Consider the following 71,379-nt stretch of genomic DNA (forward strand, 5'->3'; position numbering starts at 1 on the left):
ACCATCATGCATCTGCTCCATCATTGAACTGCGGTACATATGAGGCAGCACAATCTGGGGGTAAAACGTTGTTCCTTCAGTGCTATAATATTTCCTCATTAGCACTCCATCTTTCTGGTTAAGTCTATTCCACTGTGCCCAGTATGATTTGGTAGCGGGGCTCAAGTGGGCTATGTCTGCATATGGCAGCCGGCCTCTCCCTTCATCCATCCACTTTTTTACTGGTGCAATGTCAGGGTCAGATTCCTGAGCCATTCTCAGCTGTTCTTGAGTCCACCCAGAGAATAAACTGGTGTTGGGAATATCACTCACCCAGTTGATGCTTGGATTTAGCAGGTCATAGTTGTTATTGTTGTCACTGCAGGCATCCTCTACCCCCACTGGAGGAAACTCTGGCTCAGCTACCCCCACTAGAGGTTGCTCTGTGGGAGTATATATGGCAACTTCAGCTGTACTGTCTGTCAGGTCACACTGGACCCCCTTATGCTGGTGTCGCTCGCTGTCATGCTCTGGCACTGTGCAGGGGCACGACTCCCTGCAGGGCCTCCTGGAAAGTGCGTCTGCATTTTGGTGGTGTCTCCCCGGTCGATGAACCACCTGAAAATCATACTCTGCCAGCTTCTCTAGCCAGCGGGCCAGCTGTCCCTCTGGTTCTTTTAACCTGGTTAACCAGCGCAGGCTGCTGTGATCAGTCCGGAGAGTGAATGGTCTGCCAAGCAGGTATTGTCTGAAGTGACAGGCAAACTCCACGCCTGCCAGAAGTTCACGTCTGGTGGTGCAATAGTTTTGTTCTGTGGCTGACAACCTCCTGCTTCCATAGGCTAGCACCCTCTCCTCACCCCCCTGGATTTGGGAGAGGACTGCTCCGATTCCCCAGTCACTAGCATCGGTGTCGAGAAGCATCTCGCCGCTGTCAAGGGGGTAGCCTAGGACAGGAGCTGTTGACAGTCGTCCTTTCAGCTCTGTGAATGCCTCCTGGCATTCCTCTGTCCAATTAAATCGTGCATACTTTTTGGTCAGCTCGTGAAGAGGTTTAGCTATCGTAGCAAAGTTTTCCACAAAGCGTCTGTAATATGATGCCAGGCCCACAAACTGACGTACCTCAGAGATGTTACGAGGCGTAGGCCACTCTGCCACTTTCTTCACCTTCTCTGGATCAGTAGACACACCCTGGGCTGAGACAATGTGGCCAAGGTAACCCACCTTCTCCCGGAAAAGGCAGCACTTTGACGGTTTCAGCTTCAGGTTAGCTCCTCGTAGTCTGGCGAACACTTCACTGAGCCGACTTAGCATTTCGGAACCGTCCCGCCCCAGGACGATGATGTCATCGAGATACACCAAGCAGGTCTCCCACTGCAATCCCACTAATACTCTGTCCATTAGCCTCTGAAACGTGGCCGGTGCATTGCACAGTCCAAAGGGCATGACGTTCCATTCAAATAGCCCCTTGCGAGTGCAGAAAGCTGCGGCTTTGTGGGCCCTTGGTGTCAATTCCACCTGCCAGTAGCCTGAAGTCAAGTCTAGTGTACTGAAGTACCTGGCATTGGAGAGTGTGTCCAGAGTGTCCTGAATACGTGGCAGGGGATAGGCATCTTTAATAGTCCTTTCGTTAAGGGGTCTGTAATCCACACATAATCGCGGGCTTTGGTCTTTCTTCCTCACCATGACAATAGGTGCAGCCCAGCTGCTGTTGCTGGGACGAGCTACACCAGACTCCAGGCTCTGCTGTACCTGCAGATCTGCAGCAATCTGTTTGTCTCTGGCCATTCTGCGTGGCGGCTGCTTCACAGGCTGCCCAGGAGTAGTCTGTATGTCGTGCTGCACTAAGCTGGTGCGGCCAAGGTCAGTGGGCCCGGTGGAGAAGACATCACCGAACCTCCGTAGCACGTGAGCTAGCCCGGCTCTGTCCTCCTCAGACAGGTGAGCACAGCTCTCTGCATACATGTCCTGTAGATGACTGGGCACAGATATAACAGGAAAGTCATTGGGGTCTGATGTTACTGGGGACTTGGTCGGATGGAGATCCACTTCTCCCAACACCTCCGCTGGCTGAAGAACTCCGACCACCACCCCTCTCTTCAGAGTAACAGATGCAGGACCAGGATTGTAAATCCGCATGGGAATGTTGGAGGAATGCCGGGTCTGTACAACAATGTGGGCTGCCAGGACGTGCTGTCTCTCAACAAAGCCTTTAGTGGGGGTCAGCATCATATCTTTGTTAACAGCAGAGCGGAGGCGGGCAGTACCAGGCACCACATACTCACACCCCGACTCCAATACTGTTGTGCGGGATACCCTGACGAGGTGCACTTCAGGCTGTCTGCTGGGTTTTGAGCGAGGCACTCTCTCACCGAAGAGGGTGATTTCCCTGCGACCATAGTCCAAGTGAGCATGTGACTGCAGCAGAAAAGGGTGCCCCAGGATAACCTCTGTATTTTCAGCTGTGTCTGCTATAATAAAGTTCACATTGGTTACCTTGCTTCCGGCTTGAACTGGCAGGTTGACTTCCCCTCGGACAGCGATGCCCTCGGGACCGATGCCTTGTAATACTTGTACGATGGATGGCTGGATTTGAGGCCTCGATTCAACAGGAATGGCGTTGAAGTGGCGGAGGGGGAGTACATTCCTCCGAGCGCCAGAGTCGAGCAGAGCACACAGTTCATGTCCCTGTATCAGTATCCGGATACTCATGTCATCATCAGAGCCTTTATTGCATGTGACCACCGTACCTGAGTCAGGAGCTGGAGTGTTATTAGGTGCATGCTGTTTGCGTTTTCGGGAAGAGGGACAGTTCCTTTGTATGTGTGTATCTAGAGTTCATTTGTACAGGTTTAGCTCTGTTAGGCGACCACTGCTGGTTAAACCTCGGTGCTTTACTCTGGGTGCTAGCGGGCTCCGCAGCCCACTCTTCAGCCACCCCGAAAGCCTCCATACAGGCGGAAACATTAGCATTTTCGTGCACCATAGCTGCCCTGGGTCTCCGCTCTGCAGCATTGCGATAACCAGACTGCATTAGCTGTGTGACGGCTCTGGCAGCCCGTCTGGTGGCTTCATACCTGTGCGCTATCTCGTAGGCTCTAGCCAAGGTGCGCGGCTTGTCCTCCAGTAGTCTTTGGATCACTTCTGCATCGGCAAGGGCGTTGGTGAAAATCTCCACACTGATGACGTCCTGCTCCGGCTCATTACGGTCAGCATACACAATTGACACTTTTTCATAGATGTCGTCTCTTAACAGGTGCAGGGCCTCCCCCGGTCCTCTGACTCTCTGTCTCAGTTCAATGCCTATGGCAGCAGCATGTTCTGAACACGGTCCGTAGGCCGCCTCAATCTCACTCACCATCCGCTGATAACTCCAGCGAGTAGATCTGGGGTTCTTGTGGATGATGGCAGCCGCGGGTCCAGTCAAGCTGAATCTGAGATGCACAGCCATAGTCCTCTCTGACCAGTGGTTAGCCTCAGCACATCCTTTAAAATGGAAGAGGAAGTCTCTCCACGAGCCAGCCCCATCAAACTGGCTTGGGCGTAATGTTGGTATTCTCTCTCTGTGTCCACAGTGTTCATCTTCATCACTTGTGTCCATATAGTCCTCTCTGTGTGCTGCACGAGCTGCGTGGTTCAGACCAAGCTCTCCTCATGTTAGGCTGATCGCACTCACACTGGCCAGGTGCGGTCCCACAGTGCACAGCTGAGCATGTGTGAGCTTGTACTTTACAAGGCAGTGTGGCAGGCTGCTGCATACAGGGTGTTAATGGTGACACTGGCGGCTGAAGGCACTGTGAATGAGCTGAGTAACTTGGGATGGTCGGCATAGAGTGGCTATAGTCCATGGAGGTGAAAGGATTAGCTGGTTTAGCTGAAGTTGATACCATGCTCATTAAACGGTCACATTTTGGTGGAAAGGGGGTGAGAAACTCACTATTTGGCTGTGCTTGCTCCTTTGTCGGCATGATGAAAGGGTTAGTTGGCGCCAGTGATGCTTCCGGCGGCGTGGCGTAGCTTGCGGCTCCGGCTAGCGTTAGCTCCATGCTAGTCAGAAAGGGGTTGGTGCAGTCCCCATACCCAGTATAATCCATAATTGTCTGGTCAAACATGTCCACCTGACTTTGAACAGCCTCATCAATATTCACCAAGAATGGATTAGAGCTTTTCCGTGGGCTTTTTCCGTTAGCTGCATCAGCTTGTCTCAGTCTGTGATTAGCATTAGCGTTAGCTCCGAACGCTGCCATTAAATCCACTCCACTCTTCTCCCCCGTAGAAAAAAAAAATCTCGGACGAGCCCCCAATGTTACCTTTTATACTGACGGTATCTCGGCACCGAAACCGTAGTTTCGGATACACACCGGTGGTTTCTGACTTGGCTCGTTGTCAGCCGGTAACTAGCTGTCCAGATATTTCGAGGGGAAAAAGGATGAAGACGATGCGTTCGGGTGCCGTGGGAAGAACCTCCGTTTATTTACGTTCTTCAATTACATGGACACTGAATTGAATACATACAAACTAGACACTATACTCCTTTTCTGACCACTTTCTCTATACTTTCGTCTCTCTCTTCATACCTCCGCACTTCGCCTTGGCCATCACATTTTACACACACCGGACTTCCAAAAACCCACAACCCCTTGCGGCTGCTACTCTTAAAGTGACAGGCCAAGCCTGTAACAACAGGATAAAATAAATACAGTTTAAACTGCTGTAGGCTATGCAGGAAAATAGGTCCGGCAAAAGATCACCGACTGTGTGAACATTAAACAAAATAGAATATCACTGCCCATCTTCAGAGCAATCTGAATATTATTACATTTGCAGCAAGCAAGCTTACTTAAATATCTGCCACAAGATAAGTAACCGGAGCAAAGCAACTCAGAGCATTGCGTAGAGTCTGCGACACTGTGCAGACGTGTCGCACTTATCATTCACATCACATCATCTCACATCATATCATATATTTCCTATCTGTATCAGATTCTCGAGCCGTTTCTGGTCGTGCACACTTACATTGTCACATACTGTATGCCAAAGTATGAACTGCAACACATTAAGTTGACGTTAACACGTAATTAAAGTCAGATCCATTCAAACCTGTTAATGTATGCATTCAAACACTCGGTCATTTTTGTACCAGCTGTTATATTTTCACCTTGCAGCTATGCTGCTTTTACTCTGGATTATGTGTTAAAATCATGGATGTTTAAAGTTTATCTTCTTCATATTTGTCTAACATACATGATAGTTTACTTCATTCATGAAGTATAATGCTGCGCTGTCAGTAGTACGCTTCTCCAGGTTTGTGATTGGTCAAATGTTGCTAACCCCGCCCCTTTCACGTAAAAGCGCTCAGAGAAACCCTGGGTTGATTTATCGATCAGGCTAACGTTGTATCTGCTCCGTCCACACTCACAAGAACATGATACAGACACAGATACAACAGCGACTGTATTCACCATGACACAGACAGTCTGTGTTTTGTTCATGTTTAACTTTTGTCCAGTTTCTGAACAGATATGAGGAGCTGTAAGCTCTGTGTGCTAACAGCTAACGGCTGATGGTTTTCTGATTCAACGTAGGTGACGGCAGGCTGAGATCCTCATCGCTGATTGGCTACCGCGAGAACGCGTCTCACACGCACACACACACACACATCGTTTTTTTACTGTAAATATTAACTATTTCTATTGGAAGGCAAACAAAAAATGTAACAGAAGGAGAGCTCTGATTGGTCGCTCATTTTTTTAAATGTGATATTAATAAATGCATAACATTGCTAACCCAGCAAGCAGTTGATATTCAAATGTAAATATTATATATTTCGATTTTTGTAAGTCATTCAACTATGAACAATTAAATATATTTCAAGGTATACTATATTCAGGGTTCCTGCAGGTTTCGCCTACTCAAATTTAAGAGTTTGTAGGACCTTTTTAAGACCACTGAATAGAATTTAAGACCTATTTCACGGCAAGAAAGTATGAAGGAAAATTGCTATGAAAGAAGAAATACGTCCCATAATTACTTACAAAGTAAATGTAAAGGCATAACAGTACAGCACTGTGTTAGGGTGTTAGACAAAAAGTGTATGTGTGTGTGTGTCTGTGTGTTAGGGGTGTGCAATTAATCATATTTTAATCGCAATTACGATTTTGGCCTGCCACAATTACGAAATTATTTTGCTTTGCTAGGTTGTGACAGTGCACTACAACATATTTGATCTAATTAATTTTAGTCTAATTTATTTTTATTTATCATATTTATACATGTTTAATAGCTTGTGGAAGTGCGCTCCAAAATATTTGTTGATCTTGTTTATTGGTATTTATTATTTTGATATTATTTATTTAAATGTATAATTTATTTAATTCATTTTTGTATTGGTTTTGCAGTTGAATTATAGGTTCAGGGTAATCAACAGTTAAAAAGATACTGTTCAAATTATTATTTGTTTTAAATAATTAACACATTAGCAAAACAAACGCTAATTTATTTTTCAAAAGGTGCAGCGGGCTTCAAACACGTTCCCCTCCACTGGTTTCAACCAAGCACTAAATTCGATGTTTTCCAACCAAATACGGTTGAACTTACACTTCCCCATATTTATTTGTAAGTAGATTTGAAGATACATGAGTTTCTGACTGTCGCTAGCTGAAGCTTGCTTGCTAGGTTACTAGCTGGGTGTTCTCCAATAAGGGGCCGGGGGAAACAAAGTTAGTGATTACTGGTTCCATGTTGATTTATTTCAATACAAATTGTTGGGGGGAACTGAAAGGCTCTTACCGTACTGGTTACTTTGCAGCCCGGACATTTCCCCCAAAACACATTTAGACGCTATCGCAACACAGAAGTACCTTTCAAATCCCATCATTTTTAAGACCTTCTAAATCATATTTAAGACCTTTCTTATTTTTTTGGTCATATTTAAGACCTTTTTAAGGCCTTAAATTCAGATTATAAAATGTAAGACTTTTTAAGACCCCGCGGGAACCCTGTATATTTCTATATATATATATATATATATTTATTTGCTTTCATTGGTTAGATGACAACAACATGGCTGACAGTTAAGACACACAGACACCCCAGATAGCAAAAAGTCATTGAATCAACATTGAGATATTGTCACGCTGAAGATTGTGATCAACATTGATGTCAGACATTGAAATTAACATTGAAAGTGCTCGCTATGATCAGCATTGAAAGAACATTGCATTTTCAATCAATCCCAACAATGAATCAACCTTGATTCAATTACGATATGATCAACATTGAAATAATGTAGAATTGCAACAACATTGATTCAACTATATTATGCGTTGCATTATACATTGAAACAATGTTATTATCAGATAGCAAAAAGTGTTTGAATGAACATTGAGATATTGTCACGCTGAAGATTTCAATCAACATTGATAATGAACTAACAAAAAAAGAGCCATTATTTATTCAGTTGATTATTACGATTTAATTCAATTATATGAACATTTTGTACATTTTTTGTCTACTTTAGCACACAAAACATTCTCTCTTTTAAAGGTCTTATCATATGCTTTTCTGGTTATTACCCGTCCCCTTGTGTGTTATGTAGGTTTTTCTGCATGTAAACGGTCTGCAGAGTCACAAACCCTCAAAGTACACCCTGTAGCGAGTAAAACTCTAACACAGAAAATACCTGCAGCGCTGTATGGAAGCTGTCAGCCGACTCGCCCAGCCCAGCTGTGTGTGTGCGTGCTCAGGCTGAGTTCCTCTGTGTCTCGCTGTCTCGCAGACCCCATGCCATCATCATGTTCTGTTTAAAGCAGCTTTGCTAGACGTTGATAACATGCATTCTTCACATGCTGAATATATGGATTTGAAAAAATGCACGTTTTGCAACATAACACAAGTTAAGGACATTTCTTGACATAATAAACATCTAGCAAAGCTGCTTTAAACAGAAAATGACGATGGCCTTTGAACACAGATTCTGAGGATGGTTTCTGCTTCTGCTTTTATCCATCAGGTCAAAATAGGATTCACACACCTGGCATCATTGTGATATATCAGGCCTCAGCCTCTTCAGCACATCACAATCAAAGAATTTAAGAATAAACAAATATAACAATTACAATCCAGTGCCTCTTGTCAACTGGCAACTCACAATTCCACACATTTCAATTTCACAGGCAAATGGGACTTCATGCTTAAAATGACTGCATGTGCAAGTACATACATTGAAGTTTTACCTGATCACTAACAATGAACTTGAACAGTAGAAATACTGGATATGCCCCTCTTTTGAACTGGCAACTTACACATCCACACATTCTTTGATTCTCTATTTCATAAGGGAACTTATATGCTTCAAATGAAATGAATGCTGTGAGGTTTTACATGAGCACTAACCACAATGCACTAGAACACGTGAAACATAGGTTAAAGTCATGTCTGGCTTCCCCATTAACATTCACAGCAAAAGCTTTGTTTTCCGAGAGCTTATGCACTGCGAGCGTCGAGAGCCAAGCTCTTAAAAGATAGTCTGAATGGCTTCAAAGGTATACCTCATCTCCTTTGGAAAATCCATGTTCATTGACTAAAGTAGGCCAAAGAGGTATGCAAAGGCAGTAGAGAGGTCTGGTAGGTCATGCAGTACAATGGTCCCTTCCAACACAACAGCCACGTCTCGCACATTTGGCGATATGGCGGCATCATCATCTTCAATGACGGTGAGGATGGCCACAGACACACCTCTGAGCAATCGTTCTTCATGGTCAGTGTCCTGAGGAAAAGTAAAATATGCATGAATGAGTGCTATGGAAAACTAAACAACAAAATACATATCCACTGATTCTAACTTTAGCACCAATCTACTGAGTCTTACCATTCAGCTTGTGGAAGTTATAATTGCAACTCAACAGCACGGCATCTCTGGGCTCAAAATTAAATCTTACACAAAGTGTATTGTGCATAAAATGTATAACTAGTTTAGCTAGTGAAGTAAGAAGATATGATTCTACACTGTATTGAAGTAAACATGTATTGTTTGAACTGTTTTATGTAATCACAACGGTTTGGGTAATTATATATAGAATAGGAATGTTATTCTCACTTTCAAACTCACTGACTTAGAGATTCTGTGTTTCACACACCAACATTGATCCTTATCACCACTAAGAGCCAGATGCTGTTTCTAAGTCGTTAAAGACATCGTAAAATAAGAAAAGATCCCCTGGAAAAGGTAGGGAGGGGAGATCGGGACGGAGATAACATTGACTTTTGACCTAGTGTGGTTTGGGGTCTCACTCTGTTCGAAACTCTGATTGACCTCGGCCAGAAGCGAATCCAGCCAATCAGGACACTTGGAGGAGGTGGTCAGTTTAAACAGCTCCTCCCCAGGGCTTTTCTGATTCGCTTGGGAGAAAAGTGGGAAGGAAGAATCGACAAATCTCCGCCCCAAAGACAGATAGAAATACTGACGTTTGTGTGTGTAAAATTGCTTTTGGGTTTGGTGAGTTGGTTTGATCCCGATATCTGTGTCCGAATCGCATCACAGACCTGAAGTCCAATTTCTTTTTGGTTTGATGAGTTGGTTTGATCCCGATGCATTTATCCGAATCGCATCACAAATCTAAAAGCCCGGAGTACCCGGGGTACTCTGTATAACTTGTATATGTGTTTGGTTTCCTACTAGAAGTAAACTCAGATAATTTGTTATAACTTTGATTCCGGTGTTTTCAATTCCTTTCTTAATTTAATAGAGATCCAGCCTCATCCAACGAACGGCGCGTAGCAGAGGTATTCTACTCCAACAAGTGGTGACTCCCGACGTTTGTGAGCTGATCTCTAGAAAGGAACACCGATAGCCAGGGGACAGAATCCAGTCCAGGGGGAGGACACAGAGATACTGTTGACAACTACACCAAGGCGCCATATACAAAAGGTGAGCAGACACCTGTTTTGATAATCCAAAATCTGTGATTGATTATACTAAAACATTTAGAGTTGTCAGCAGCGTTCTCAGTGTTTTTAGTCACGGTGGGAAATACAATACATATTCTAGTTAAATTAGATTATTAGTGCTTAGAGTCGGGTAGTTCAGTCCTTACCTAAGGCACAAAAGTGCTCATAAGAGGCGGGTATTCAGTCCCGTCCTATGACCCACTAACAACGAACGCTGTAACGCTGTAAAAGATGTATGGGGTAAATTCCCCGCAAGTCAAAATAACATTGATTAATGCGGTTAGCTTGCAGTGCGTCAATTAAAGACTGCAAAAGGTGTAAAAAAGGGTTGCATTCCCCGCAGATCATGATAAGATTGATTAATGCGGTTACCTTTCGTGGTGCTTTAAATGTATAAAATTTCTGTAATTGTTATATGGTGGGTGATAGAGGAGGAGAGAGACGCGACCTCCAACTAATTATTTGGAACGACCGTATCTCATCACAAAACTGTTGTGGGGATAATCAGGCTCATTAAACGTGACGATAAAGAGATTTTGTTGACTGAGTTTTTAACTCTTGACCTGAAGTCGCAATCACCGTGAGGAGATTGTAGAAGCCTACTTCTGGAAGTCACGCTATCTGTTGAAATAAACATCGCACAATAAAAATTTGCCTGAATGTGATATGATAAGGTATGAGAAGCTCTGTGTGATTTTTTTAAAGTCAAATCTGTGTAATACTTGAGAGACAGAGAGCAACGAGAAGGTGGTATAATGTCTGAGACCCTACCTCCACCCTAAGGAGAAAAGGGCTCACAAATGCCACTTATGAGTATCCCATCTAATACTCCTAAAGGAAAACACATTGTTAGACCTGATATTCAGGGATAAGGAATGTTGGAAATAGTAATGGAAGATATTGAAAAATCTTAAACTGGATCAACCAACCATGTTAGTGAACCCTGCTAATATGGAGCTAATACATGTAGAAAGACTAGCAGCAGCTCTGGCAAAGACAATAGGTCCTAGCATGCAAGCACAGAGCGGTAATATGATAAGGGCTATTAAACTGACCCTTTTTGGAAATGGGATTTTCCGTTACATAACGGAAGACTCGATTCAGGCCTTAAAGAACGCTTTACAAACAAGTCAGGGAGTGTTAAATGTGTTGCTATGTTGCTCAAAAGGGAACTTACACTTTTGAGAAGAGATCTCCCTTTCTCGGTCCTGAGGTGCTGCTGACTCAAAGCAGCATACAGGGTCAAAGACAGGCGTGACCTCTGGAGAGGAAGAAAATCTAAATCTGAACAGACCACAGAGCCCATTAAAAGGTTTTATGGCCTCTACACTGAGAGGAAGATCTGGAGATTGTAAGGAACTCTCCCTGAATATCCACCCCCACACCATTGAGGGGAAGAGTGTTCCTTTCACCAATAAACAAATCATCTCTTAACCAAGTCAGATTTCAAAATAGCCATACCTCAAGTTGTTAAGAAAAGAGGGAGATTCAAAAAGTTATCAATAAATTGCCCAGTATATTAAATAAATACAAACAGACACGTATCAATATAAGTCAGATAATGTAGACGAGGTCAATCATGGAAGAAGGCTGACATTTCATGCCTGATATATAAGTAATAGTAATAATAAATATATAGCTGATATTAAATAACTGATGTATAAGGCTCGATATTTCTGAAAATGGGAACACCGTTAACGGCGTTCTATTTCAGTAAAAGGGGGAAAAGGATAGGATATACATCAGACAATATGTATGTGAGATTATTACATTTTTAGGAGAAATTTATCAATTTAAAATACTAGTTATGGTATTTTTTGTTTTGTTTTATTTGTTGCTTTTAAGAGAAATTGATACAGTTAAAATAATCTAGCTTTGGTTATTTTTTGTTTTGTTAGTTTGTTCCTTTTTTGTTTTATTTTTATTTTTGTTCTATTTTTTATTTTTATTTTTATTTTGATTTTTTATTTTTATTTTTGATTTTGATTTTTTGAGATGATTTCAAAACCATATACAAAAGCAACTTAAGGGCTTGGTATGAGACTTCTCCACACAGGCTGCTGACGTTAAAAGGGGGACCCGAGAAACACAAGGCCAACACAGCAGATTACGTCTGGTTGGAGGGGACCTCCCATGCCGTCCGCTCAGATGGAAAGGGAGACAACTGGTACCACTGGAGCCAGTGTGCGGTCGGGAAAAACACCTGCGAGGACCCTGGACGACATCAGGACAGAGTTGGCCCTCGTCGCGAGGACCCTGGACGACATCAGAACAGATCTGGCTCTCGTCAAGGCAGTCGACCCAGGAGGCGCCATCAGCGGGCCGGAGGAGGAGGATCAGGACATCTCTCCAGCAGTCGACCCAGGAGGCGCCATCAGCAGTCCGGAGGAGGAGGATCGCGAGGACATCTCTCCAACAGTCGACCCGGAAGCCGCCATCAGCGGGCCGGGGGAGGACAATCAGGCCACATCTCTCTAGCAAGCACCCCAGAAGCCGCCGTCAGCGGGCTGGGGGGACGAAGACATGGCAAACCAAGACGGCACAGGGAACTCCATTTCCCGCTGAAACAGGTTGATATAGCCGGTGTGGAACTTTGTCTGAACAATCCATTTTTTTTGAGGAACTTTCAACTTTATTTTATATCCCATAATGTAAGGGATTTGTATTTTTTATTCTACAGAACTATGTGTTACCAAAAGAGGGAAAAGTATGATAATGTCTTTTCTGATTTCTGTGGCTACTTCTATTGCCATTTTAGTGACATGTGGTTGTTGTTGTTGTGTGCCTTGTATCTGCTCACTGTGTGTTAGACTCATCAGTTCCACCATTGAGGGAAGAGTAAAGATGACTCAGCTGACAAGGACTTTGCTTTTTAGACATATTTTATTCTCCCTCCACTGTCATAATAAGTTGTTGTTGTGGACTGTTCCTAAAGGTTTAAAGTGCTCTATATCCCAACTTCTGATGGGTTTATATAAATGTTGGGACAGACACAGTAAGAAGAAAATTGACAGTGGTAATGTTTCAAATGCTATATGTTGATCTCGTGAGGTGAGATCAAAAGAGGGATTGAAGTAAGAAGATATGATTCTACACTGTATTGAAGTAAACATGTATTGTTTGAACTGTTTTATGTAATCACAACGGTTTGGGTAATTATATATAGAATAGGAATGTTATTCTCACTTTCAAACTCACTGACTTAGAGATTCTAACATTGATCCTTATCACCACTAAGAGCCAGATGCTGTTTCTAAGTCGTTAAAGACATCGTAAAATAAGAAAAGATCCCCTGGAAAAGGTAGGGAGGGGAGATCGGGACGGAGATAACATTGACTTTTGACCTAGTGTGGTTTGGGGTCTCACTCTGTTCGAAACTCTGATTGACCTCGGCCAGAAGCGAATCCAGCCAATCAGGACACTTGGAGGAGGTGGTCAGTTTAAACAGCTCCTCCCCAGGGCTTCTCTGATTCGCTTGGGAGAAAAGTGGGAAGGAAGAATCGACAAATCTCCGCCCCAAAGACAGATAGAAATACTGACGTTTGTGTGTGTAAAATTGCTTTTGGGTTTGGTGAGTTGGTTTGATCCCGATATCTGTGTCCGAATCGCATCACAGACCTGAAGTCCAATTTCTTTTTGGTTTGATGAGTTGGTTTGATCCCGATGCATTTATCCGAATCGCATCACAAATCTAAAAGCCCGGAGTACCCGGGGTACTCTGTATAACTTGTATATGTGTTTGGTTTCCTACTAGAAGTAAACTCAGATAATTTGTTATAACTTTGATTCCGGTGTTTTCAATTCCTTTCTTAATTTAATAGAGATCCAGCCTCATCCAACGAACGGCGCGTAGCAGAGGTATTCTACTCCAACACTAGTTCCAGAGGTAGATAAAATAGCTAAGTGTGTTTGGTCTAACTTGAAACGTGTGTTTTGCTCCGCTCATCGGTCCGTCAGCGGCTGAGCTTTAGGTGAGCACTGAGCCGCGTGACCTAAACACGGCAAGTGTTGCGGCAAAGTATATATTTTTTCTCTCTCTCTTAATTCCCCAAGCCCCAAAATTCACTCGATGATTAATATACCCGTTTTAGGAAAAGTCACGAAGTTTGAGATGTGTTTTACCCTCAACTAAACAACAAGACCTGTAACACAACAATGTCAGAGTCACCGGCTGCCGGTGTTACCGTTTAACTGGTGACGCGGGGGAACTCGTGACGTTCTATAAAATACATATACACATTTCGATCGCTTCTTCTGTCGTTTACATTAATCTTTTGGTATATTTGGCTGGATAGGAACACTTTGATGCACATTCAGTACCAGTGTGTGAGGTTGTGTTTGCGATGCCGATATCCGGACGCGTACAGCGAGGACTACAAAATGACACATGAGGTGACTGGGGATGTGTGTGTTCAAAACATTGCACGCTTGAATAACTCATTTAAACCAGTTATCTTTGCCAGACTTATTACTGAATATCGTTCTTAATGTGATACCAAGTCCATCTGAGACCTGTGTACACCTTCAGACAGCCTCCAAGTGAAGCACACGTTGTTTACTCACAGTTTGAAAGCAGCGTGGAGAAGTCTTCAGCTGAGCTGTGATCCGCCCAGTTTAACTTGTGATACGACTTCTGTTCTGTGGCTATCAACCAGCAATCATGTTTAATATTAAAGACTACACACATGTCTCCCTTATCAAAACGGTATTCTGCACTTTGCAGCACTTATCCAGATAAGATGTGATTGTTTACTTGGTTAACTTTCGTTATGCATCGATACAGCGACACAAACCGAATGACGAGGATACTCACATACGTTGAGAACTACAAACACATATATTCATAATTTTTACTCTGCTGTGAACATGTTTTCGTTTCTATCTTAACGTTTATGCTTTTATCTTTGTGTTATTTTGTCTTATATGTTGTATCTATTTCTGTGTAACTTGGTAATATTAATATGAATTCCTTGTTATTGTTGTCTTTCCATCTGTCGGTGATGATTATACTACATAACGAAACACATGGCCTGATTAGCATATTTTATATTTATATATAACTTAATGTGTGCACTGGAATACATTTATATGTAAAATGACCACTTATCACAACATAATGTGGGCTCGCAGGCTGATAAACTAGGATATCTGATCTCGGTGGGTCTTAATGAGACTTGATACAGACCTCAGTCAGCAAGCTATACTATTTAAAAGCAAATGCCTACTATAATATGTATATTATATGGCTTAAGTGTACATAAATTCGCTCGCATTATAAATGATGGTTAGCTTGCATTTTTCTGAATCTTTTAACAATGTTAATGTGTAAAAAATTAAAAATGTAGCTGTGATGAACGAATATGTCGTAATGATTTGTGGCTCACTCACAACGCGCAGGACTAGAGTGATTTTACCTGATGGGACTCGGGTTTGAGTCCAGCATGAACTTTTTAGTTATTTTCATGTCGATGGACACTGAATTATATGTTTGAATAGAGGATTCATAATATTGTTTGCGGAGACCAAAATGAATGACCAAGCAGCATTTTACAGTCTAAATATCCCTGCACATGCAGCAATGACATTTCTGCTGCTATCTTTGCAAAACGAGTAAACAGTCACATCTTATCTGGATAAGTGCTGCAAAGTGCAGAATACCGTTTTGATAAGGGATACATGTGTGTAGTCTTTAATATTAAACATGATTGCTGGTTGATAGCCACAGAACAGAAGTCGTGTCACAAGTTAAACTGGGCGGATCACAGCTCCACAGCTGAAGACTTCTCCACGCTGCTTTCAAACTGTGAGTAAACAACGTGTGCTTCACTTGGAGGCTGTCTGAAGGTGTACACGGGTCTCAGATGGACTTGGTATCACATTAAGAACGATATTCAGTAATAAGTCTGGCAAAAATAACTGGTTTAAATGATTTATTCAAACGTGCAATGGTTTGAACAGACATCCCCAGTCACCTCATTGTCATTTTGTAGTCCTCGCTGTACGCGTCCGGATATCGGCATCGCAAACACAACCTCACACACTGGTACTGAATGTGCATCAAAGTGTTCCTATCCAGCCAAATATACCAAAAGATTAATGTAAACGACAGAAGAAGCGATCGAAATGTGTATATGTATTTTATAGAACGTCACGAGTTCCCCCGCGTCACCAGTTAAACGGTAACACCGGCTACCCCAATAAACAGACGTTAATAACCGGTGTAACGGCGGAACAACAATGCCGCCCCCCCCCCCCCGTTCCGTGTATCGTCACACATACACACAAGTTCTGTATAAAACGTATGAACACGGCTCACAGCGAAAATGTATAACACATACATTTCCGCCAGTCAAGGCTAAGTTTCAACACAGTGGCAACGTTGTCATATCCCAATCAATGCTGTGTGTAAAGTTATAGCGTTATATGTCTGGCTCGGTTTACTTTAACACCGGTCATCTCACCATTTAAATGCATTATAGACGCCTTCAGGTGCTTGAACATAAATTCAACGCCATCTGTAGCTAAGCTAGCAAACCTAACTGTGGTGGGTAGTATCTATCTTTTGGTTTAAATAGTACAGTCCACTTTACTGTTAACATTCCTTGTTAGGTAAAACACACACTTACCTGATTAGGCAAACGAGGTAGACAAATGTCCCAAGAATCCCCAACTTCACACAGATGTGTCTGACAAATTCACTCAGCGCAGCTCGCCCGCGAGACAGTGACGGCCGGGACCCTGCAGAAACCCCGTAGACGAAAGCAATGCGCATGCGCGCACTGCATAGCAAGCAGTTGACATTCAAATGTAAATATTAACTATTCTGATTGGAGGGGAGAAAATACATATTTTAAGAAGGAGAACTCTGATTGGTTGCTCATTTGATATATGTATTGACGTTCAACTTTTACTGGCTCTCTCTTGCATCTTGTCTGAGGTGAGTGTGTGACTGTTCTTATAAATTCATTGTGAAGCTGGTTAAGATTTGTTTCTAAAATAAGGGCACATTTATGTCATTTATTAACAAGCAGGTTAAATAAAGTAATGTTTGAAGTCATTCAACTATGAACAATTAAATATATTTCAAGGCATACTTTATTTATTCAAGGTTGGAAGAAGTTATCTGATCCTTTACTTTAGAACAAATACTCATTAGCACATTTCTTTGCTAAATATACTTCAAGTATCAAAAGTTAGGGATGCAAACTTGTCACCTTTTGGCGAAATTCGCCGTTTTGAATCCAAAATAGGTCGTTTGTGTGATTCATGTAGATCTGCAATAAAAATATTTTTGGGGTATGGGGGGGGTCTGGGACCCGGAGTAATCTGTGGCCGGGAGCTGTTATGTGCCATCATGACATGTATGGTGTATATATATTATAATGCAGCGCGATCTGTGTGCTCCCTGCCTGTCGGCTCTGCTGATCGATGTATAATAAGGCTCTGCTGCCGTGATGTGCACTGAAAAGTGTTTCTGTCGCAATATTATCGTTGTCGAGCTAGCTAACTAGCATACATTGTCACTATCTGCTAACGTTAGCTTTAGCCTTCGTTTTCTAATAGTTTTTTTCATAGGCTATAAACGGAGGTGGTATAAGTACTCAGATCTTGTACTTGAGTAAAAGTAGAAGCACTCAGATCTTGTACTTGATTAAAAGTAGAAGTACTCAGATATTGTACTTGAGTAGTGGGGGGGGGGGGGAGGGGTGCAGAGCTTCGTGACCGCGGAGCGTGTGAACGTTGTGATCAGCTGTTTTAGGCGCCGTTTACACGAGGAGAAAACGGCTTGTATCTGCATAGTTTCGCGTGCGTATAGCCCTATTATTTAGACGAGGCCGATAGAAACTGACCACACAAACGATAACGGGTCCCAAGGTGGATAGATTTGCAAACGAAACGCTCTGGGGGGTCAACCGAGTCCGTTTAATCGCCTCTATACGAATATTGCCTGAAAAAATAACGACAGCCCCGCCTCTTCGCACCTCTTCCCACCTCTCCCCCGCCTCATTGCTGATTTGTTTCTACAACAACAACAACAAGAATGGCGGATCACAGGGTTGCTGTTGTGCTCCAGACGCTACTGACCATGATTAATATGTTAGTGCTACAACTACGGTGCTTCTACGACAACCACAAGCAACTAGTGGACATGAAGAACCACATACACGACATGTGGCTAAATCCACCGCGGAGAACAACCAGAAGGGCGACCAGGAGAAAGTTTTGGGTAAGACCGGGCAGAACTAGCAGTTGGTGGGACAATTTTGTCAATGGCGTTGTCGTGGACGATGAATGGAGGGAGAACTTCCGCATGTCCAAAGCCTCTGTCGTTGCCCTGACTGAAGAACTGCGCCCATATATCGAGAAGAAAACTACAAACATGAGGGCGCCAATTGATCCACTGAAAAGGGTTGCTGCGGTTCTTTATTACCTGAGCGACGAGGGAAGGCTACGGAAGACTGCTAACGCCTTCGGAGTTTCCCGCCCGTCTTTGTCCCTCATTATTAGGGAGACATGCAGAGCGATCACCATCCACCTGGGTCCAAAATACATCAAGCTGCCTTTTACTGAGCCCGAGACCGCGGATCTGGTTGAGGGGTTCCATTGTACACATGGCATGCCACAATGTTTAGGAGCAGTGGACGGAACCCACATCGAAATCAAGCAGCCATCTAACGACTCCACTAGTTACATCAACAGGAAAGGAAAATATTCCTTTAATGTACAGGCTGTCTGTGATTACAGGTACCGATTCATGGATGTCGTGGTAAAGTGGCCTGGGAGTGTGCATGATGCACGGGTCTTTGCTAATTCCAAGCTAAACATGTACTTAAAAACTGGAAAGATCCCTGCTCTGAAAAAACAGATTGTGGACGAAGAGGAGGCCATACCATGTATGTACATAGACTGTACATTTTTTTTAAAGGTGTTTATTAAGATGTGATAAACATTCTTTGTTACATTCCCTGTCCTCACTGTGCAGCTCCTTCAGCGACAGGCTGCTGTACAATATTCATATACCTGGCTAGGTATATGTACCTGGCTGCTAAATCTGAGGACTGTTACAGGATTTTTTGTATTATATCCTAACTGTTTTTAGTACTTTTTAATGCATGTCACATGTGTGAAACTAAGCAAATAACTATGTGATTCTCCAATGTCAAAAGTGTGAAACTAAAAATAAAATTGGCTGCAACCACTTCCAGACTTTCTTTGAACTTAATGTGCAACAAATGTCATCATCCTCATGAATGAAGTTATATGGCCCATTCTACCGAGTCAGGTTGTCCATATATATTTTGTACCGTATTTATTTACACATATAGTAAAAGAACCGTACATTTTGATATGGTATTTTCAAACTGTATTGGCCACTAACGAAACATGGTATTGGTATTTTGAGCAAAACACTTCATAGACATGTTTTTTATATATCTGAGACTATAATATATGCCTACTGTAACAATAGTTTGGGCTTTACCATTAAGGCCCAATGTGACATATCACAGTTAAGATATTTGACACTAGGGGGGGGTTACTTTTCATAAATGTGGTGTATTTAGTCAAAATTAGGTTTACAAGGTGAAAAGGACTTACAGCCTCCCACACACTGATATAGATATCTCACTGACTGTAATGAGGGAGAAGGAAAGAGAGTGAGGAGAGTGCTTGCGGAGTATATTGACCCTTACATGAAAGACAAGACTGTTCTTTTATTTTAATAAGGTTTTTTATTAATAACATTATTTATAAATGTGTACACAGTAAAAGGGAAAAAAATACCTTTGCTAGCTAAAAAAAAAAGGCTTAAAAAAAAAGTGATTCTCCATTTGTACAAAGTCTGGTGGAGTTAAAAATAAAAATGTTTACAGACTTCCTTTGACCAAAAAGTGCTGTGAAAAAAAAAGAAGCTCACTGCTTTACTGCTCCTCCTCATCCAGTGACCGCCTGAATGAATATGGAGGAGATTGTTGCTGTGGGGTGTGTGGTACAGAGGGGTTTAATCTTGGTGTGGCCGTGTGTGGCCTTCGGGGTGGGTATGAGGGCACCTGGAAGTGTCCATATCCACTGTTGTTAGTATGAACTTGCATGAACTGGCTCATCAGGGAAAGGCCATTCTGTACAGTCACATTAATGTTGTCCATGGTGTTGTTCATACGATCCATGCTGGCTGCGCTGCGGCTGGTTGCTTCCTCCATTAAGTCCAACATCCGGCTTTTTAATCGCAGCTCTTCCTGCACCGCATGTTCAGCTGGAAGCTTCCTCTTCATGCGGTCACTTCTGTGGCCGTCCAGCCGTGCCTATAATAAACCAGAGAAAGTTTGAATTAATACACAATAGGACCATAGCCACCAGATAACAGAACACAAAAGGCATGTTGTGAAATAGCTCTCAATACATTTTACAAATAAAACAGCTCTAAATACTTTCTAATTTTACCAAGCTTAAACCGGTTCAGTTTTTCAGTGGAAGGTACTGCATCATAGTATATAGCAAGCCCTTTAAGATTGAAATCATGAACATACCTGGAGCAGATCCCTGCGATGACTCACAACCGCAGCAGTTGGCAGAGTTCCGTTGGATCTACTCGACTCTGGCAAATCCGTGGAATGCTCCAAACTCGGGGATGAACTTGGTCCGGGTGACGACTCTTCCATGTCGAACAAGTCCCCTTGTACCTGTTTTAGTTTCGCTGTAAGCTGGCCCTGTGAAATTGTGTTCTTCTCGTGAGGGAAATCTTTTTCAGTCGGGGTCCTCGGATATTGCGCCTGAAATAAGTCGGCTATCTCCGTATATTTAGGCTTGCAGGACTCCCAGTCTACATTATCCTGTATTTTTGTCGTCTTATACTCAAGTGTTACACTTAAAAGAAGTTCCACCTCGTCGTCGGACCACGAAAATAGCTCCTTTCTTGCGCGAATAACAGCCATCTTCGTTTGTTTGTTTTGTTTGTGCCTCACACACATCCGGGGGGGATCTTATACTCGATGCTTTTGGTGTATTTTGTGGCGGAAGTTACAGCGCCACTTACAGTCCCGCCATATGTACTACAGCTTTCGAGCGGTCTCGTGTGGAAGTACAGCGCCACTTACAGTCCCAGCATATGTACTACAGAGTTTCCAGCGGCCTCGTTTGAACAGACACGTTAAATGAAACAAATGCATGTGAACGGAAGACTTTTTTGAATACGAATACTGTGCATAAAACGCAAACGGCCTCGTGTGAGCGGGGCCTTAGAGACCGACTCTGCTTTGTGACACAAGTTACGGTAAGCATTTCAGATTGTTGCCGCGCATGCGTACCTGCGTACCAGTTATGTGCACCCCTGGCTGACATGGATGACAGTTAAGACACACACAGACACACTATAGCTCAGTTATATTTTTAATCAAAAAACTATTGAACACTGAAGTAACTATGATTGAATTGACTACAAATATGGCAATGGTGGTAAAGACTACAACAGCCATAATCCATTCTTTGTTTCAGGGACCTCTGCACCTGACCCTTTGATGTGTGATATTTTCATAACATGTCTGCATAGCAAGCAGTTGACATTCAAATGTTAATATTATATATTTCGATTGGAGGGAAATTACAAAAATATTTTAAAGAAGGAGAGCTGTGGTTGGTCGCTCATTTTTTAAAATTCGATATATAGTTTGGTTAAACCAGAGACTGTCCTCTCTTTCATCTTATCTTGTCTGGGGTGAGTGATCATTCCTCTTGTGAATTAATTGTGAAGCTGGTTAAAGCAGAATGTCTAAAATATGGAGCTTATTTTTGTCATTTATGAACAAAGGAAAGCTGGTTAAATGATTCCATAGCTTAAATAAAGTAATTTTTTGAGTCATTCAACTATGAACAATTAAATATATTTCAAGGTATACTATATTCAACGTTGGAAGAAGTAATCAGATCCTCTACTTTAGTACAAGTACTCATTAGCACAATTGTTAGCTAAATGTACTCCAAATATCAAAAGTAAAAGTACTCTTTATGCAGAATTCATATTTTCACAGAATGATATTATGGTAATTGTATTATCCTGTTTTTATAAATGCAAGAGCATTTAAGCATTTACAACGTGGACCAAATGTTTAATCACCATGTGTGCAAGCATTGTGTTTGCAAGGTTTAATTTTAATTTTATTTTCACAGAGTGACGACTATTGAGCAGTTCATTACTGGTGAGTGTTGGTCAAAGACAGTGTTTGTAGTAACATATACCATGACAATATGTGGAACTTTCCAGTCTTTTCTTTGCAGGGTTTAATGCTGTGTTTTCCCCACAGATTGACAGCTTTGAGCAGTTCTCTACCGGTGAGTTGTGGTCCAAGACACTGTCAGTAGCATAAAGTATAATGAAAACAGATAGGCCCTTTATTAGTGTAAATCTAAGTGATTAGCAGCTTCTAATACAATTGATAATTTTTTTGTTTATAACTATTGTATGCTAAGCTATGCGATTGTATTGTACATTGTGTTAAGTAATTATATTTCCATGTCTGTGATGCTGATTAGTTTCTTCTCTGTTCTAGTTAAACAACCTACCGGCTTGACCAGCTACCCATCTACCTACTCATCTACCTTCTTCACTAGCTACTCATCTACTTTCACCACCTTCTCATCTACCTTCTTCACTAGCTACCCATCTACCTTCACCACCTTCTCATCTACCTTCTTCACTAGCTACCCATCTACCTTCTCATCTAGCTTCTTCACCAGCTACCCATTTAACTTCACCGGCTACTCATCTACCTTCAACACCCAGCTTTATCTCGTGAGCAGTTACAGTAAGTACATTTTTGTTGAACAGGATGCATCAACTATTAATGGACTTGTACGCTTTTGTTGCAGTTGAAATAAGTAATTGCGTAATTATTTGTACTATTTAAGGGGTCTGCTAATGTCTTTATTAATTCTAACAATGCCTACATACTTTCAGATGCCACGTGGTAAATCGTCCCGCCGTTCCCAGGCTGCAAAGCTACGCGTGGCTGGGACACGTGTGGGACATCAGCAGCCTGGCAATGCCAGTTTCGCACGTAAGTAGTCGAGGATTTTGTCATTCAATTTTGTATATGTTTAGGGTGTCCATTTTGGTTGTATCATTGTAAAATGTTTTTGCATGTGCATTTTTTACAGGCAGGCTCGTGCACAGATACACCCCTCTGTGGGCAAGCGAGCTAGTTATGATGAGGAGAATTGATTGAAATACACTTGATTTCTTTGCATTCATTTTTAGATAACTATCATGAAGCAGTGTTTGAAACATGGATTTGTTTGAAATATATACATTTTAAAGTTCAATCACCGGTAGGACCCTTTATGCATTTGAGCCCTTTCCCTTCTAAAATCCTCTGCACGTGCCCGTTTACAGGTGTTATTGTAGGAAGGTGTGTTATTATTGCTTACATAATTTAAGAATTGTAAAGGTTCGTTAAGTTTAATGTCGGTGTCATTTTCTCTGTTTTTAAATAGCCGCTGGCGGTACGGGTAACCGCCATAGAGTGCAGAAATGGCCAATTTCGTCCCTGACAGGACGACAACACAAGATGGTCATACCAGCGGAGTCTCCAGACAAGGAAGTATGAATTGTTTTCAGATTTTGTTAACAAAGTCTGGGTAATCATTAGTGATTTTCATTTGAAATAATGTCTTCTGTTGTTACAGTTTGTCCTCCTTGTTGGAGCTTCACATCTCCGTTCCATCGTCGATGGAATTGTGAAGATGCCAGAGGGAAGGTTTTCCTTTGGTGCCATGTCCACACCGGGGGCATGCGCAACCCAGCTGCGAACCGAGGCAGCCAATGCTGTGCTGCCTAGGACACCAGATGCAGTCTGTGTGATGGCTCCGAGCAACAACCTAACATCCAGTAGGACCATCACCGAAGCAGGAGAGGACTTTGCGAAGCTCCTCGCCACTGCCTGCAGTCGCTGGCCCAACGTAAGCTTATTTTTTATTGTATTTATTATAGTTCTTATAATATTACATTTTGTATTCTTATTGATGTGGTTGTATGTTTATGAATTTCTGAAAAATTGACATTTTTATCAACAAATTGTGAAAAATAGCGTACCTTTGTAACTTTGATTAGGTTTTTGCCATGGACTTCCCCCCGCGCCTTACCGTTGACCCTGACTACCAAGACATGATGCGTCAGGAATTTCGTCGTGTTGCGGCACGTATGGGTATGTTTAACAAATATTTAGGTTCAAGTACTACCGTAAATCATTTTGATCATTTTCCTAGTTTTCATTATTCTTTGTTTTAAAAGAGCAAAATATAATATCTGTGTGGATATGTTAGTAATTGATCTTGTTGGTTTTTTTAGGCGTGAAGTACACACCGCTTGCAGAGTACTTCCCTTTCAAAGAACTTGACCTGTGGAGCAGAGATGGCGTGAGTGACATGGCAAATGGAAATGTTTTCTCTGTATACTTGTTTGTAGCTGAAATTCCAAGTTCCGTTCTTGAAAAAACATATTGAAGGTTATGTGCTATTTGTAAATGTATTTGTATTTGCTGGTTTTTGCAGGTGCACTTGAGTGACAGTGCGGGAATGCCAATCCTGGTCGGTTCTATCTGGAACGCAACATACATGCAACTTGTTCCAGCCGAGCCGAAGCCATCTCCTGTTGTCCACAGAAGATCACCGCCTGCGAGGAGAGTCACTCCAAGGGTGATTGTCAAAGGAGAGGTTGCCAAATCACCGCAACTGGATCCTTCCAAGTGGACAGTTTTCGGCCAGGGCAGGAAGGTAATTGTGTGGCAGACATCTTTCAATAAGAGTGATATTCCCTGAGCAGTTTGCCTTGATAATGGTGGAAGAGTACCCATTTGATTAACACAAGCTATGCTATTTATCTTTACAGAGGAGCCAACACGATGAACCTGAGCAGTCCATTGATGCACTTAAAGAAGCAGGGACTGTTCAGCAGGAGGTAGGTCAACTTTGTAGTATGCTTTGAAATCATTGGGGTATGTTTATTGCAGTTTATATGTGCATTTCTTTTTCTAAAACAGTGTTTCTTCCTTTTTATTTCACAGGAATTGGAGGAGAGTTATCTTCCACTGACACCTGTGTGGTTTAGCAGTGCAATGTTGGTTGAGATGGACAAGATTAGTCCATCCCATCTTCCTGGCCCTGATGAGTGCACACCACCGGTTCCAACACCACAAAAGGTAATTTGTTTGTATGTTGGTTGATGCCCTATTATAAAATGTATCCTTCCTGACAAACTTTAAATGTATTACAGTGAGGACAACTTATACTGTCCATAAGGAGTTATTAGTGGAGGATTAATCATTTTGTTTTCCTTATGTTAGAAAGCAAAGTTGGAGCTGAAGCAGAGGGCTCCTGCCTCCAAGAAAACCCTGGCAAAGCGACAGGTTGTTCTTGTTTTCTTCTTTTTTAAAGGCAATATAGGACTTGTTTAAAACTAAGAAGTTACACGAATATCGGTGGTGTTATTTATTCTCAAGTTTACTAAATTGTTTTGTTTTTTTAGGGGGAGGCAGCTCCCATTGTTGTGGAGGTGATTTTACGGCCACCTACCAGTAGAGGGACAGTTGCTGTGGAGCAGCAGGTCTGTGCTCTTTGTGTGAACGATGTGCTTTCAGAGTGACATTTGAATGAATCATGCTAATTTATTGACATAGTTACTTTTGCTCATTGTTAAAATAAAATAGTTTCAGTTGTTAGCCTGCATGCAGTCAACGTTGTTTCAAGTGTACACAATCAATGACAAGAAACCTCTCTTTTGAGTTCCATTCAATATGTGTGTGGGTAAGTAGAAAAACAAAAGTTAATATATAACAATAATCATTTTGTATTAGTAATTGTATATCTTTCTATTATTTAGTTAAACGTTTGTGAAACAATTTAAGACACATAGTGTTTTTAGCAGTTTTTTTATATATGAATTTTCTTCTAGGAGGAGCCATTGCCGGGGTTGGAGCCATTTCCAGGAGTGGAGCCATTTCCAGGGTTGGAGCCATTTCCAGGAGTGGAGCCAGTTCCAGGAGTGGAGCCATTTCCAGGAGTGGAGCCATTTCCAGGAGTGGAGCCATTGCCCCGCGCAGAGCCATCACTGAGCGTGGAGCCATCATCCAGCAAGGAGCCATCACCCAGCGTGATAGTGGATGTTGATGAGGACAACAGATGCAGAACAGGTAAGGGCTATGCTTGCATGTGTTCAGAAAAAGTGCAGCTGGCTGTTGTCGCAGGGACTGTTGTGAGGTATGCATCCGTTTCTGACAATAAAATATCTGTTGCATGTTCTATAGCGGCTGCGATCAAACATTTGATTGCGCCTGTGTGTTCGTGGAGCAGTACAGATATCGATGCCATACGTGTTGCAGGGTCAAAGCTTAACTCGTTTGTATTAGGGGAAGCCCATCAAATGAATGTAAAGCCAAAGAACTTGTGCAGGTTGGTTGAGCAGACCAGTGTGTTTGGACGTAAGTGGAACGTCAATATGGGTCTGCCAGTGTACGGCGAATTTAATTTGTCTGAAGGGGAACAGGTATTGTCGGAGAAGCTGCTTGAACACTTATCCAGGGATGGCATGTGTCTGTTTAGCCTAAATTCCGCAGCCAGTGTCATTATTCAACACAATGACTGTATTGTGGTCGTTGATTGTGGCACACGTGCTGCGTCTGGGTTAGCATCCAGTTATGGCACATCTGTAGCCGTGTTCAACACATGCCTTAATGACCTGATGTTTTACATCAGGAATCTCAATAATTCATTGAATGCACAGAAGTTTAGCATTACAAGACTTTCTGTGAAAGCAGCTGAAGTTAATTCGGAGACGGCTAGAGTCATTGATGGGGATATGGGGTGTGTCAGGGGAACATTCAGTCAGGGTGATCAACGCTTTAAATATGCAGGACTTCAGTGCATGGCTGTCAGTTTGGTAGGCATAGCCAAACACAACATTGACAGCGTGTTTACATGGCAGACCGACAACCTGGATAAAGTTGTTGTACTTGGTGACAATCTGTACACCTCCCTGCGTGACCAACAAGGTATCAGTGGAGGATACAGTCTACTTTCGGTTCCAGATCTGCCCAAGGAGACCATTATCGACGGACAAAGATTTCTGTTTCAATACAGTGACTTTGTGTCTGGAGATGTGGATGTGGTTGAGGGTGATCACATTGATCAGGGTGTGCAAACCACTTTAAAATACGCACTGGAAAGCATGTGTAGTAAATATGACACATGCTTTCTGACAATGAATGGCGCTACATGTGCCATCATTGGTCAAGGTGGACACTACGCAGTGGTCGACTCCCATGCACGCAGTGCGTCTGGGATGAGCGATGGCGAGGGGCGTAGTGTTGTTCTGTATTTCAGAGGCCTTGAACACGTGTTTGAATACATATGGACATTTTCAGCGTTCCTCAAGAAGTCTCAAAAACAGTTTGAGATCGCTGGTGTCCGAGTCACTCACATAGGCCCAATTGAAAGCAGTAATCTGTCTTTGGGTCCAAGAGTGACTCCCAAAACGACAGAGAATGATTTGGGTTGTAGTTCAGCTATTCAGTCCACCAACATTCAGATGGGTGCAAAGCATAACATTCCAAAGGGATCTTCTGAGTCTCAAAAACTGTTTGAGATCGCTGGTGTTCGAGTCACTCACATAGGCCCAATTGAAAGCAGTAATCTGTCTTTGGGTCCAAGAGTGACTCCCAAAACGACAGAGACTGATTTGGGTTGTAGTTCAACTATTCAGTCCACACTTGGCTGCACCAACATTCAGATGGGTGCAAAGCGTAAGATTCGTAAGGGATCTTCTGCTTGCAAAAAATTTAAAAAGAGTGATGTTACCGCAGTTAATTCAGACGTTGCTTTTGTCAAAGAAGTAAGAAGTGGACGACTGCAGTTTAATCCTCTTAGTCATCAACTTGCACAAGCTCTTTGTGAGCAGTTACATGTGCAGTCAGAAAAAGTAGATGTTGTGTCTACACAAATTGGTTTAATAGGGGCTCCATGTCTCAATGAAAAAATAGAGGGTGACGGAAACTGTTTCTTTAGAGCAGTGAGTCAAGCTGTGTGTGGTACACAAAGGCATCACACAATAATTAGGCGTGCAGTGGTTCATCAAATGCAGAGCAATGCTGTGCCTTATGAGCGTATTTTGACCTCCTCCATGTCAGAATACCTCAGCACATCCAAAATGCGTGAGGTTGGCAGTTGGGCAACAGAATTAAAATTCAAGCAGCAGCAGATGCGTTTGGAGTTAATATATTCACATATTGTGATCCACGCTGGCTAAAATATAGTTGCGAGAACGGGCAGTTGTCTAATCAGGGGGTTTATTTGGAAAACCGCAATGGTAATCATTATGAGACTGTTGTGTGTGTAAAACAACCTAATTTGCAGAGTTGTTATGGGTATTGCAAATTTGACACTTCTTGTCCAAGACTGTACAATGTCAGACGGACAACTAGGGGCAAAAGGAGGGTTACCGAACAAACGCATGGTACATCGTCTGCTGGGGACACAGATTGTGTGGAAAAGAGTGATGTAAGTAAAGTCACTCTTGAATTTAATCCTTTGTGCAATGAAGTGGCAAAAACACTTTGCACAAAGTTTAATATAGACTTTGAAAAGCAGGATGTACAGGGACCTACAGTAACTGGGTCCCTAGGTGTGGTCTGTAAGACCGAAAAAATTAAAGAGGACGCCAATAGTTTCTTCGGAGCGGTAGCTCATGTTCTCAGTGGTTCTCAGAAGAGCCATCGAAAGATTAGAAAGACTGTTGTGAAGCATATGATGAATCACGCAGAACAAACTAAAGTAGTTGGGGGATCTGCTTCAATTTCAGACTACATTGAGAAGTCTCGGATGAAGTATGTAGGACATTGTGCCACAGATGTAGAAATCCAAGGGACAGCAAATGCTCTTGGAGTGGACATTTTTATCTGCAGTGGGGAAAAATGGCTCAAATACACTTGTAATTGTGCAATGCTTTCAAAAGAAAAAATATACTTGAAACATTGTGATAAAAATCATTTTGAGCCAGTGGTTTGTATCAAACCTTACGATGAACAAAGGTGCTTTGAATTGTGTAAAGTGTATATGTCTCGAGGGCTGTACCGTTAGCACACATGTGAAGTTTGAACACTTTTTGACAATTTACACAGGAGTTATAGCAATATCGTGCTTAACGGTGAGGGATGCGTTGCCATGGCAACAGCTTTTGAGTGTTGAGCTGTTGATGGCCGGACCATTAACTGTCATCTGAAGTGTGGTGCCGTCTGGACGTTTTTCCATTGAGTTAGGACAACACCGTGTTTCATGGCGAGGGATCTGCATTGCTATGGAAACGGCATATGATGACATCCCATAATTGGCGTAGAGCTGTTGAGGCATGGACCGCTGATATAAAAGTGAAGATTGGGGGACGATGAGACTGTGCCCATTGGATTTACAGCGACACCGTGTTTAATGGCGAGGGATGCCATGGAAACGGCATATGATGACATCCCATAATTGACATAGTGCTGTTGAGGGCCGGACCATTAACTGTCATCTGAAGTCTGGTGCCGTTTGGAACGTTTTCCAATGATTTAAGACAACATTGTGTTTTTTCGCCAGGGATGCGTTGCCATGGCAACAGCTTTTGAGGAAAACTCACTATTGTCATATTGAGCTGTTGAGGGCCGGAGCATTAACTGTCATCTGAAGTCTGGTGCAGTTTGGAAGCTTTTCCATTGACTTAAGACAACTTTTTGTGTTTTATGGCAAGGGACTTTTTTGTTCGTCTCCGCACCCTAGATATGCGTAGCGAGTTTCGTTTGTTTACGTGAAAGTTAAAGTTGCCGGCTGTACGATATAAGCGGAAGTGGGCGTGGCCTACGCAATTTTTAACGTAAAGTTCCGGAACCAATTACACATCTCAAGTTGCAGCAGTTCTGACGCGCGTGCAACATTTGGTGACTTTTCACATATGTGGCGGGGGTCAAAGGTGCGCGCGAAAGATTAAAATAAGAATAATAATAATAAATATAAATAATCGGACCAATATCAATAATGTGCTCGTTTACAGTCACGTCACTGTAGGCCGTTGGGCTACCTACTGTCATGATTTAGGCCACTTTTAATGGGCTTTTACCCGTCTTTTCCCCTGTTTTTAGTGGGTTTTGCATGGTTAAAATAAACAGAGTCCCACTGTTAGGGACTGTTGCTGGAGGTCTCTAGGCCGTCCTTTGGGGGTCTGTGAGCGGGCAAAGAGAGGGGATTTTCCCCTTGTCTCTCCTGGAAGTGTGAAATAAACAGAGTCCCACTGTTAGGGACTGGTGCTGGAGGTCTCTAGGCCGTCCTTTGGGGGTCTGTGAGCGGGCAGAGAGAGGGGATTTTCCCCTTGTCTCTCCTGGAAGTGTGAAATAAACAGAGTCCCACTGTTAGGGACTGTTGCTGGAGGTCATTAGTCCGTCCTTTGGGGGTCTGTGAGCGGGCAGAGAGAGGTGATTTTTGCGGTCTCCGTCCTGGAGGTGTGAAATAAACAGAGTCCCACTGTTAGGGACTGTTGCTGGAGGTCTCTAGGCCGTCCTTTGGGGGTCTGTGAGCGGGCAAAGAGAAGGGATTTTCCCCTTGTCTCTCCTGGAAGTGTGAAATAAACAGAGTCCCACTGTTAGGGACTGGTGCTGGAGGTCTCTAGGCCGTCCTTTGGGGGTCTGTGAGCGGGCAAAGAGAGGGGATTTTCCCCTTGTCTCTCCTGGAAGTGCGAAATAAACAGAGTCCCACTGTTAGGGACTGGTGCTGGAGGTCTCTAGGCCGTCCTTTGGGGGTCTGTGAGCGGGCAGAGAGAGGGGATTTTCCCCTTGTCTCTCCTGGAAGTGTGAAATAAACAGAGTCCCACTGTTAGGGACTGGTGCTGGAGGTCTCTAGGCCGTCCTTTGGGGGTCTGTGAGCGGGCAGAGAGAGGGGATTTTCCCGGTCTCTGTCCTGGAGGTGTGAAATAAACAGAGTGCTACATTTTGTAAATAGCAGAATACCTCCATGGGGCATAACTGCACTTTACAAGCCAGGGAAGGTGCCTGAATCCTGGATATACATTTTGTAAATAGTACAATACCTCCAGGGCGCATAACTGCACTTTACAAGCCAGGGAAGGTGCCTAAATCCTGGGTATACATTTTGTAAATAGTACAATACCTCCAGGGCGCATAACTGCACCTTACAAGCCAGGGAAGGTGCCTGAATCCTGGGTATACATTTTGTAAATAGTGCAATACCTCCAGGGCGCATAACTGCACTTTACAAGCCAGGGAAGGTGCCTGAATCCTGGGTATACATTTTGTAAATAGTGCAATACCTCCAGGGCGCATAACTGCACTTTACAATCCAGGGAAGGTGCCTGAATCCTGGGTATACATTTTGTAAATAGTGCAATACCTCCAGGGCGCATAACTGCACTTTACAAGCCAGGGAAGGTGCCTGAATCCTGGGGTAAACATTGTTTAATTGTTTAAGTGTTTTTATATGTATGGAACAGTGTTTTGTCTCTTTCAAAACTCTCCCGTCATTGGCCGGATACATGGGGACGATTTTATATTCACTATGACCGTTAATATTCCAGTGAGACGAAGTACGTCCGGTGACGGGAGTGATCCCATGTTAATTTTGTCCAAAAACCAGAGCATTCCCTTCCTGGTTAAAGCACGTTATTGCATTTTATAATTTTATTATTAGATATTAATAGGAGGATGTGCAAAACAGACAAACTAATAAGGCTTTATTTAAACATTAAAGAATACTTTAGGTTAAGGTCTTCTTTTGAATAAGAACAAATTATAAAATGCAATAACATGCTTTAACCAGTAGGTGTCCCTTTTTATCAGCTGTGCACCGTTATGGCGTAAATACAGCCTATCTACCAATTGGATCAAATATAAAAGTCAGCCGAATTAGTGTTGATACTGCAAGGAGACGTATTGTGTGAAAAGAAATGTAAGATGTTGTTTAATTGCTTATATATTTAAGATCCACGTCAAGTTTTCAGTTTTGGCGGCAGTTCCTGTTTGTCTAGAAGTCTTGTCATCAGGGCTCTATAAATAGAGTTAACTACGGCAGATATGTCATATTTAATGCAGCCGAAACATGTATTACAATGCCGTTATGTGATGACTTTCAAAGAGAAAAGCAAGCACACTCGGAATAATGTATTATTTAATTTTTTTATACAGTCTATGGTTGCTACAGAGGATTGTGGGTAATGTAATGTCTTCGGCCATCCAAAACTCATAGAAAACGACTTGTTTCTCAGAATTGAAGGGGAAAACGTGACAAAAGCATTGTACACACACTAAAACCTATCAATGTCGTTTAATTAACAAGGATAATCTGGTGTTTTTGAGTTGATGAGTAGTGGAGATATCACTGTCAAATCAATCGACAGTAAGGGGAATACTTACTTCTGGGTGTACAATTCTCCGTTATCCAATGGGAATGGATGCTCACATTGCCTTTAACAGCCTCCGACACAAACGAATGCCGTGCTTCCCAAAGCGTCAAATACCGCCGCCGATGGGAATACATTGCAATCAGTTGAAAGCTCTTTGCGTCCGTTTATGAAGCTGAAGGAGCCTCGGCGCGTCACAACTGGACGCCACGGGACCCTGACCAAGCGTCGCTCCTGGACGCTTAGGGAGTGAGAGTGTGTTGCCTCTGTTGATCTCCCCGAGGTTTCTCCCATTTTTTCCCTTTAAACTGTGGGTTTTTCTCCGGAAGTTTTTCCTTGTACGATGTGAGGGTCTAAGGACAGAGGGTGTCGTTTTTCTTTTACTGATATTCTGAACAAACTGTGCTGTTGTATTAGCTGTAAAATGTCTTTACTGTAGTGTATCTTTATTATTTGTGCAGCACTTTGGCTCGACCAAAAATCGTTTATAAATGTGCTATATAAATAAAACTTGATATAAAGTATACATTGCATGTTACACAATGTAAATAGTTAATTTATATACAGTATATATATGTTAAGAGCATATTTATTTGACTAATCAGACAAGTTGAAAATATTTTTACATTTTAACAAAGAATTATATAATTTCAAATACACATTATAACAATACGATTTTTAACATGTATTTCATAATTCAAAAGTATCTTTAGAATTTCATGAAAGATTATTTCTTGTGTTTACATTCTGCACAGTAAGATTTTCTTCCTCAGTATAAATAACGCATCATTTGTACAGATGTGTGAAACGTACCCTTTTCAGCTGATCTGTTGTGGCTCTGGATAATGTCTGCAGAGGAAAGACAGATATGTGTCGTGCACCTAAAACAGCCCTACCACATAACAAGGTTTTTGCATTTCATTAAGATTAAGGATGAGGGACAACAAAGAAAAAGGAGAACAAAAAGACAAGGTAGATACACATGAAAATGATGTGTCTAATGGCCTCCCCACTCACATCTGATTCTATTCTTCATATAAGATTACTTAATTTTATAGGCAAGGATATTGTATGTTGTGCCACCCATCAGGGAACAGACTGGGGGCAGGACAAAGTACACCTTTTAATTAATTATGTTAGTTTAATAAAGTAAACTTTACAATAAATGCTATGTCATATCAGCAAATACATTATTTGTTTCAGCAAATAAGTCTATAACCATATATTTTATTAATTATTCTTAAGTTTTCTTCATGGAATAATGAACACACCAATATCAGTGTTTTTTTTATGAAAGCAACATAGAGAAGCTAGAACATGCAATAATATAAAAGGTTTCAATCTAGGAATAATAGTTGAACAATCCATTCGTGTATATGCACATGATATTTAATCTGTTCGTCTCAAATGCAAAAATGCTAAATATGATAAAGGAAAGGTGTACAATTCAGATGGTAAAGTAAGAGCAACCTAGGCTGAGTTATGATTATTTGCTTAGACAATGGTATCTTTACATCAAACTGTCATATATTTGCTTGTGTTATTGCATTAAAACACAGGGAATGAAGGGAATAATAAAGGAATAATCAGTTTTACCCAGACATTTCATTATTTATGAACATGGGTATTTTCAATAACATACCAATTACTATGGCCTTTGGTCCACACCCAAACAGCTTCTAAGTTCATTGAACATTAAAGGTCCCATGTCATGGCCATTTCTACTGATCATATTTCCATTGCTGAGGTCTACTAGAATAGATTTAAATTGTGCAATTTTCCAAAATTGCATTGGTTTCTCATACAGCATCTCTGTATAGTATGTGTATTCACTCTCTGTCCCAAACGGCTTGTTGGAGCTTCTGCCCCCCCCTCCCTGTGAGCCCAGTGTGCTCTGATTGGTCGGGACGTTGCGAGCTCGTTGCTGCGAGCTGCTGCGAGGAGCGGACAGATTTCCGGAACTCATCCTGAGCACACACAAACACTCACAGCCGAAGTAAAAACAATAAGTGTGGCTTGATATTGAGTAATAAAAAGGTTTATAACGCTGTGAGAATGGGTCTGCGGAGAGCATTTCTCCGTGATCCCAACTCGTCTATTACCTGCGTTCAGGGAGCTCTATGCAAGTCAGGGGACTCCCTGTTAGTTAGCCAAGGGATCCTGGTGTGTGAGGTGCTCCGCGGATTGGTCCATTTGGGCTTACTCTGCAGACCGTTCACATGCATAAAAACCTTCATAACACACCAGGGGACGGGTCATAACCGGAAAAGCATGACATGGGCCCTTTAAGCTTATGTAAAACTACCAAAGTGACGATGTTCAGGAACTTAATTTTCAATGTGAATGTGTGGACAGGGAGAACAGAGTTTTTGGCTTGTAAGTACAGTACACAAATGTGGCTGCCAATGCCATTGGTTATTGACCTGTTTGGTTTTTGACCCGTTGTGTTGTCAAACCTTCCTATTGTCCTCAAATACCACCTCATTGTGTTGTGACTTTTAAAGTGCTTGTGTGAACAGGACTTCTATTTGGACAAAGGAAATAAAACATTAAAAAAAATAAGTTTATATGTTATAGGCCTCAGACCATTTTATCTATTTATTGTTTGTGCTACATTTTCATCTTGGTTAATCCACGACCCATGATAGCTTTCTTTGTGTTCCTCTCTGGTCTCAGCAGCATAATGTAACATTTGGGACCAAACAGTGCCATCAAGAGGCCAAAACTGGAGGCCAGGATGGCAAATACTTCGACTGCATCTGCATATTTGCCTGGGGAGTTTATGTAAGCAGGAACAAAGGCCACCCACACAGCACAGAAGATCAGCATGCTAAAAGTGATGAGTTTGGCCTCATTGAAGCTATCTGGAAGATTCCTAGCCATAAATGCTAACAGGAAACTAAGTATAGCCAGTAAGCCAATATAACCCATTAACACTGCAAATCCAACTGTGGACCCGACTACACACTCATACACTATTTTGTCATTGTAGTATTGAGTGTTTTTTTGAGGCACTGGTGAGGAAGAGACAAGCCAAGCAGTACAAATCACTGCCTGAATGGATGTAAGAAGCAAAACTGTCCCTCTCTGCTGTCCAGCACCAAACCACTTCAGACTGGCTCCACCTCCTGGCTTGGAGGCATTGAACACAGCTAGAACCACCATGGTTTTAACAAGAATACAAGAGACACAAAGTACAAAGCTTATCCCAAATGCTGCATGTCTCAATTGACATGTCCACAGTCTGGGATGGCCGATAAACAGCAGTGAACACAGGAAACATAGCTTAAGTGATGCTAAGAGCAGGAAACTCAGTTCTGAATTGTTGGCACGTACCATGGGTGTGCTACGGTGATGGATAAAGATTCCTACGACAACAGCACAGATAAATGTGCCGAGTAAAGAGGCGGTTGTCAAGCAGATACCAAGAGGCTCTTGATAAGAGAGGAACTCAGTTTTTTTAGGAACACAGTGGTCACGCTGGGGGCTGGACCAGAAGTCCTCTGGACAAATGCTGCACTCCATGGAGTCTGTTAAAATAAGGGAAAAGAGAACACTGACAGTTAAGTTGAATGGGCCACTAATGCCCAAAACTTTATTGCTCGCTATGTATCTAGTGGTGGACATATGCTTTTTTTACACCTGGGCATCAAGAAAGTGAGAAATGTATAATCGCTGGTTTAGGATGTCGTTTTATAATGATACCAACCAGTTTCATTGCTGTACTTTCCCTCAGAACAAGCGACACAGTCATAACAGCAAACAGGCTGTCCCTTTTTTCTGGTCATGCGGCTACCTGGAGAACAGCTCTCACTGCACACGGACTGGGGTGGCTGTCAGGATTGTAAATGTTATAGAACAGTTATTCAACACTTTTTGATTATGTTATTGTGTGTCATAAAGTACCAAGATAAAAAGAAAAAACAATAAACAGGATTAACCTGTTTGAAGACAAAGCTCCAGAAGATGTTTTCTTCATCAAGAGTGAGTTCTTCACCTTTGGAGGCAGACTTCTTAACAACACCCACATTCTGAACATTTATTTTTCCATCAGGGAGCCACTGCCAGTTCATGATGTCATATATTGGTAAGGCATCACCATTCTCATCAAATGATACTTGATCCCCAAATGTTGTTGTAAAGTTGACCTTTTCCAAGTAATGTATAAGCTACACAGGGATACAATACAGACATACAATTTGAGAAGGTGAGACAAAGCATTTACTGTTGTTGATTTTGCATAAGTATTGTGATGTTCTGTATGATATATTGTGGATTTAATTTTCAATTATTATAGTCAAAAATATCAACCACTGTTGCCATTAAATAATTAAGTTTGTCACAAGAAAAAAAGGGAATTTTATTTGTTCTTGTAACTTCTATGAAGATGTCGTCCTCTACTCAAAGACAATCAGGAGAGTATGTCTTCTTTTCCCCAAATCTATTTCATTAAGTAACTCAAGATGAAGCAGGAGATTAAAAAAACTAAACAGGTGAAGTGCAAACTGATATCACACCTGCCATGGCTCCAGTGTTTGCAAAGCAGCACAGCTGTGCCCACTGAAAGGCCCTCTCCCTGGCACACAGCGCAGCATATCATCAAGGGCATATGCCAGGGAATACACAGCCTTGTAGATATTGTATTCTGGCCTGAGGTTTGAAACATCCAAAAACTCAGTCTCCACACTTGCTAGATCTTCCTGCCCAGTGCATAGAGCTCCCCCAGCTTCCACCCAACCTGCTGGAGGTGGTGCAAATTTACACCGAAATGTGTATTCCCAAAACTGACTTACCTGAAATGTAATAAAAACAAAGTATTAACAGAAATAGCAATTATAATTATGGACTTTACAGAAATGATTGTAAGGTAACACTCTTACCATTCTATTTCTATGATTATTGGACTTGTCTGGACTTGTTTTAAGTAGAAAATCCTTAAGCCCAGATATTTCTCCTCGACGGATGGCAATGCCCAGGGTGCCACCCAGGTACGGCATGAAGCGGGGGGTCTGGAGCCCAGTTGCTGTAGTCCAGGCTTCACTGGCCATCCACTGCAGGCCTGTCATATTCTGCCTCACCACCTGTAATTTGCTCTTATTTAATCTAATTTTTCAGACTGATGTATAAATAACATAATTTACTTACTAGGAATGAATACTTAAACTACTACACATTATATTTAAAACCGATATTTTAGATGGCAGTGGCTCAGTCAGTAGGGGCTTGGACTGGGAGCCGTAGGGTCGCTGGTTCAAGTCCCCGACCAGACCTAAATATGGAGTGTGGACTTCTACTTGGAGAGGTCCCAGTTCACCTCCTGCCCTGCCGTGGTGCCCTTGAGCAAGGCACCGGACACCCCCCTTCCCCCCCACTCCCATTGCTCCCCGGGCGCTGTACAATAGCTGCCCACTGCTCCTAGTACTAGACTCCTTGTACTCGGATGGGTTAAAAGCAGAGGCCAAATTTCACTGTGTGCTGTGTGCTCTGCATGTGTGACCATTAAAGAGGGTTTCATCCCTCCTATTCTATTCTATTCTTCTATAAATACAGTAGATAGAGATATAGATTGATACTGTAAATACCTCTTCCATTAGTTGAATCATGTGGATCTGATGTGCAAACACAATGACCACACGAGCGGTTGATTTCTTCATTAAATGGACAATCCTCTTAAATTCAGCTGGGTTGTCACCCCAGGGCAAAATCTCAGAGTAGGCCAGACAACCTCCAATAGACTCAGTTAAGTCAGATTGGAAGGATCGGGCAACATGGCGGCCATAATCATCATCACTGACCAGCAGACCGGCCCAAGTCCAGCCAAAGTGTTTCATAATCTGAATCATAGCACGCACCTAAATAAAAATAGAGTACAGGGATACCTGTTAATGTCTCACAATAAAATAAGAGTCGATTTTACCACTACATTTATTTTCTATATCAACGTTGTTTCATTAAGGATACACAACGCAAACACAGTACCTTTACACAAAATTACAGCTCAGTAAACTCTGTGTAAAACATATGTATTGCATTTCTAGAACATAGTTTGTTTCACCTGGAAAGCATCACTTGGGATTGTTCTGAAGAAGGATGGAAACCTCCGCCTATCACTCAGGCAGGAACATGTGGCAAAGTAACTTACCTATAAAGACATACAGTATTCACACAAGTGTGCCTTTTTTACTATTACTTCAAATCAGGGTAAATAAATAAATAATTTCAGCTTTTACAAATGAACTGTTTTAAAATATGCATTAAAAATATAACTTCTACCAAATAAAGCCTGAGATTTAATGTAATATCTCCCATCCTTTCATTTCAAAATGTGAAGTATATACACATTTGGTGCATCAAAAGAACAGCTAAAACTGAAGTCAGAAGACTTACCATGGGCAATTTGAATAAACCTATCACATCAGATGTGGCGATAGAAAATGTTGAAAAGGGATCTCCCACAATCCCAAGGACTGGGGGGGTCCCTAAACAGGTCTCTTGAAGTAGAAACTGCTCCTCTCGACCGCTGGCTAGTGACAATGCAGCACTGAATCCAATTACAAGTGTGGCACAGTTGTCATAAAGACTGTATCCCAGAGACACATTCTGTAGCAGGTTGCGGTTTTTGTTGATCTCATCAATAGCATAGGCCATGGTCATGGCATGCCTAAACCCTGGAGGGTCAAAACTAACAAAAACATTTCTAGATTAACCACAGATTGAAAAATCAATATATAATTATCAGCAAATGTTGTCTATTTCATGTGTTTGAAACTTACCCTTGGCAGTTGAGCTGATTTGGCTCTGACGTGAACGTCGGCTCATGGAAGACAGAGGTGTAGTGGACCTCAAACAGACCACCGAGGATCACATCACCAGCCTTGTGCATCTCGTTAAAATTAAACTGTTTCCTTAATTTACAGGAGGAGAAAAGAGAGGAAGACTCAGACAAGAACCAAATCAAGAACATAAATGTCTCTAGAAATGCCCTCATAATGGCCCTCCTTCCTACACCCATTTGGCTTCATGCAATGTTACCTAATTTTATAAGTAGGGCTAAGTCATGTCTTTGTTCATGCTGGTTTTCGTCATAGTTTCACACCGCCCATCGGGGCACAGGCAGTAGTGTAAGGGCAGGGCATACATATCAAACCAGATTTACAGGCAATGTGATGATGACATTATTTATTTGCTGTATTTTCTGTTCATTTCTTTGTGCGGGGTACTTCATTTGTTTGTTAATTTGAAATTGGAGTGCAACCTTAAACTCTGTACATTTTTTGCTGTATGAATAAATCCTCTTTCTAACTCGAATACATAAAGAGGAAAAGAAAAGTAAACTGAGATAGCAATTATTTTCCAGCTCCAGATCAACCCAGAATTGTCGATTACTCAAGGATTGGATGTTAATGTGACGGATTTGTCTGGCAGTTACCCTGTTGTTTTATAGCAAGAGTAGGAAAATATGGTTTTGAAACAGACACTCATTCAATTCAGGCTATGGTGTTGATGAATATCTGATTTTATCTCTATCTTTTAGTCTTTGGATAGCTCGGGTTGTTTGGAATTGGGGCCACAAGTTTTATATACAAACACCAAAAACAACCAGGTCAGAATCGCTTTGTCTGTCTATCTACGTAGATCTCCAATGCTCTGTTTCAGCACTCTGGACACCCCACAACGTTTTTCTCAAACCGCTAAGTAATAGTCACAAGGTTCTCTTTACCAGAGTATTTTTAAACACGAGTATCTGTACTTGAGTAAAGGATGTGTGTACTTTTGCCATCTCTGTGTAATTCACAACAGATTACCCAGGAATAAGCAATATAATCTAGGCCTGTTGCATCAAACCTCTGACAACAATTAGACAGCCAGGAGGTGAAATCAAAACTGGGGTAGATTTCTCAAATAGGACTTAATTTTGATCTTAATTTTCATGCAGTCTTTATAAAATATTTCGAACAATGAATGCAAAAACACAAGAATACACAAAGAAATTGCTTTTAATTTTATAAAACCACAATACAACACAAATACAGAAATATGATGAAATATACATCAAAAAATGTATACAAATCTGCAGAGTGCAAAGTAACAGCAGTAAAAGCTGTGACCATGGTGAAAGGCGGTCTTCCTATATATACCAGAGCATTCATAGCTCTGAAACAACTTCACTAGGCCTGAAGTGAGATAGAACTGCCGAAAGTGTTACAAATCTACATTTAAAATGTATTCCCAAAACATACAATATTGATATATTTCTGTATATATTACAAAGTCACGTGTGACCTCGCATGACCCCGGAAAGCACAAGTTCCGGTGAGTTCAGTCTTATGGAATCTTCTCGCGGGAACACGAGATTCCGAGTGACTAAGATCTCTGGCGGTCATCCAGGATTCATAGAACCGTAGTTACATATGTTAACTTTCGTTCTATTACATCCTTACTGACTGCCAGAGGCAGTGCTTAGCAATGGATGACTTATATCAACAGAGTCACGAGGAAACCTGAGTACCCACTATATAGGGATGGACTAGGTGGACTCTGCAGGAGGACCACACCCAACGGGTGAGGGGCGGCAACATTCACTCTGTGGTATCAGGCAAATGTGCTCGGGATGCCCATGGGGGCGCGGCACAGCCGGCCGATTGAGATGAGAGCGTGCCAGCACCTTAGGGAGGAACGCTGTATTCGGCCATAAAGTGACACCCGAGCCATCTGAGTTCCACCTCAGACACGAGCTGTTCACGGACAAGGCCTGTAGCTCGCTTAGACGCTTTGCTGAAGTGATGGCAAGAAGGAAAGCAGTCTTGGCTGAGAGCCACTCCAGTTCTGCCTGTGACAAGGGTTCAAAGGGAGGCGAGCATAGGGCGTCCAGTACCAAGGGCAGGTCCCATGTAGGATCCCTTGGGATGTTCGGGGGGCGCAGCCTCAGAGCTCCCCTTAAGAAGAGGGATACCAGCCTGTGGCTCCCCACTGTGTTGTTGTCAACCCTTGCGTGTTGCGATGATATAGCAGCCACATACACCCTGACGGTAGCGGGACACCGGCCGTTGTTCAGGAGGGACTGTAGGAACTCAAGGATAGTAGGCACCGAGCAAGGTCCTCGTTTTGCTCTTGGCACCAGTCAGAAAATAGTTTCCACCTGTTTTTGTACTGTATACGAGCAGACAGTGCCCTGGCATTGAGAATAGTCCTCTTGACAGTATGCAGTCGCTCAGCAGTGGTTCAGACCCACAGCTGAAGGCGACAGGGGTTGGGATGCCACATCCGACCATCCAGCTGAGACAAGAGGTCCTTCCTGTTGTGAAGACGCCAAGGCGTCCCGCAACAGAGTCTGTGCAGCAGGGAGAACCAAGTCCTGGCTGGTCAAAAGGGAAGACCCACCAGAAGAAGAAGAAGCCTGTGGCTTGTTGAAGCACTCTGAGAAGTGTTGGTAGGATCAGAGGAAGGGGTGGATAGGCATAGAGAAGACACCTTGGCCATGAATGAGCCAGGGCGTCCTGACCCAAAGGGCTGGTCTTCTCCGTCAAGGAGAACCATAGGGGACAGTGGGTCGATATCCTCGAGGCAAAGAGATCTACCCTGCCCTGCCGAAGACACCCCAGATGCTGTGCACCACCTCTGGATGAAGCCGCCATTCCCCCGGTGGAGGCTTGTTACGGGAGAGGAAGTTAGCGACTTGGTTCTGCTCTCCTTGTAGATACATTGCCCGTAGGCTGGCCAGGCAAGGGGCTGCCCAGGTCAGGAGAGTCTGGGACACCACTAGCAAGTGTGCAGATTTGGTGCCCCCCTGATGGTTTATATCAGGGGTTTTCAAAGTGTGGGAAGGTGAGCCTCCCCTCAGAGAACATAATAACAGCCGCGCCCCCCCTCCCAATTATTATTGCTATTATTATTATTATTATTATTATTGTTGTTGTTGCTATAATGCAGGGGTATTATTATCCAGTGGAATGCCCTTACTTACTGGCCTACTTAAATCAAAGTGGTTACTTTTTTTTGGCTGGGCAGTGTAGTTTTACACACCGTCTTATTAGACTTTCTCAGGACTTACAACTGTTTTTTGGGGGCAGACCCCCACAAAGAAAAAAATATATTTACACAGGTAAGGTCATCATCTTAACAGTTTTTTATGCTCATCGAGTCATCCGTGAGCAGAGCATCAAGTTGGCATGCCTATAACAGCTGAATGCGGCGATTACCATCTTGTTCAGCAAAACGCCTCACAAACTTATTAAGATCTAAAGCTTTAGTGTGTTTTGATTCAATGCTGAGTACAGCCAAACTTGACAGTCTCTTCTCTGTCATTGTAGACCGCAAATACCTCATTCCTTCCGTCTACTTGGGTCCGAATGCGCCGTCCCGATCAAATGAAATCGCCGCCAATCACATTTCCTTCATTTTGTACATTTCTAAAAATAAAGTTTAATGGAAATACTTAGTAGGCCTATCCTTTCTTCCCTGAATTATTTGCTCCTATAACATATCATTCATATATAGCAAACCATGATTTGATTTCTCATCAAACAGTAGTAGTTTATTACAGGTAAAAATAACTTACTCTTTGTTATGACCGGCTCGTAGGCCACAACGGAAAGACAAGGAGACATACACGAGTTTACAAAACCACGGCACATTTATTGTGGTAAATGCAGAGATAGGTGGTCGAGAGGATCGCCGAGCCGCTTTGGAGAGAGACGGGCCGCCGTGTGACTCCGGGCAGCTGGGCTTAATAGCATCTCGGCTCCGGAGGTGTCCGTGATCGCGCTGATTAGCCTCTTCAGCTCCACCCCATCGTAAGACCTGCAACACACCTGCACAAAGGCCCTGGGGCCGTCACACTCTTCTATAACAACAGTTGTAGGTACAGTTCGGTTAGTTAGCGTATAAAATATACGGCTGTACCGACGCCATTATAAGACTGATGTTATGCTGAGAGCGAGCCGAAAAAAGCGGGCGGAGCCTCTCTGGTGGTTGACTAATCAGAACAGAGTGGCCGAGCTGACCAATCGGAGCACACTAGGCTCACAGGGAGGGGGGGGCAAGAGCTCCAACGAGTCGTTTAGTGGAGAGAGTGAATACTGCTGAATACACATACTTGACAGAGATGCTGTATGCGAAACCAATGTGAGTTTGGAAAATTGCACAGTATAAATCTATTTTAGTATACCTCAACAATGTAATTATGATCAGTGGAAATGGCCATGACATGGGCCCTTTAAGAGCATATTTATTTGACTAATCAGACAAGTTGAAAATATTTTTACATTTTAACAAAGTTTTACTTTAAGAATGATATAATTTCAAATACACAATATAACAATACTAACGATTTTTAACATGTATTTCATAATTCAAAAGTATCTTTAGAATTTCATGAAAGATTATTTCTTGTGTTTACATTCAGCACAGTAAGATTTTCTTCCTCAGTATAAATAATGCATCATTTGTACACATGTGTGAAACGTACCCTTTTCAGCTGAGCTGTTGTGGCTCTGGATAATGTCTGCAGAGGAAAGACAGATATGTGTAGTGCACCTAAAACAGCCCTACTATAACCACATAACAAGGTTTTTGCATTTCATTAAGATTAAGGATGAGGGACAACAAAGAAAAAGGAGAACAAAAAGACAAGGTAGATACACATGAAAATGATGTGTCAAATGGCCTCCCCGCTAACATCTGATTCTATTCTTCATATAAGATTACTTAATTTTATAGGCAGGGATATTGTATGTTGTGCCACCCATCAGGGAACAGGCTGGGGGCAGGACAAAGTACACCTTTTAATTAATTATGTTAGTTTAATAAAGTAAACTTTACAATAAATGCTATGTCATATCAGCAAATACATTATTTGTTTCAGCAAATAAGTCTATAACCATATATTTTATTTTTTATTCTTAAGTTTTCTTCATGGAATAATGAACACACCAATATCAGTGTTTTTTTTATGAAAGCAACATAGAGAAGCTAGAACATGCAATAATATAAAGGGTTTCAATCTATGAATAACAGTTGAACAATCCATTCGTGTATATGCACATGATATTTGATCTGTTCGTCTCAAATGCAAAAATGCTAAATATGATAAAGGAAAGGTGTACAATTCAGATGGTAAAGTAAGAGCAACCTAGGCTGAGTTATGATTCTTTGCTTAGACAATGGTATCTTTACATCAAACTGTCATATATTTGCTTGTGTTATTGCATTAAAACACAGGGAATGAAGGGAATAATAAAGGAATAATCAGTTTTACCCAGACATTTCATTATTTATGAACATGGGTATTTTCAATAACATACCAATTACTATGGCCTTTGGTCCACACCCAAACAGCTTCTAAGTTCATTGAACATTAAAGGTCCCATGTCATGGCCATTTCTACTGATCATATTTCCATTGCTGAGGTCTACTAGAATAGATTTAAATTGTGCAATTTTCCAAAATTGCATTGGTTTCTCATACAGCATCTCTGTATAGTATGTGTATTCACTCTCTGTCCTAAACGGCTTGTTGGAGCTCCTGCCCCCCCCCCTCCCTGTGAGCCCAGTGTGCTCTGATTGGTCGGGACGTTGCAAGCTCATTGCTGCGAGCTGCTGCGAGGAGCGGACAGATTTCCGGGTCGGCGATACAGCAAGAACAAGCGAAACTCATCCTGAGCACACACAAACACTCACAGCCGAAGTAAAAACAATAAGTGTGGCTTGATATTGAGTAAGAAAAAGGTTTATAACGCTGTGAGAATGGGTTTACGGAGAGCATTTCTCCGCGATCCCAACTCGTCTATTACCAGCGTTCAGGGAGCTCTATGCAAGTCTATAGGTGCGTTCACACCGGAGTACTTTGGTGTACTTTTCCCACAATAGTTCATCAGAACTACGATATATTTGCGTTCACACCAAAAAGCCCCAGGAACTAAAGTAGCTCAAATTAGTTCGTCAGACCCGCTTTTCAGTCCCTGCTAGAGAGCAGGGACTGTTGTGGGAGAAAGTAGTTCGTACGTCTGATTGGCTGTGCGGAATGCAAACCACGCCCGTTTGACTCTGAATTTTTTTTTGGAAGCGGCCATTGTATTTGCTCGCTTCGGCAGAAGCTTCTACTGAATGCAGTTTCCGTGGCTCAGCAAAGTTAGCAGACCTGGCAAAGTCATGTCGGGACGACTACGAAGGTAAAATAAAATACATGCACTGCACTGTTTTAATCTGCACAATACTGGTCTTAGATGTACTTTTATTTGCTCAGTAGATCGAGCTAGCCATGCTAGAACTTGCTAACGTTAGGTCCAAGTTGGCTAACAACATCTAGCTAGCTAGCTATTCTCAGCCGTGCCTGCTATGAACACGTTTTGACTTGTGAATAAGTGTGCAATGTTCTGTAATTTGCTTCACTAACTCATGGCACTAATCGTGTGTTTCAGGCGAGGTGTTTCTCTCAGGATTAGAAACTAGTTTTCCCCTCCGGGATAAAACGATAATATAACGTTAGCAATTAGCATGCTAGCTGGACATAATGCTACCTCTGTATTCTTACCTCTAACAATACATTGTAGTTGCTATAATTTCAAGTAATTTGCAACATTCATTCTACATGTTAATGGTAAAAGCTTAAACAGTTGATTACCTGCATGCCACAAAGACTGATGTTCTAATATCTTTGCACATTTAAGTAGAAATGTAATTGAAATTCTATTTACTGCCTAAACATTGTTCCTTGTCATAGTATTATCCTAAATAGTTTGACCTTGTTTCCTCAGAAGGCTTCTCAGACTACATGGAGGATCCCTCAGAGAAACACAGTTTCCACGTTCAGTTCCCCCCCGCTGAGAGTAGGCAGCTCCACACCCTGCGCCCGGTCAGCGGACACCATCAGGACTACTATCTGATCACAGAGGATCCCATCCTGACCGCTGCTGCCATACTGCAGCAAACAGGAGGGAACGGAGGTGAAAACACACTTTATACATTTAGATATGTGGAGCACAAAGAAAAGCATTGCTAAAAAACATTTAGCAGCTAAACTGTGGATAACAAGTAAACCACATTGGTTTGTTATTCAATATGGCCGCCAAAAGCTTTTTGAATCATTACATGTCACTTGTTAGACGCTTTTATCCAAAGCTTACATACTCAATACTGTGGGCAATCCCCACAGGAGCACTTTGGGGTGAAGTGTCTCAGGGACACAACGACATGCTGACTGCAGTGGGGTTTGAACCTGTGCTCCCCTGATCCGAACACCAATGCACTTAACCACTGCGCCACACGCCTCCCTATCATGTCCTGAGAGCCCTCCATCCCCCAATTGCTAGTGCCTTCACCATTTAAAATGTTAATAGTCAAATCAAAGGTGTTCCCCGTGTTCCTCCTGTTGTGTGCCTGCAGAGACAGACTCAGAGGTGGAGATCGCCCACAGTGATGACTCTGACGTGGGGGGCTCTCTGTTATGGGCTGCTCCCCTTCCGGTATTTGGACGATGTTGTCTCGTTGTTGCGATTAAACTGATCTTGTATCTTGCATATTTCACCTTAGGAAGTGGGCACGCGATGACAGCTTCCTTGACACCATCATGGCGATGGACCGCCGTGCCATGGTCAGCAAGGAGAATGAGGACCTGCGTGCCAAGGAGATGCACGACGAACGGCTGCTGCATTCACACAAGGCCCAGGAATCGAGGTGGAGCAACAAAATACCTTTCAGGCTGGGCTTCTGGCAGTGCTAAGCGAGCTGATTAAATCCAACAGGCCTTCAATACGAAAATTAAGAAAAACTTGTCGTTGATAAACTGTACAATGACTTGTTGGGAGGTGTGTGGTGCAGTGGTCTGGTGCGTTGGTGTTCGGATCAGGGGAGCACAGGTTCAAACCCCACTGCAGTCAGGATGTCGTTGTGTCCCTGGGCAAGACACTTCACCCCAAATTGCCTACACCTGGGACAGTTAATTTTGTATTATTGTGATTATATATATATGCCACTGTTATTAATACTGACACCTAATTTTGCACTAAGGTGTGTCTGCTGCTGAGCCTACCTATTGTTATTATATATATATATATATATTGCCACTGTTATTATATTGTTTTGATACTACTGACACTTATTGATCTGCTGCTGATAAATAAAAGAGAACCTACATGCACGGCACTAGCATCATGATTGTCTTTGTTTAAACCAGCAGCAGTGCAGCGGTTCACAGACTAACCTGTGTGTGTGTGTGTAATGTAGTTCTTCAGGTGTGTATGCTTAACATGTATGTATTTATCACAGTAAAGATGGTATACAAAAGCTTTTTAAAGAGATTTCAACCTCATCCCATTGTCTTTAACACACATTTAACATAATATACTCATATTAATATACAAATATACAGTATGAGTACTGTTTTGATACTGACATTTCATCTTTGCACTAAGATGTGTCTGCACTATTGTAATTATGTCTGTTGACTGTGGTAAATAAAAGATAGAACCAAATGCACTGTACAAAAGATCAGCTTTATTGTCAATTTACAATTTCCATGCTGTTCAGATGCCTCAAGGGCTGTGCGCGTGTCTTGCCCCGTGGCGATTTTTTTAGGTAGCGTCTCCCCAACGTTGCTTCCAGGCGAATACAGAGGAGTTGAAAAGATCCACTTTGATCCACTGCACATTGGTGTACGTTGGCAGTGCACCACCTTCTCCCACCAGGCCGAGGTTCTATTGTTCACCCAGAGAGAGCGCGGGGACACGACGCGTTCCGTAGTATTCGCATATCTGGAATACATACAAAGACACAAATTAGCCCTACATAACTCCATAAATCCTACATTAGATAGTATTAATGTGATTTAATGAACGTACCATTGCTGTTCTTTGGGTGTGATAACGGTCATCATGCTCAGCTGTCCTACGGCGAAACATGTCCATAGCGTGTGCTTTTCGTGGTCCAATCCTTTTTTTAAGGCTTCTTAACTGCCTTCGCCTCCGACTCAGCATTTCTATTGCATTTGAATGCTCGATCTGTATTTTTATTTGTGGCTGAGTTATTGGCTTAAATAACTCAGTTACGAAGCTGTATAACACGACCACCAAAACGTCAACTCCATACCGTGTCTGAGGTCGGAAGGTAAACAGAAGCATACAGCGGAAGCGGAAGTTTTTCTTCTTCTTCTCTCGGTTTTTTGGCGAATTGCAACTTTAAGGTGCATACCGCCACCTACTGTACTCGCCGTGAAGTTGTTTGCGGCCTGCCAGTAAACCCAAAGCAGAAGAAGAATAAGTGACGTCAGCGGCTCATTTGCCTAATCCACCCCCAGGAACTCATTTTGGTGTGAACGCGATATGCTTTAGTTCATCAGAACTAAAAGAACTCTCATGAACTAAAGTTCTCATGAACTACTGTGGGAAAAGTACTTGGTGTGAACGCGCCTAATGGGGACTCCCTGTTAGTTAGCCAAGGGATCCTGGTGTGTGAGGTGCTCCGCGGATTGGTCCATTTGGGCCAATCCGGTCATTTGTTGTTGATTTGGGTATTCACACGTCACAGTACCCAGGAAGCAAACAATGGAAAATGATAAATCTCCAACGAGGCGTTTTGGGGCAGCATAGACTGTGTTAGAGTTTTACTCGCTACAGGGTGTACTTTGAGGGTTTTTACTCTGCAGACCGTTCACATGCATAAAAACCTTCATAACACACAAGGGGACGGGTAATAACCGGAAAAGCATGATATGGGCCCTTTAAGCTTATGTAAAACTACCAAGGTGACGATGTTCAGGAACTTAATTTTTCACATGTGAATGTGTGGACAGGGAGAACAGAGTTTTTGGCTTGTAAGTACACAAATGTGGCTGCCAATGCCATTGGTTATTGACCTGTTTGGTTTTTGACCCGTTGTGTTGTCAAACCTTCCCATTGGCCTCAAATACCACCTCATTGTGTTGTGACTTTTAAAGTGCTTGTGTGAACAGGACTTCTATTTGGACAAAGGAAATTAAACATTAAAAAAACAAGTTTATTTGTTATAGGCCTCAGACCATTTTATCTATTTATTGTTTGTGCTACATTTCCATCTTGGTTAATCCACGACCCATGATAGCTTTCTTTGTGTTCCTCTCTGTTCTCAGCAGCATAATGTAACATTTGGGACCAAACAGTGCCATCAAGAGGCCAAAACTAGAAGCTAGGATGGCAAATACTTCTACTGCATCTGCATATTTGCCTGGGGAGTTTATGTAAGCAGGAACAAAGGCCACCCACACAGCACAGAAGATCAGCATGCTAAAAGTGATGAGTTTGGCCTCATTGAAGCTATCTGGAAGATTCCTAGCCATAAATGCTAACAGGAAACTAAGTATAGCCAGTAAGCCAATATAACCCATTAACACTGCAAATCCAACTGTGGACCCGATTACACACTCATACACTATTTTGTCATTGTAGTATTGAGTGTTTTTTTGAGGCACTGGTGAGGAAGAGACAAGCCAAGCAGTACAAATCACTGCCTGAATGGATGTAAGAAGCAAAACTGTCCCTCTCTGCTGTCCAGCACCAAACCACTTCAGGCTGGCTCCACCTCCTGGCTTGGAGGCCTTGAACACAGCCAGAACCACCATGGTTTTAACAAGAATACAAGAGATACAAAGTACAAAGCTTATCCCAAATGCTGCATGTCTCAATTGACATGTCCAAAGTCTGGGATGGCCGATAAACAGCAGTGAACACAGGAAACATAGCTTAAGTGATGCTAAGAGCAGGAAACTCAGTTCTGAATTGTTGGCGCGTACCATGGGTGTGCTACGGTGATGGATAAAGATTCCTAGGACAACAGCACAGATACACGTGCCGAGTAAAGAGGCGGTTGTCAAGCAGATACCAAGAGGCTCTTGATAAGAGAGGAACTCCGTTTTTTTAGGAAGACAGTGGTCACGCTGGGGGCTGGACCAGAAGTCCTCTGGACAAATGCTGCACTCCATGGAGTCTGTTAAAATAAGGGAAAAGAGAACACTGAAGTTAAGTTGAATGGGCCACTAATGCCCAAAACGTTATATCTCTCACAGGCTCCGCCCTCTACTGGACTCTATGGGTACTACCTTATCCCGCGTGCATTCTCCCACTGAGACTTCTATAGACGTAGCCGGCCCAGGGTGGGCCTACCTGAATGCGCGCGCATCACACCGTATAAAAGGTGGCCTCGCCTCCTGACTATCATCCTTTTTTTCTTCAGCAGCGGAAGTGATTCCACGAGCTTCGAGACGATTGAGAAAAAGAGAGTAAAGTGTAGGACCTACCCGAAATGCCCGAATCTAATTACCCTTCTGCTTCACGTCCTTGGGGCCTGACCACGCGGTGGGTAATATGGGCCCGACGCTGACATGCCCAGACTGCCAGATGATCCCGCGGCTCACACGAGAGCATCGTGGGCAGCACTTCCTGGCGAGGGCTACCCCGCAGGAGGAGTCGGTGGATCTGGAGCTCGACGTCGTGGACGTAGGCGATTCGGGGAGCGAGGTGACGTCTCCCGGTTCTTCCGATGGGGGACGAGGAGGACGCCTCGCTGACCGGAGGTCCAACTCTCAGGTCTGCGCGGATCGATTTCCCGGCGGTGATGACTCTGGCGGCGGAGCGTGTAGGCTTACCGCTCCCCCCACCGCTGCCACCGAGGCCTGTAAACCTCCTGAGATTTACGGCCTGGTGCGTCCGGCGCAGCCGACCTTCGTTTCGCCCCAGCTGCCAGAGGTATGACGGTGTGTGGAGGCGACATGGCAGCAGCCATTTAAAACGAAGGCCCCGATAGCCGCCATGGCGGGTATCGTTAAGGTGGTGGATCGCTCGGACACGACATTTCCAGGTGTGCCCCCCCCCTCGATGAGAGTCTGGCGGCCCATCGGCTTCCGCGGCTGGTTGGGCGGAGGGTAAACGTCCTCTGCCCCGCTGCCCCGGGACCGAGACACCTGGAATATCTGGATAAGTTGTTCAAGCTCGGTACGCAGATGGCGGCTGCGGCCGATAATCTTGGCGTGTTGGCGTCTTCCTGATCACCCTCAGGCAGACGCCCCCGCCCTCCCGTCTCAGGACGAGAGCGATTATTCGGACCACGCTGTTAGTCAGATGAGTAATCTGATTTATGGCTTGGCCACCGCAGCAGGGCGGATGATTTCCCTGGCCACAGTGGCGTCTCGTCACGTGTGGCCAGGGCTCACGGCCCTATCTAAGAAGGACCGAGAAGATCTCCTCGGAGCCCCCGTGTCCACGGAGGGGCTCTTTGGGTCGGTCTCCTCGGTCACCCAGCGCTTCAGCCGCCTAGAGGAGGAGAGAGTCCAGTTTAGCCGCATGCTATCGCTGGCTCCTCCTCAGGCCCCGCTACGTGCCCCCCTCGCATTGCCATGCAGGGGAGGGAGCGTAGTACGACAGTGAAGCGGAGGGAGAGGCCCGTAGCTGCAGCGCCCTCCACCTCTACGGCCCACCCCGTGGCACCGGCATACCGGCAATCACGGGGAAGGGCTGCCCGACCGAGGCAGGCTCCGCAACAGCAGAGCACCCGGGTGGGGAGCTCCATCTTCGCGGAGTTATCTGCCTATTTAATGCCCAGATCTCTGTCAAAACTTTTAAAATAAAGATGGTGTTGATCTGTATCCAAGTCTGAGTGTCCTTTGTTTCCACAATACACTTGCACATGTTGATGACTGTACAAATTCCCCACTCGCCGCCGCAGCTATAGCTCCCGTTAGGGAGGAGGCTAGTGGGAGTGCGCAGATGAGAGTGATAAACCGCAGGCAGCACTGTTATAGTGCGGTGCGGGTACAGGGACATTATGGCCGACGTTTTTCTGTTAGAAAACATTCTATGCCTGAAGCTAAGACTCCAAATAATGCTGTTTACTATAGTGATAGGGGCTGCATTATAGCAACGCCCGCACTTGTAAAGAGGCGCGTGGCGGTGCGTTCAGGGGCCTTAGTAAAACACACTACGCCTGTAAGAACTCCGGTTAATGCTGTTTTCCATAGTGAGGAAAATAGCATTATGACGATGCGCGCCCCCCCCCCCCCCGAGAGCGGGCCGCGGTGCGTTCATGGACAGAAGAAGCTCCGATTAATGCCTCTTTCTCTCTAAGAGGAAACAGCATTATGGCGGAGCGTGCCGTGGTGCGTTCAGGGACCTCAGTGGAAAATCTGCCGTTTTTTTCTCTGAGTGGAAACTGCATTATAGAAAAACGGCCCTTTCTGTGTCAGCCCCCCATGGGTCAAACTTCCTTTTATGGAGGGTTTGACGGCGGAGTGGGCCACCAGAGAGTACCACAGCTTCATAGCTGCGGCCCCACAGCTGAGGGCTTGCCCATTAACACAATGTTATGGGGAATGGAAACTCAGCTGTGTACTGACAAGGTGGATGGACAGGACGCTGAAACGGGGCTATTCACTCCAGTTTTGCAGCATCCCACCTCCTTTTATGGGCATGCGAGAGGTAAATCTGTCTTCCCAGGAGGAGATGGGTTTCCTCTCAGCAGAGATTCAGGCTCTGGTGCAGAAACAGGCTGTGTCTGTTGTGCGTCCTCAGCACATAGAGAAGGGTCTTTATTCCATGTATTTCCTGGTTCTCAAGAAAACAGGGGAATTCAGACCTATTCTAGATCTCCGGGGCCTGAATCGTCATATTCCCAGCAGGAAATTCCGCATGTTAACTGTGAAACAGTTACTAGGGCTTGTGCAGCCAGGCGATTGGTTCACCACCATCGACCTGAAAGACGCGTACTTTCATGTGGAAATTGTTCCAGAGCACAGAAAGTATCTGCGTTTTGCCTTCCAGGGAATAGCCTACGAATACAACAGGCTGCCGTTCGGTTATTCCCTATCCCCACGCACATTCAGCAAATGTGTGGCCACATCGCCTCAACCGCTGCGCGCACACGGCATGAGAGTTTTCTTTTACATAGACGACCTCATAGTCATGGCTGGGTCCCGGGAACAGGCAATGTTTTGCACAGCACAGTTGATCACACACCTAACCAAATTAGGTTTTGCGATCGATTGGGAAAAAGGAGCACCCCCATACCTCGCCAACAGGCGTTGTATTTGGGTGTGGTGCTCGATGCAGACGCGCTGCGTGCCACCCTGTCAGAGAGCAGACGTGCGCCCCTTCTCAGGGCGGTGCACAGGCAGCGACAGGGGGCAACAGTGACAGCTTTAACTGTCATGCAGACTCTGGGTCTCATGGCGGCTGCTCACATGGTGGTCCCGCCGGTTACTACATATACGCCGCCTGCAGAGGTGTTTCCCCAGCCTGCGTTTGGAGGCACAAACGACGGCTGGTGACCATCCCTCCCCCCCTCAGTGGGGGCAACCTCCGGTTTTGGGGTCTCCGGACCACCTCCGGAGGGGGTCTCCACTGGGACAGGTGACCTCCTACATCACAGTGTTCACGGACGCGTCCGGAATAGGATGGGGAGGGACCTGCCTGAAGAGAGCTATAGGTGGGCGCTAGGCTCTGACAGAGTTTCGACACAGCAACCTCCTAGAGCTACGGGCAGTAGTGTTAGTCCTCCGGCATTTCATGCCCCTAATTCAGGGGAGACATGTAATGGTCAGGAGCGACAACAGCACCACAGTGGCTTATATCAACAGGCAGGGCGGAGTCCGCTCCGCCTCCTTGTTGACCGCAGCGGAGGAGCTGTGGTTATGGGCCTCAGAGGTGGTGTTATCTCTGAGAGCCCTCCATGTCCCAGGACTGGAGAACAGAGGGGCCAACCTCAGGTCGAGGGGCGGCCCCCTGCCAGGCGAGCGCTTCACCCGGAGGTAGTGAAGCAGGTCTGGGCCCAGTTCGGGAGAGCAGAAGTGGACCTGTTCGTCAGCCGGCGCAACAGCCACTGTGCCCTGTGGTTCTCCATGGCCCTGAGTGACGACCCGCCCTTGGGGGTGGACACGTTTGCACACGAGCCATGGCCAAGGAAGCTGCTATACGCCTTTCCACCGCTGCGTCTCATTCTCCCTCTCCTGGGGAGAGTGAGGCGAGAACATCTGGCAGTCATTCTGGTAGCACCGAATCGCGTCGGGGCTCCGTGGTACTCAGAAATGACACAGATGAAGGTGGGCCAGCCCTGGGCGATCCCCCAGTTCTGGGGGGCGATGTCTCAAGGGGCAGGTGCAATCGGGGCGTTACCCACTCTGGGCCGTCCTCTTCAGGCTTGGCTCCTGAGAGGGACAGGCTGAGACAGGGTGGATTGTCTGACAGCGTTATTCAGTCTATCCAGGCAGCTAGAGCAGAATCCACCACAGCCTGTTACAGGCCAAAGTGGCTGAGATTCCAGCATTGGTGTGAGGAGCGGGGAATAGAGCCCCTATCTTGTGAGTTGGGCTCTATTTTATCCTTCTTACACTTACTGGTGGACAGAGGGCTGGCGCATTCCACGGTGAAAGTGTATGCAGCAGCCATCTCGTCCTGTCATGAGGGATTTTGGTGGCAGGTCAGCCTTTAATCAACCACTGATGTCGCGGTTTTTACAGGGGGTTAGGAGACTGCGCCCTGTAGTGCACGTCTCCACCCCGCAGTGGGACCTGCCCCTAGTGCTCGAGGCTCTGGCCTCGGGACCTTTGAGCCTCTGGAGCTCTCCCCTCTGAAAGCATTGTCGTGGAAAACAGCTTTGCTTCTTGCCTTAACGTCAGCCAAAAGAGTGTCCGAGTTAACTGCTCTGTCAGTGCACCCGAGTTGTTTACTAGTTCGGGGTGGCCGGAGCGGCGCAACACTTAGACCGAACCCCTCCTTTGTGCCTAAAGACCTAAGGAGTGCGTTCAGGTCGAGGGCTATTCAGTTAGGGGGTTTTAGTCTCCCCACCATGGGGGGCCAGGGAGGCTAAACTGCATCTCCTCTGCCCGGTGCGTGCGCTAGCATGTTATGTGGAGTGCACGGCTGCCCTTAGACGCACCGAACAGCTGTTCGTGTGCTTCGGGGGCGGGGTGATCGGGAAAGCTCTGTCCAAGAAACGCCTGGCAGGCTGGCTCTGCAAGTGCATTGCACATGCCTACGGACAGGCAGGGAGAGCCTGCCCCACGGGGATTCGTGCGCACTCCACACGGGCTGTAGCTGTGTCAACAGCCTTATTCAACAGTGTGGAGGATTTATGCACAGCGCCGTCTTGGTCGACGCCAGGCCCCTTTATAAGGTTTTATCTCTTGGACATGTCTGGCTCTTTCTCCTCGTCTGTGCTTGCTGGGGCAACACAGGATTTGTAGGGGGGGGGGGGGGGCGTTGTAGGTCAGTTGGCATCTGACCCCCTCCCCGGACGTGATGCGCCTTCACCTTTCCTGGGCCCTCTGAGGGTCCCGGGATAGGCAAGGGGGCGCGCTGGCCCGTTACGGGCGGAGGGGCTGCCCCCCCACATTTTTTAGTCCTCTCACACTCTGCACGGGGTCAGTGCTTGAGTGTGAGGCATGGGCGCTGGCGCTCTCCCTGTTATCCTTAGGGATTCAGGAAGGCAGGTGCGTAGCAAGCCCATACGGGGCCGAGGGGGCTCTCCCCACCCGGGGGTATTCCGCTCGCTGAAGAGAGGTATAGGATGATAGTCAGGAGGCGAGGCCTCCTTTTATACGGTGTGATGCGCGCGCATTCAGGTAGGCCCACCCTGGGCCGGCTACGTCTATAGAAGTCTCAGTGGGAGAATGCACGCGGGATAAGGTAGTACCCATGGAGTCCAGTAGAGGGCTCCGCCTGTGTTTATATAACTAGGGTTACAATACGTAACCCCCCGTTATTGCTCGCTATGTATCTAGTGGTGGACATATGCTTTTTTTACACCTGGGCATCAAGAAAGACACAAATGTATAATCGCTGGTTTAGGATGTCGTTTTATAATGATACCAACCAGTTTCATTGCTGTACTTTCCCTCAGAACAAGCGACACAGTCATAACAGCAAACAGGCTGTCCCTTTTTTCTGGTCATGCGGCTACCTGGCGAACAGCTCTCACTGCACACGGACTGGGGTGGCTGTCAGGATTGTAAATGTTATAGAACAGTTATTCAACACTTTTTGATTGTGTTATTGTGTGTCATAAAGTACCAAGATAAAAAGAAAACACAATAAACAGGATTAACCTGTTTGAAGACAAAGCTCCAGAAGATGTTTTCTTCATCAAGTTTGAGTTCTTCACCTTTGGAGGCAGACTTCTTAACAACACCCACATTCTGAACATTTATTTTTCCATCAGGGAGCCACTGCCAGTTCATGATGTCATATATTGGTAAGGCATCACCATTCTCATCAAATGATACTTGATCCCCAAATGTTGTTGTAAAGTTGACCTTTTCCAAGTAATGTATAAGCTACACAGGGATACAATACAGACATACAATTTGAGAAGGTGAGACAAAACATTTACTGTTGTTGATTTTGCATAAGTATTGTGATGTTCTGTATGATATATTGTGGATTTATTTTTCAATTATTATAGTCAAAAATATCAACCACTGTTGCCATTAAATAATTAAGTTTGTCACAAGAAAAAAAGGGAATTTTATTTGTTCTTGTAACTTCTATGAAGATGTCGTCCTCTACTCAAAGACAATCAGGAGAGTATGTCTTCTTTTCCCCAAATCTATTTCATTAAGTAACTCAAGATGAAGCAGGAGATTAAAAAAACTAAACAGGTGTAGTGCAAACTGATATCACACCTGCCATGGCTCCAGTGTTTGCAAATCAGCACAGCTGTGCCCACTGAAAGGCCCTCTCCCTGGTACACAGCGCAGCATATCATCAAGGGCATATGCCAGGGCATATACAGCCTTGTAGATATTGTATTCTGGCCTGAGGTTTGAAACATCCAAAAACTCAGTCTCCACACTTGCTAGATCTTCCTGCCCAGTGCATAGAGCTCCCCCAGCTTCCACCCAACCTGCTGGAGGTGGTGCAAATTTACACCAAAATGTGTATTCCCAAAACTGACTTACCTGAAATGTAATTAAAACAAAGAATTAACAGAAATAGCAATTATAAATATGGAATTTACAGAAATGATTGTAAGGTAACACTCTTACCATTCTATTTCTATGATTATTGGACTTGTCTGGACTTGTTTTAAGTAAAAAATCCTTAAGCCCAGATATTTCTCCTCGACGGATGGCAATGCCCAGGGTGCCACCCAGGTACGGCATGAAGCGGGGGGTCTGGAGCCCAGTTGCTGTAGTCCAGGCTTCACTGGCCATCCACTGCAGGCCTGTCATATTCTGCCTCACCACCTGTAATTTGCTCTTATTTAATCTAATTTTTCAGACTGATGTATAAATAACATAATTTACTTACTAGGAATGAATACTTAAACTACTACACATTATATTTAAAACCGATATTTTAGATGGGTAGATTATAAATAGATATAGATTGATACTGTAAATACCTCTTCCATTAGTTGAATCATGTGGATCTGATGTGCAAACACAATGACCACACGAGCGGTTGATTTCTTCATTAAATTGACAATCCTCTTAAATTCAGCTGGGTTGTCACCCCAGGGCAAAATCTCAGAGTAGGCCAGACAACCTCCAATAGACTCAGTTAAGTCAGATTGGAAGGATCGGGCAACATTGCGGCCATAATCATCATCACTGACCAGCAGACCAGCCCAAGTCCAGCCAAAGTGTTTCATAATCTGAATCATAGCACGCACCTAAATAAAAATAGAGTACAGGGATACCTGTTCATGTCTCACAATAAAATAAGAGTCGATTTTACCACTACACTTATTTTCTATATCAACGTAGTTTCATTAAGGATACACAACGCAAACACAGTACATTTACACAAAATTACAGCTCAGTAAACTCTGTGTAAAACATATGCATTGCATTTCTAGAACATAGTTTGTTTCACCTGGAAAGCATCACTTGGGATTGTTCTGAAGAAAGATGGAAACCTCCGCCTATCACTCAGGCAGGAACATGTGGCAAAGTAACTCACCTATAAATACATACAGTATTCACACAAGTGTGACTTTTAAAAAATTACTTCAATTCAGGGTAAATAAATAAATAATTTCAGCTTTTATAAATGAACTGTTTTAAAATATGCATTAAAAAGATAACTTCTACCAAATAAAGCCTGAGATTTAATGTAATATTTACCATCCTTTCACTTTAAAATGTGAAGTATATACACATTTGGTGCATCAAAAGAACAGCTCAAACTTACCATGGGCAATTTGAATAAACCTATCACATCAGATGTGGCGATAGAAAATGTTGAAAAGGAATCTCCCACAATCCCAAGGACTGGGGGGGTCCCTAAACAGGTCTCTTGAAGCAGAAACTGCTCCTCTCGACCGCTGGCTAGTGACAATGCAGCACTGAATCCAATTACAAGTGTGGCACAGTTGTCATAAAGACTGTATCCCAGAGACACATTATGTAGCAGGTTTGGGTTTTTGTTGATCTCATCAATAGCATAGGCCATGGTCATGGCATGTCTAAACCCTGGAGGGTCAAAACTAACAAAAACATTTCTAGATTAACCACAGATTGAAAAATCAATATATAATGATCAGCAAATGTTGTCTACTTCATGTGTTTGAAACTTACCCTTGGCAGCTGACCTGATTTGGCTCTGACGTGAACGTCGGCTCATGGAAGACAGAGGTGTAGTGGACGTTAAACAGACCACCGAGGATCACATCACCAGCCTTGTGCATCTCATTAAAATCAAACTGTTTCCTTAATTTACAGGAAGAGAAAAGAGAGGAAGACTCAGACAAGAACCAAATCAAGAAGAGAAATGTGTCTAGAAATGCCCCCATAATGGCCCTCCTTCCTGGCTTCATGCAATGTTACCTAATTTTATAAGTAGGGCTAAGTCATGTCCTTTGCTGGTTTTCGTCATAGTTTCACACCGCCCATCGGGGCACAGGCAGTAGTGTAAGGGCAGGGCATACATATCAAACCAGATTTACAGGCAATGTGATGATGACATTATTTATTTGCTGTATTTCTGTTAATATCTTTGTCCGAGGTACTTAATTTGTTTGTTATTTTGAAGTTAGAGTGCAACCTAAAACTCTGTAAAATGTTGCTGAATGGAACAACTGATAAATCATTTTTATAACATGAATACATGAAGAGGAAAATAAAAGTAAACAGGAATAAAGAAATATAATAATATATAATAGAGATAGCAATTATTTTCCAGCTCCGGATCAACCCAGAATAGTCGATTACTCGAGGATTGGATCTTAATGGGACTGATTTGACTACCAGTTACACTGTTGCTTTATAGCAAGATTAGGAAAATATGGTTTTGAAACAGACACTCATTCCATTCAGGCTATGGTGTTGATGAATATCTGATTTGATCCCTCTCTGTGATGTGTATATCTTTTAGTCTTTGGATTGCTCGGGTTGTTTGGAATTGGGGCCAAAAGTTTTATATTGTAGAGCCGATTGAATTGGAGTCGGAGGCGGTGTGTTAAGTATGGAATTCCCCCATTTTTCCCATTAGGTTACAGACAAAATAATATACTTGCTACATGCTACCGTGAAGCTGGAATGCTAACAACAACAACAACGACCGGAACAAGGTACCACCCACTAACTGGTCCGTGGTGCAACACACTATATATGAATAGGTGAATAGGTGAATTATGTCCCGTAATGTTCCACCACACAAGCCCCCCCAGAATTCACCCATACACAAAGTCCGTGCAGCGGGGAGGAATGACAGGCCGACCACCACGACTCCGGAGAACAGGAGCCGGAGAGGCGACCCCTGCAGGGGCGGCCGATGGGAGCGGTGGGACCGGAACCGCAGGCCCCAGGTCTGTGACAGGGGTCAAGGCCGGGGGGTGGCCCCGTCGCAGAGGCCGCGCCAGCAGCCGGCTGGTGCAAGTCCAGGTGAGCAGCCTTCACCCGGTCCACCGAGACGTGCTCGGCCCTGCCACCCAGGACCACCAAGTGCTTGCCCCCGTGTTCAAAGACTCGGAAAGGCCCGTCGTAAGGGGGCTGTAGGGGGCTTCTGTGAGCGTCGTGCCGGATGAACACGTGCTCCGCCTCACGGGCACCCGGGAGTGCCGTGCTGAGCAGTGGGGATCGGAGCAATGGTCTTAGCGCCGTCCTGCAGGAAAGCTTGCTGGGCTGTCGCCGACCAGGGGGCCGATGTGTTGGGGAGGAAATTCCCTGGAACTCGCAGCGGCTGACCGTAGACCATCTCAGCCGTGGAGCACTGCAGATCCTCCTTAGGCGCGGTCCTTAGGCCCAGCATAAACCAAGGCAGCTTGTCGACCCAATTACCGTCCGTCAGGCTGGCCCTGAGGGCCGCCTTCATTTAGTGATGGAAACGCTCGCAGAGGCCGTTGGCCTGAGGGTGATAAGCGGTTGTCCTGTGGGGCTTAACCCCCAAACCCCCCGGCCACGGCGTTCCAGAGCTCGGGCATGAACTGCGTCCCACGGTCTGAGGAAATGTCAGAAGGGGTGCCGAAACGGCACACCCAGGTTGCAATGAAAGCCCGGGCTATGTCAGCTGCCGCTGTCGACGCAAGTGGGATCGCCTCTGGCCAGCAGGTCGTCCTGCCCACCATAGTCAGGAGGTAGGTGAAACCCTGGGAGGAGGGTAATGGACCAACCAGATCGATGTTGACGTGGTCAAACCTCCTCTCAGGCACGAGGAATTGCTCCAGGGGGGCCTTTGTGTGGTGGTGCACCTTAGCACGCTGGCAAGCCACGCACGTGCCGGCCCATGCCCTCACGTCCTTTTTGAGCCCCCGCCAGACGAACTTCGCGGCCACCATCCGCTGCGAAGGCTTCCCACAGGTTGTGCACCGCCTCGAACATGGAGCACCTCCAGCTGGCAGGAACAACTGGACGCGGCTGGCCCGTGGAGACGTCACACAGGAGATCAACCTCAGCCTCCGCCGTCCAGCTGATCTCCTGGATGCGGGCCTAATGCTTCAATGCCTCATACAGCGGACGCATAATGTGGGCGGCCCGGGCGATGAAACGGTGGTAAAAGGTCACCATCCCGAGGAACTCACGGAGCGACCTGGCCGTGTGCGGGCGAAGAAACGCTGCGACAGCCTCAACCTTCGCCGGCACGGGTGCAGCCCCGGTCTTGGCGATGCGGTGCCCAAGGAAGTCAATGTCGGACAGCCCGAACAGACACTTTGCAGGGTTGATCATCAACCCGTGTTGGCTGAGCCTCCTCAAAAGGGCCCGGAGGTGGGACAGGTGTTCTTCCTCAGAAGTGCTGGCGACGAGAATGTCATCCAGGTAGATGAACACAAACGGCAAGTCCCGCAGCACCGAATCCATCAGGACCGCGCCGCCCGGCACGTTCATGTGACGTGTTCAGTACTACATGAGTTTTACCTTTACTCATGGATGCACAATAAGAACGGATTATATGATTATATGAATATCTTCGTGAGGTTTCGCTCTCTCAAAAGGTGGGCCATTTTGTCTTCATGCGCCAATGAGCAACTCTCATAGGAATGAACGAGGCCCCGTCTCCCACGCTGTATCCTGTTCCTATTATACATCCATGCGTCCACCCCGAGAGCGAGCGGGGGGTGGGGGTGACTTGAATTTTGAATTGAGCCGTCACTTATAGATAATATCTCTTTACGTTAGTGATGGGAATTACGGATTTTTAGTGAGCCGGATCATAAGAGCCGGCTCCGTTTACCACGGAGCGTGCTCCACCGCTCATCGCGTCCAAATCGCGCACGTTGTTGTCCTGTGGCAGGCACCGTGGGTCCAAGATACGAAAAGCTGAAAAGAGGCCGATGTTGGGGAAACGATCTTCAATACTCCGAAAAGAATCCCACCAGGCTCCTTTGCCCCTCCAACAGAGGGATGTCCTTGTCCTTTTTCCTTTTCGTCATTTCAAGCGCCCTCGGCTCAAGTTCAAGGCGTTCCGAGTTGAATAACGCCCCCCCTGGCGGAAACACTGCATCAGGCGCTGGAATGTTTGAGCGGCGTTCTTGAGCCCAAAAGGCACCCAAATGGCGTTATCACCGCAGTTTTGGGAATGTCCAGGGGATGCACGGGGACCTGGTGGTATCCACACACAAACACGAGCTTACCCGCCACGTGCGCCGAAAAGTCCTGAATGTGCGGCACCGGGTTGCGGTCGGGTGTCATGGTGTCATTGAGGCGGCAGTAGTCCCCACATGGGCACCAACCACCATTAAGCTTGGGGACGATGTGCAGAGGAGACGCCTAAGGAATGTCAGACCGGTGGATGATACCCAGGCGTTCCATGGTTAAGAACTCCGCCTTCGCTACTGCGAGTTTGGAAGGGTTCAACCGCCGGGCCCTGGCGTAGACTGGGGGTCCCTCAGTGGTGACGTGGTGCTCCACCCCATGCTTGGTGGTGGGCGCAGAGAAGGTGGGCAGCGTCAGGTCTGGGAACTCGGCCAACAACACGAGGTACTTGTCCGCACCTGACAGTGAGTTGTACGCCACCTTGCCAAGCGTACACATGAGGGAGGAAAATGTCAAGGCATCAACCAAGCGTTTGTTTCTAACATCCACCAGGAGCCCGTGAGCACACAAAAAAATCTGCCCCGAGGAGGGGAAAATAAATGTCTGCTGTGACGAAGTCCCAGTTGAACCGCTGCCCCCCAACACATAAACACATAGACCTCACGCCATATGTGCGGATGGGGCTGCCATTAGCTGTCGTCAACTGCGGTCCGTTCCCCCCCCGAACGACGTCCTCCCTCGACGCAGGAACCACGCTCCGTTGAGCGCCCGTGTCACAGAGAAACCAGCTACCTGAGACACTGTCACTAACAAAGAGAAGCCTGCTTGTGTCGCCAACGCTCAGGGCCACTACCGAGCGCCGCCCCTCTCATTTCCCTGAAGCTTGTAGCTGCAGGGAGCGATGCACTTCTTCGCCTTGGCCCCAAACCGCACGTGGTAAAAACACTCCCCCGTGTCCCCACGCCGGACTGGAGCCACAGCGGTCTGCTCCCCCCAAGCCCTCCTAACCGGCGAGGGGGCACTGAGCGTTGCAGCCAACACATAGGCACCGGGCTGCTGGGTCGCCAGGAAGAAACGGTCCGCCTCCTCAGCCAGGGCGCGGGGTTCAGTAATGGTCGTTGTTACGTCCCCACTAGGGATGAGGAAATGCAACACACACCAGTATGGAATTGTTATAATTATAAGCGTTTATTTATAATTATAATTGTGGTATCAAAATAATAGGACAGGCAGCCTGGCACAAACAACGGCCAAAAAGGGCGCAGAATAAATAAAGTACCAACAAAAGGAGCTTTGTTAAATACAAAGAAGTAAGTGCTAAACAAAAGGTCTCAGGACAATCGTCACTGTTAAGGAGTACAAATTAACAAAAGGAGACCGTTTAATAAACACCGCTATATCAACGAACAAACAGCTAACGTGGATCTAAGCTATTCTGAACACAATACTAACACCGAATCACACAAGTTAACCACAGTTAACTGAACAGTCTAACATGAGCAAGTAGCATGAGGCGTCTGTTCGCACAGCAGACCCTTCCGAATGTTCACAGTCCACAGCCTTTTGTAGTCCTGTGTGCAGGGATTGGAGGACGTCGATCCAATCACCTCTCCGGAAGCGAGGGCGGGACAGCCAATGACATCCAGGGAACCTCACAGCTCATTTGCATACACACAGACAGAGTTAATAGAACCGGGGAGACGACGGCCGTAACAGTCGTGTTGGCCAGCGCCGTCTGAAGCCGGGGCGGCAAGTGGCGCAGGAACGTTTCCACAAACAAAATCTGGGGATCTTCCCCCCCCAGCAGATTCAGCATCTTCTCCATGAGCTGGGACGGCTTGCTGTCCCCCAGGCCCTGAATCTCATCTGGCGAGCCCTCTCCTTAGCAGATAAGCTAAATGTCTTAAGGAGAAGGGCTTTAATCGCCTCATATTTGCCCTGGCGCGGGGGATCCGCGATAAATCCGACCAACCTGGACGACGTGGAGCTCCCCACAGGTCCTCGTCACGGATCTGACGGCCGGCAAAGTGCGCCTCCACGTGTGAGAACCACGGCGTAGTATGGAACTCCACACTTTATTTTCCATTAGGTTACGGACAAAAGAATATACTTGCTACATGCTACCGTGAAGCTGGAATGCTAACAACAACAACGACCGGAACAAGGTACCACCCACTAACTGGTCCGTGGTGCAACACACTATCACGGTGAATTATTTCCCGTAATGTTCCACCACAATATACAAACACCAAAAACAACCAGGTCAGAGTCGCGTTGTCTGCCTATCTACGTAGACCTCGACCAGGGCCGGCCCTTGGCATAGGCAGTATAGGCGAATGCTAAGGTCGCATCCATCGATTGGGGGCGCCGAAAATTGGGGGGAGGAAAATAATTAAATAATACTATTAACGATATTTGATAACATGGGAGAAAGACAAAGGTACAGTAACAGTACAGTATGTAGTTACCGTTGATGGAACAGAGTGTTACTGTAACTTGCTAGCTTACTTTTAGAAGATAGCAAGGTTGTTTGTTTGCTAATCAATAGTTATATTTATTGTTAACGTCAATTAACGTTACTCCCACCTTAAATTCAGGCACATTTGGAAAGATTATTCAGATGTTACATCACCTGTTATATTTTCATCTACATCTGTTGAGGTGAGCCAATGTTTGCCCTGCTTGTAGTAATAGGCTAGTCATTAAAATGCTATTCCTATTACATCCCCTTCATAGTTTATCGTTGTAGGCCTTTATTTTATTGCCCTACAGTTTATGCTGTCTAAAGTGTAGAGTTAGATGCTAAAGCTGAATCAACAGGTGCATCTCAAACAATTACTATATCATATAACTTTTTCTCTGTAATTTAATAAAACATTTTTTAGCACTAGCTAAAATCTTGCCATGGGCAGACAATTGGTTCTCCGCTGCTCTGTTTCAGCCTTTATACATACAGTCTATGTTTTCAGCACTCTGGACACACTGCACCCCATAACAAACAACGTTGTTCTGAAACCGCTAAACAACACAAGCACTTAGACTGAGACTGTGGTGAAGTGTCAAAAATGGGCTTTATTTAGACCACGGCACAGTCAAGGAGTTGGAGAGGACGCTGAAGGGGAATCCTGGAACCGAGGTTCAGACCGGGATGAGGAACTCAGAGAGGGGAGACGAGGAGCAGGACAGACCAGGAAGGTGGCTGGACGTGGCAGGCGGAGCGGCAGGTGTGTGGATCTGGAAACAGGAAAGAAGCAGGGTTAGGAAGGTAAATCCTCTCACCAGGAGCATGAAAAAGTTTACTAGGCAAAAAATGCTAAGTAGGCCTGGACGTTAGTTTACCACTGAAGAATAAACGAAGAACTGGCGAAGACTGAGGATGAGAACCAGGGTTTTAACACTAGAACCGCCAATCGGGTCAATTTGACCCAGAGCTGTTTTTTATTGTATGTAACTTTTTTTCAATAAGATATTAAAGTCTCCCAGTCCGTGACTTTTCCTGAAAGTGTGTTATGTAGCACCCTATGTTGTTAAAAATGGTCAATATGAAGTCAGATTGAAGAAATCGCCAAAAAAAATTCCATTTATACCTATTTCCGCCCAGCGGGTCATATTGACCCCACACCTTTTCATATAAACATGACGTGTTGCTATAGCAACGCCTTTTGTCTACTGCGGTTCCTTATAGATTGAGAGATAGAGAGATAGATGGATAGATATATTCAGACCCGGCGGCAGACATACATCTCTGGGCGGGCATTTGATTTACCAGGGCGGGCCCACCCCGATTTATATTTCCCGGGAAATCTGAATTGTCAACGGGTGGGTGGGTGCGGGGGGGGGGGGGGGGAGAGAGGCGCTCGTGAATTGTTGTTACGGAATGAGAGGGTTTTTTTTTAGGTTGCCATAACGCTGTTGACGGTCTTATTATACATCCATTGGTTGGTTTTGTGGCACATTTGTAACGCTGTGCAAACTTGAGCGCACACAGGGTGGAGAGGTGGAGTGAGGTGTTGGGTTGAGCGATGGAGAGAAAGGGAGAGAGAGAGAGAGAGAGAGAGAGAGAGAGATTGAGCAAGGCAGAGAGCGTGTGCAGCGGTCTGCTTGCACACAGAGCAGGAGTTAGTGAGAGAGCCGGCTTGAGAGTCAATTTATCTTCAAAATATAATTGATTGCCAGCCTCCCTTGTCCCTGGCTGGCTTGCTAGCTCGTTGGAAACGTAACTGATTTCTTCTAATGTGCCTGCATCTGGCGCTGAGTTGCCATATTCCTTTGGTGAGCTCTTTTTGTTCGTGAACCACTTCATAACAGGGGCGGACTGGCCATCTGTAGAATCTGGAGAACCACAGAACGGCCGGTCGCCAAGGGCCGTTGACGGCCAGCCCTTTAACAAAAAATTGTTTAACGTCATCTTTTAAGTTGCGCTGACGGCCGCCAGAGGGCGACAGCGGCCGCTAATGCAGTTGTGTGGTTCTTATCTGTCAAATAATCACACACGAAGAAGAAAAAAGACCGGCCACACGAAGGCAAGAGGAAAAATGGTGAAGTCACTCGCAGGTGAAGTATATAAATGTCGCAAATTGACAGATCTTTTTGGCAGCAGCGGTGCCACAAGCACTATCATCAGCAGCTTAGAACAAGTGCAAGATGATGAAGAGAATGATGAGGGCACGAGTTCAGATATACAGCCAGCCTCCTGCGTTCATGATGAGGGACAGAGAGTTGAGATGGTGGAAGAACCAGCTCAACTGGCACATACAAGAGCAGGGCATGAGCAAGAGGTGGGTGAGAATTATCCCTTGAACTGCATAAATGCAGCCTAATAAACAGCTGATTTCTAATAACTAATAACAAATAGTACTGTATGTTTGTGTGTTTAATGTTTTACGATGTCCCATGTGTTTAAGACATCTGAGGAGTGTCCGCCCTCTTTAGGTGAGAATTATCCCTTGAACTGCATAAATAGTAGGCTATTGTAAAAAGAAATTCTGATGCTACCGCCCCCCACCCCCCGAATGTGGCCGGTCTGGGTCAGATTCGAGGGCTGAATTTTAGTCCCAGTCCGCCCCTGCTTCATGATATCCATTGTTGCAGATACATATAAATGATAATAGCTAAACTAACCTAGCAAGAGTAAACTGACAGGCTGCTGTGCCGCATCTCACTCAAAAACCCACACACGACTCAACCCAGTGAAAAACCAGTCTCGCGCGCAGCCTTTCATTCAGAATTTCATTCAGAATTTCCTAGCAAAATAAAAAAATTATATTAAACTAATCTTTCAACATAGTTTAATACAAAAATAAATATTAGGACAAAGCTCTACAAATAACAACAATAAACATAATAATGTAAGCATTGGGTTGAGAGGTCATGTGTTGTGAGCATGCGCAGTCTGTCCTGGAGTGGTGAGGGAGAGTGTGGTGTGACTCGACGATAAATAAACGGAGGCGCTATCTGTGACGCTCCAAAAAGTACTAAGTTCCTCAGTTTTTGTTACACAGAAGTATTCTTGAAGCCTTAACACCTCGGATGTTACATTGGTGGCAGCGGTGGGATCATGGCGATTCTGCGTGGATTACAGGGGACTCAACTCTGTGACAATAAAGGATTCTCATCCACTGCCACGGGTGGATGACACATTGGACGCATTGGCGGGGGCCTCCTGGTTCAGCACCTTGGATTTTTCTGACGGTTACTGGCAGGTGGAAATGGCTGAGGAGGACCGCGAAAAGACAGCATTCACCACTGGCCAGGGCCTATACCAGTTCAAATCCATGCCTATGGGTCTAACCAATGCACCCGCTACCTTCCAGAGGGTTATGGAGCTGGTGTTAAGGGGGCTGCCATGGCACATCTGCATGGTGTATCTTGACGATATACTAATTTACAGTAGTTCGTTTGAGGCCCACATGTCTGCTTTGGAGGAGGTCTTCATTTGGATTGGGGCAGCTGGGCTTAGATTGAACGCCAGGAAGTGCCATCTTGCCCGTGATCACGTGGTATTCCTTGGTCACGTCATCTCCGCCGGGGGGCTTCGTCCTGACCCCCGTAACACAGATAAGGTGAAGACTTGGCCAGTTCCACGGTCCGCTACAGAGGTGCGTGCTTTTCTGGGTCTCTGCTCTTATTATAGGAGGTTTGTGAGGAGTTTTGCCCAGCGTGCTGCCCCCCTCAACCATCTGACAGGAAAGGATGTCCCTTTTCAGTGGACGGCGGATTGCCAGGGGGCATTTGAGTTTTTGCGGGATGGTCTTTGTGCCGAACCTATCATGTGTCACCCGGACTTCACCAAGAGTTTCGTGCTGGGTACAGATGCTTCGCAGATTGCTGTGGGGGCTGTGCTGTCACAAGAAGTGGATGGCCTGGAGAGAGTGGTGGCCTACGCTAGTCGCTCCCTCACAGCAGCTGAACGGCGTTGGTCCACCTACGACAGGGAGCTGTGGGCGATAGTGTGGGCAGTGCGTAATTTCAGGCATTACTTGGGTTTTCTCCCCTTCACAATTATCACAGATCATCAACCTTTGTTGGGTCTGCGACGACTTCAGGTTGACAATGACAGGACGGGGCGTCGTAGCCGTTGGGCTCTGGAGCTGGACCCATACGACTGGGTGATTGTGCACAAGAGTGGGGCCAAACACACAAATGCAGATGCCCTTTCACGCAGGCCTGACACCCCTGAAGCTTTGGAGAACTCAGGCAGTCTCGATGCCACATCCGCTCCCTTGAGTACAATTCTCCCTGGCGCTGGGGACAGTGGTCCTAGTGATGTGTGTGCTGTGGGGACTCCTGCCACGGCCCAAGCCCAGGGACCGATTTCAGGCCCTCCTTCTCCTGACTCAGGGTCTTCAGTGGACCAGACCCTAATTTTCACTCTGTCACATGATGGCTCTGGTATTAGGGAGCTCCAGCAAAAGGATGCAGACATCGGACAAGTTTTGACCTGGCTGGAGCATGGCCAACGGCCCCCTAGATGGAGGTTAAAAGATGCTAGTCGGGGTGTGAAGAGACTTTGGCATGAGTTTCCCCGGCTGACTTTTCTGGAGGGACTTTTATGTAGAGTTGTTTGGCTGTCTGAGGCAGGGCAGTCTACTCAGGTTGTTGTTCCTGCTGTCTTAGTTCCAGAGGTCCTGGGACACTTGCATGGTGCTCCACTGACTGCTCACCTGGCGTATGATCGCGTTTTGGCACGCGCAAGAAGTGTGTGCTATTGGCCCTCCATGCACAGTGACATTCGTTCGTGGTGTGACCAATGTTATGCCTGTCAGAGAAGGAAGTCCCCGGTGCCTAAACACCATGCCCCCATGAGAACTTCACATGCAGTTAGACCTTTCCAGCGTGTGGCGGCTGACATACTGGAGTTGCCGGTCACATAAAAAGGCAACCGGTATGTGTTGGTTGTTGAGGACTATTTCACAAAATGTGTAAATCTGTATGCCATCCCCGATCAAAAAGCCCCGACGGTCGCGGAGTGTCTCTTCCAGAACTACATCTTGGAGCATGGGGTAATGGAAACTCTGCACACTGATATGGGCAGACAGTTCGAATCAGATGTTGTGAGGCATTTGTGCGGCGTGTTAGGTGTGAAGAAGACCCACACCACGCCTTATAATCCGAAGTCTGATGGCATGGTAGAGAGGTTTAATAGGACACTTATCGATCAGTTGGCGAAATCTCTTCTATCATGTGAGGGGGAGTGGGACTCTTTTCTGTCACAGGCTCTTCCGTTACAAGATGCAGTCTCCCCACAGAGCTCTGGACGCTTGAGGTTTTCCGATGGGGAAAGTGACTGTGATCTTGGGCCGGGTTCTGGGGCTGGTGATTCCCCTGAGCTCGAACAAGCCGCACCGACGGTGTCCCGGGCTGGGAGGTTAGCGCGGCCTCCTGTCCGCTTTATGGACTTTGTTATGGGCTGAATGACTGGTGTTTACATGCTTGTGTGATTATTTTCTCCTGTGTATTCTATGCTGCATAATTGTTTTTTTTCATGTTTCAAGTGTGCAGGACAGGGGAATAGGTTATGTCATACCAAGTTTGATGTTTTATTTGGGCTGTGGATGTGTTTTGTTTGTCATTGTTTTTATTCAAAGATTTTTTTTTCTTCAAATGTACGTCATGCCTGCATGTATTATTCTGCAGGGTATAGTGTAGTTTTGTTATGTTTTGGGTTTTTTTCGTGGTTGTATTGTTTTTTTGATGTTTTGTTGTGTTCTCACCATGTGTGTGGAAATGGGGACATTTCTTTCAGTAAGGGGGGACGCATGTAAGCATTGGGTTGAGAGGTCATGTGTTGTGAGCATGCGCAGTCTGTCCTGGAGTGGTGAGGGAGAGTGTGGTGTGACTCGACGATAAATAAACGGAGGCGCTATCTGTGACGCTCCAAAAAGTACTAAGTTCCTGAGTTTTTGTTACACAGAAGTATTCTTGAAGCCTTAACACCTCGGACGTTACATTGGTGGCAGCGGTATCGGAGTGTGTTTTATCTGCTCTTGGATTTTTATTTTCTGTGGACAATTACTGGACTTTCTGGTCGGCTCTGCTGGCTAGCTGTGCTAACGGTGCTAGAGTCGAAGCGTCATGTTCGGAGGAATGAAGAGTGACGGCGATATGGAAGACGATTATAACGGATGTACTGCGTCTTGGACTGGTTCTGTGAGTAGTGATATTAGAGTGGAGCTGCCGCCGATGTTTAGGGACGGCGGCCAGAGGCAGTTCGCTACGTGGATAAGACAGTTTGAAGCCGCTGTTCGTGCTCAGACGAGGGGTGCTAGGGGCACGAGCTACGCAGCTACCTTGCTGAACATTCTACCTACCAGACTGGACGGTGTAGCTTTCCTGCTGTGGGACAGCTTGCCGGCAGATGTGCAGTGTGATTACGAACGTGTGAAGGAGAAGCTGGCGGAGGCTTTTGGCCAGAGACAGTTCCTGCTTTATTTCCAGACGTGTGTATCTGCACGGCCCCGCCAGGCGAATGAGTGTTTGGAGGTGTATGCGGCGGACATTTCCAGACTCGTGGCTGAGGCGTTTCCCGATTATGACCGCGCTGCAGTAAATGGTGAGAAATTCAGACGTTTTTTGGCTGGCCTTGATCCTGCACTTCAAGCAAA

The 71,379-nt window shown here is 44.8% G+C and overlaps 4 protein-coding genes across 4 annotated transcripts; 1 reads left to right on the top strand and 3 right to left on the bottom strand.

Moving 5' to 3' along the window:
* Nucleotides 1-19,535: 19,535 nt before the first annotated feature.
* LOC117468876 lies at nt 19,536-20,909 on the bottom strand. Its single transcript, XM_034113234.1, has 2 exons — nt 20,454-20,909; nt 19,536-20,228 (listed from the first exon to the last, which is right to left on the bottom strand). The coding sequence occupies exons 1-2, from the start codon at nt 20,892-20,894 to the stop codon at nt 19,848-19,850; spliced, it is 822 nt and encodes a 273-aa protein (XP_033969125.1). The 5' UTR covers nt 20,895-20,909; the 3' UTR covers nt 19,536-19,847.
* Nucleotides 20,910-22,635: 1,726 nt separating this feature from the next.
* LOC117469036 lies at nt 22,636-26,687 on the top strand. Its single transcript, XM_034113428.1, has 13 exons — nt 22,636-22,724; nt 22,877-22,976; nt 23,413-23,519; nt 23,605-23,877; nt 24,029-24,122; nt 24,266-24,333; nt 24,469-24,690; nt 24,806-24,874; nt 24,981-25,115; nt 25,260-25,322; nt 25,442-25,519; nt 25,868-26,105; nt 26,668-26,687. The coding sequence occupies exons 2-13, from the start codon at nt 22,877-22,879 to the stop codon at nt 26,685-26,687; spliced, it is 1,467 nt and encodes a 488-aa protein (XP_033969319.1). The 5' UTR covers nt 22,636-22,724.
* An 8,270-nt stretch (nt 26,688-34,957) lies between these two features.
* LOC117469037 (extracellular calcium-sensing receptor-like) lies at nt 34,958-39,245 on the bottom strand. Its single transcript, XM_034113429.1, has 9 exons — nt 39,121-39,245; nt 38,735-39,029; nt 38,403-38,489; nt 37,930-38,199; nt 37,228-37,428; nt 36,865-37,140; nt 36,289-36,516; nt 36,057-36,180; nt 34,958-35,877 (listed from the first exon to the last, which is right to left on the bottom strand). Exons 1-9 carry the CDS (start codon nt 39,228-39,230, stop codon nt 34,958-34,960), a joined length of 2,511 nt encoding a protein of 836 aa, XP_033969320.1. The 5' UTR covers nt 39,231-39,245.
* Nucleotides 39,246-49,354: 10,109 nt separating this feature from the next.
* Nucleotides 49,355-59,007, bottom strand: LOC117468893 (extracellular calcium-sensing receptor-like). The gene is made up of 9 exons (XM_034113261.1): nt 58,883-59,007; nt 58,497-58,791; nt 58,179-58,265; nt 57,706-57,975; nt 57,339-57,547; nt 56,984-57,254; nt 56,408-56,635; nt 56,176-56,299; nt 49,355-50,301 (listed from the first exon to the last, which is right to left on the bottom strand). The coding sequence occupies exons 1-9, from the start codon at nt 58,990-58,992 to the stop codon at nt 49,382-49,384; spliced, it is 2,514 nt and encodes an 837-aa protein (XP_033969152.1). The 5' UTR covers nt 58,993-59,007; the 3' UTR covers nt 49,355-49,381.
* Nucleotides 59,008-71,379: the final 12,372 nt, after the last annotated feature.

Source organism: Trematomus bernacchii, unplaced genomic scaffold (genome assembly GCF_902827165.1).
Source record: "Trematomus bernacchii unplaced genomic scaffold, fTreBer1.1, whole genome shotgun sequence".
In the NCBI taxonomy this organism is placed as follows: domain Eukaryota; kingdom Metazoa; phylum Chordata; class Actinopteri; order Perciformes; family Nototheniidae; genus Trematomus; species Trematomus bernacchii.

Bases quoted from the DNA above. Each gene is read 5' to 3' on its own strand.
- LOC117468876 (XM_034113234.1), bottom strand. From the start codon at position 20,894: ATGTGTGTGAGGCACAAACAAAACAAACAAACGAAGATGGCTGTTATT. The intron at 20,229-20,453 runs GTATGTTCATGA...GGTTTATTATAG, and splicing joins ATCGCAGGGATCTGCTCCAG to GCACGGCTGGACGGCCACAG.
- LOC117469036 (XM_034113428.1), top strand. From the start codon at position 22,877: ATGCCACGTGGTAAATCGTCCCGCCGTTCCCAGGCTGCAAAGCTACGC. The intron at 22,977-23,412 runs GTAAGTAGTCGA...GTTTTTAAATAG, and splicing joins TGGCAATGCCAGTTTCGCAC to CCGCTGGCGGTACGGGTAAC. The intron at 26,106-26,667 runs GTAAGGGCTATG...GTTTTACATCAG, and splicing joins GGACAACAGATGCAGAACAG to GAATCTCAATAATTCATTGA.
- LOC117469037 (XM_034113429.1), bottom strand. From the start codon at position 39,230: ATGCACAAGGCTGGTGATGTGATCCTCGGTGGTCTGTTTGAGGTCCAC. The intron at 36,517-36,864 runs GTGTGATATCAG...ATCCCTGTGTAG, and splicing joins AAACACTGGAGCCATGGCAG to CTTATACATTACTTGGAAAA. The intron at 36,181-36,288 runs GTTAATCCTGTT...CAATCCTGACAG, and splicing joins GGAGCTTTGTCTTCAAACAG to CCACCCCAGTCCGTGTGCAG.
- LOC117468893 (XM_034113261.1), bottom strand. From the start codon at position 58,992: ATGCACAAGGCTGGTGATGTGATCCTCGGTGGTCTGTTTAACGTCCAC. The intron at 58,792-58,882 runs GTAAGTTTCAAA...TGTTTTTGTTAG, and splicing joins AATCAGGTCAGCTGCCAAGG to TTTTGACCCTCCAGGGTTTA. The intron at 56,636-56,983 runs GTGTGATATCAG...ATCCCTGTGTAG, and splicing joins AAACACTGGAGCCATGGCAG to CTTATACATTACTTGGAAAA.